We start from the raw sequence: 72089 nt of genomic DNA, 5'->3' as shown, positions 1-72089 counted from the left end.
CTCTAAAGGTCATGAACTCATGAAGGTAATTTTGGACTTTGGAAAATTACAAAAAAAAATAAGCCACGATCACATTTTTTTCTCTGACGAAAAAAAATCCTTGAAAAATACACATTTGTACACTGAAGGTCCTTTAGGGAAAATTATGAGAAAAAAAATCATGTTTTTTGTTATTTTAATATTCTCCGGACAAGAATTCATACAAATCCACGATTTTAGTCTTAAAAAATCTTTAAAAAAATTTCCAAAAAAATCGAACAATATTTTATACTTGAGGTCCTTTAGAAAAAAACTTATAAAAATCCCCAATTTGTAATCTGAAGGTCCTTTAGAGAAAAATATACCGAAAAATCTGTAAATTTTACTCTGAAGTTACTTTGGAATTAGTACCTCAAAAGCCCGCAATTTGCACTAACAAGGTGCTCAAAAAAATTCAAATCCACATTTTTTGCTCTGAATATCCTTTAAGAAAATTCTTAAAAAATCCAAAATTTCTACTCTGAAGGTCGTTCAGAAAAAATCCTCTATTTAGAAAAACACAAAGACTTTAGAAAAATCTTAATTTTAAATCTTGCCCTGAAGGCGCTTCAGAAGGTCCGTTAGAAAATTAAAATCCCCGGTTTTGCTCTGAACTTCCTTTGCGAAAAATCTTAACAAAAAGTTCACGATACCTGTATTTAAAGGCTCGGAGTCAGGGTTATTAACTCGGAGTAAAAATCCGTGACGGAAAGTCAAAAATCATTGATTGACGGTCGGAAAACTTTGAATCAGAGTCGATCTGCAATCATCGACTCAATCCAAATTATTTTGACTGGGGTCAGAAGTCATTGACTGGAGTCAACGGCCAATGACTCGGAGATAAAGATCTATGACTGGCTGCAGGAGTTAGAAATATTTTCACTATGAATTAGATATCATTTCATTGATCGCTAAGGTTCATTTACTACGATCATTGGCTCGGAGGCAAAGGTCATTGACTTGGAGTCAAACATCCTTGACTGAGACTCAAATATCTAATCATTGAATGGGAGTCCAAGATCATTTACTTCCAATCCAGATCATTGAGTCAAAGTTCAATGACTCGGAGTCAATGATCATTAGCTTGGAGTCAAAGGTCATTGACTTTAGAGTCAAATGGACTGCTCGTCCAAAATAATTGACTCGGAGTCCAAGATCATTGACTTGAAGTCAAAGATCATTATCTAAAGGTCAAAAATCATGAACGTCTTGTTCAAAATCATTAACTTCGAGTCCTGGATCATTGACTTTTTTATGGATCATTGAATCGTAGTCAACGATTATTGACTCCGAGTCGAAGATTATTGACTCGATCGTCCTTACATTTTGATTCCAAGTCAATGATTCGGACACGAAATCAAAGATTGTTGAATGGAATTTATGAATGTTGACTAGGCGTCAAAGGTCATTGACTTGGAGTCAAAGATCATTGATTGAAAGCCAAAAAATGATGAACTGTTGCTCCGAAATCATTGACTCGGAATCGATGATCATTGACTCGGAGTCAAAGATTAATGACTTGGAGTCAACGATCATTGACTCGGAGTCAAAAGTCATTGACTTGAAGTCAAAGGTCATTGACTTGAAGTCAAAGACCCTTAACGAAATGTCAAAAATTATTGACTGAAAATTAAAGATCATTGACTCTCAGTAAAATGTCATTGACACGTAGTTAGAGAACTTTGACTCCCAGTCAAAGATTATTGAATCTGGGTCTAGGAGTCATAGATCAATGACAAGGAGTCAAAGGCTTGACTTGGAGTCAAAGATCATGACAGGAAGCCAAAATCAGGGAATGCTTGTCCATAGTTATTCAGTCGGGGTCCAGGATCATTGACTTCCAGTTGGGCTCCAGGCTCATTGACTTCCAGTCATAGACTTATGACTAGGGGTCAAAGATATATGATTTGGAATCGAAGATTGAGAAGGAGTCCAAGATCATTGGGAATATGTTATAAATCTTGAAATCGAGCCAAGGTACCCTAATCGATAATTTCCCCCCTTATGCTCCACACCCCTGCCATATCTTGTCAAAGGTCATTGACTTGGAGTCAAAGATCATTGACTTGGAGTCAAAGATCATTGACTATCTGTTGAAGTCAATTGCAATATTTTATAAGACCTCACTTCGAGCCAAGGTACCCTAATCGATAATTTCCCCCCTTATGCTCCACACCCCTGCTAGTGCTAGTGTCATATCTTGTCCAACGACTTATTGGTACTTTATTGATTTATGACACTTGTGAAACAATTTCGAAAATCATAGATTAGCAGCTTAAGCATAATTTTCCATATGTGTGTGCGGCGGCGGACTACATGTAAACGGGGTGGTCTCACCCTCAGCCATGGCTGGCCGCATCATACCCATGAAGACAAAGTGCCTTGCATTGGAAAACGAAACCAAGTGCATTATAAATCTAATGCACTTTGAAGCTAGCCAGCCGGACCGAACACTCGACCATCTCAAGCTAAATTTCGTACAATAGAAAGTTATGACAGAAGGACGAGTGCCAGGCAGATGATATCATCGAGGAAGGGTGTGAAAGATTTATGGAGAAAATGTTTGGCAGGCAGACGGTTATGCTTGCAGTGAGGGGGTAGGGAGGGGTGTGCGTGTATTGTGGCCTATTTGTATGCAATTGATTGTGTTGCAATTTTTGAATTATGTTGCAAAATGTTCGAACTCTCTCACACACACACACACACAGACTGACACACTCACACATGGATGGCATCAATGAATGCTTGATTTGTTGTGAAAGCCTTTTAAAGGAGAGTCGGTTGTGTTGTGGCTGTTGCTTGGCAGCTCAAATGTTGCAAATATTGAAAGGGTTGCATTGCCTGGGCAGTTATGCTTCATTGCCTGGCCGACTGTTTAAGCGGACCGGGGCTGCATCACCCAAGTGATTTATGGCAACGTTTTGTGTTGCTGGCCTCGAGTGGCACGTCATGTGGCCAAAATCTGTTTAATCGGTATCGATAACAAATTGTTCGGCTCTAAATTGATTTGTTTATGATTTATGACACTTTCGAAATTTGGTTAGGGTTGCGGGCTAGAAATGTGAGGGAAGGGGGGGCTGCTGGTCACCATTGTGTGGCAGTGGGTTTAAAAGATTGTGGCACAAAAATTATTCACAAATTAAAGTGTTATAATTGCGGTATAACACTTTAATTTGTATAACACTTTATAATTGCAGTATAACACTTTAATTTGTGATTTCAGTAATTGTTTTGACGGTTACGCTTTAATGCCTCTTTCACAAACAACCCGTGGCATATTTCAAATTTAATTAAGCCATAACAATAATAATTGTTAACTATTTTAATTTCCTCTTCCAAATAATTCTATAAAATTCAATGGCAACTTTCACAAATCCAAACATTTGCAAAAATTCAGTTTCATTTGCATCGTTTCCAAGATAAGTCGAATTTTCTCAACAAAATGTTGAAATCTTGTTTGGTAATTTTATTGGCCATATTCTTCGTGGGCCTTGTGGTAAGATTTCAAAATAAAAAAATAATATTGAATAAAATATTGAATCTAAATATTTTTTAATCCCTTTGATAGTGTTCTACACCCTTGATGATTGACCGTGTGTTGGAGGCTGGTTTCCATGTTTTGGATACGGCTGCTCATCGTGGCCCCGGTGGTGGTTGTGGCCGTAATCGTACCACCACCGCTGCACCGGCCACTTCGGCGCCAAGTGTTTGAGTTTACGATACGGAAAAAATAATGGATGCATCAGCGGTAAAGATGAACGGCATAATTTTAATTTTTAAATAAATATTTTCGGAATTTCACTTTCAATACTTGCTTTTATTGGTGGGAAAATTCGAATTTGAAAGATGAGGGAAAAAGTAAGGGAATTCTGCTGCTCGTGGAATAAAAAAAAATAATTTTTATTCCCAATAGAGGATTGTACCACCTCTTTGGCAGATATAAAAAAATAATTTCGAATTCTCTCAAAAATTTTTAGGGTACATGTCTAGCTCTAGATTTTTTTAAGTGGATTCCCTGGTCTTTTTTTTATACCCTCCACCAGAGTATGGAGAGTATATTAAGTTTGTCATTCCGATCGTAACATCTCGAAATACACTCTTTAGATCCCACAAAGTATATATGTTCTTGATCAGCATAAAATTCTATGTTGACTTAGCGATGTCCGTCCGGCTGTCCGTCTATCCATCTGTCCTTCGGTGGAAATCACTCTAGCTTCCGAACGAATTGAAGTAGATGGATAAAATTTTACTCAAATGTGTATTATGTCTGCAGGACTTTTGGTATTGAAAATGGGCCATGTAGGTCCACGTCTTCGTATAGCCCCCATATAACGGTACCTCCCGATATGCGGTATTTTGATGATTTTAGCGACATTATTTACTGGAATTGTTTCAATTTTGGTACTTGAAGTTCGTAATGGATACTACAGCTTATGACGGAAAATTGCCTATGCAAGTCCACGTCTTCGTATAGCTCCTATATAGCGGTACCTCCCAATATTTGGTATTTTGATGATTTTAGAGACATTATTTACCGGAATTACTTCAAATTTGGTACTTGAAGTTCGTAATGAATACTATAGCCTATGACAGAAAATTGTCTGTGCGGGTCCACGTCTTCGTATAGCCCCCATATAACGGTACCACCCGATATCCGGTATTTTGATGATTTTAGCGACATTATTTACCGGAATTATTTCACATTTTGTATTTGAAGTTCGTAATGGATACTACAGCCTATGCCAGAAGATTGTCTGTGCGGGTCCATGTCTTCGTATAGCCCCCATATAACAGTACCCCCCGATATTCGGTATTTTGATGATTTTAGCGACATTATTTACCGGAATTGTTCAAATTACGTATTTAGAGTTCGTAATGGGAACTACAGTCTGTGACAGAAAATTGCCTGTGCAGGTCCAGGTCTTCATATAAGCCCCATATATTAGTACCTCCATATATTCGGTACCTCCTTATATTTGACGAGTTTAGGTACAATTCCCACCGAAATTGTTTGATATGTCGTATTTGAAGTTCGTAATGGATACTACAGCCTATGCCAGAAAATTGTCTATGCAGGGCCAGGTCTTCGTATAGCGCCCATATAACATTACCTCCCTATATTCGGTATTTTAATGATTTTAGCGTCATTATGCAACAGAATGGTTTCAAATTACGTATTTAGAGTTCGTAATGGGAACTACAGTCTGTGACAGAAAATTGCCTGTACAGGTCCAGGTCTTTGTATAGGCTCCATATATCAGTACCTCCTTATATTCGGTATTTTGACGATTTTAGGTACAATACCCATCGAAATTGTTTGAGATGTCGTATTTGAAGTTGGTAATGGATACAACAGCCTGCGACAAAAATTGTCTACGCTGGTCCAGGTCTTCGCACAGCTCTGATATAACGGTGCCACCCGATATACGATATTTTGATGATTTTAGCTACATTATTCACCGTTTATTTCAAGTTTCGAATTTGATTATGGCAAACAGTGCCTATGTAGGTCCACGTCGTATACACCCCATTATAACGGCTATATTCGGTATTTTTAAAATTTTAACAGAATTTTTTAAGTATGTTATTTTTTGAAAATTTCCGAATTCGTTCCAAATGGTGGAGGGTATTCAAATTTTGGCCTGACCGAACTTACTGCTTTTTAACTTGTTTAATTTAGAACCATATATTGAGGTTGCAATAAATTAGATTTTGTTTTTAATTCAATTAAGAACACTCCTCCCTGGCCCATCCAAGGGCACAACACATGTGTGTGTCACCTTCTTGGACATCATTACATTTTTGAAAGGTATAAATTCTCTGAATCTTGAAGGACGGGGGTACATGATAAATGTCCAAGTATGTAAAAGTACTTTTCATAAATAAGAATTTATCAAAAACCAAGGATCATCTTTCTTCTATGCACATGTGTGTAGGTGTGCGAGTGTGTGTGTGTGTGTGGGTAGGCCCAGCAACTAATACATTGACATCAGGCACACACCCTTGAAATACAAACAAATAATCCGCTTTGCAAGCGCGGGGGGAAAAACAGGTAATTTTTCACCAAATTCATGTTCATACATTTCCTCCAAGAACCTGGCTGGCCGGCTTCCGAACTGACAAACTGACCGACTGACTCTTAATAAATTTCCAAATGTGAAGTTAAATGAAGTCCATTTCACCGCTGATGATGGCTTAAAATTTAATTACCAGTGTCATAATATAATTGAGCCTTATGACACGCATCAAAGGCCGGAGGGTGGGGGTAGGCAATTTTCCACGAGAGCCGGCCACAAAATAGTGACAATGACTAAATATTGTACTCCCCTCCCCGCTCGGAGAGCGCGCGCTCTCACACACACACACATCAGCCCACAATTATCCAAGTGTTAGAGTTATGGCCTGTGGCACAAAATAATAGGCCCAGGCGGGCAAAGGATTTCTGTGTGTGTGGGTGTTTTTGGACTTCTGTGACATTTGTTGTCCAGCCAATCCAACTTCGTATGCGTATTAACTGTTATGTGTCAGAAATGCATATAAATACAAATTAGTTAAAAATTAATTATCATGGCTCACGCATTTGGCTGTCGCATCCTTGTGCTGTGAGTGGGGGGTGGGGTATTGGAGGGTTCTGAATGCGTTAAATACCCGCAACACAGCGTGCCAGCATTGACACACACTCATTCATAGTTAGCCACTCAGTTAGCCATTTAGCTCAGCAGGTCGGGGGTGGGAGGCCAAAGGATAGTCGAAATATCCTAATGCCTGGCCATGCAAGGACCTTTTAGTGTTCTCCTCGCTGGAGGTAAGTGGATGGGTAGGTAAATGAGCATTGTTTTTAATCGGATAAAATTCATAATTATCGTTATTACTGTCATTTGTTAGTTGTTGTAACCAAAAACAACAACAACAACAACTATTGTCATGCTTACTTGTGGAATGCCATCATGGATGAATGGCTTGTTAGCCATAACCCCTTTTTTTGTTTTTTGGTTTTTCTTTTGGCTTGTCAACATTTGATGGCCGCCTGGCCAACTCTGTCCTATTCCCGGCCCAGTCATCTTTATTTCCACCTTCATTATTGCGTGTTGATAACCATTATGATGAGCGGTTATCTCCAGGTTCCTTGTTAGCTTTACATAGTCACTTTTTCCAAAGCGCGTAATAAAAACTAGGATTTCTTCAATGCCTCCCCCTACCCTACCCTCCCCCCTAATTCTCGATGGATGGTTAAATTAAATAATTAAAATTCCACTCCTTAATTTGCATCATTAATAATGATGGTGTTGATAAGTGGCCAACATAAAAGACATCCCATATGGTGCGCTGCGCGGGAGCTGGGGGACCACTGAATAGCCTTTGAAAGGCTAGTTAGCCACCTAACCACCAGATAAATACATTACGATAATAATTTTATTATGACAATAATTTTTGAATTTTTTTCAAAAATTTTCATTAAGATTGGGCATAAAGATAACTAAGGGGATAAAATAGTTGCAGGAACCAAAATAACATGGTAATTTTAAAAGAGAGAGATAGAGAAAGAGCTATACAAAGTGAGCAAATAAAACTGATTTCATGGAGTTACATTTTATGATCAACTCCCACAGAGTTTATGGTGGCCCTGAAATCACCTTTAAGACATTAAAAAAAATATTTATTTGCTCTCGACTGCTTAATGGACATGTGCCATGGACATGAATTGAAAATTTTTAGGAAATCTCCAAAATGATAGCCTTCTAAAAAAATATATAATTTTCAAAACCTCACGACTTTATTGTGCATAAAAAATATTTTTTAAACATCCCCGAACAGAGGTAGACGAACAATTTATTTTTCAAAAAAAAAGTATCAAAATTTTCAAAGAAAATATTTTTTTCAGCACACAAAGTGAAAGGATAATCCGATTTTGCTTCAATTTTGCAAATCCTAATATGTGAAAATAGACAATATTGGTCCACTCTATCAAGTACCTCCCCCACATTGGGTCAAAATTTTGAATAATTATAATTCTTATAAAATTTGATGTAAGTGGCCGATGGTCTTCAAATTATAAACATCACAATATTTGTATTCACCCAAGGTCTGGTGTGAAGCGGGAATATATCGGTACCTCCCCCACAAAGGGTCAAAATATTGAATATTCATGAAGCTCATTAAACGCGAAATTAACATCCGATTCCATTCGGACTTGGCTTTCCATTAGCAGATGATCTTTTATAAATATAGTAGAGATCGGACCATCCCTGCTGGTACCTCCCCTACAAAGGGTCAACATTTTAAGTATCCATGAAGCTAATAAAGAGGAAATTAATATTCGATTCCATTCAGAGCTTGTACATCTCAATATTTCTATAAACACAAGATCTCTTATAAAGATGATAGAGATCGGACAATTCCTGCTGGTACCTTCCCTACAAAGGGTCATAGTTTTGAATAACAAAAAACAATCATAAAATTCGAAATAAGTTTCCGGTTCACTTCAACTTACACAAATCACAATATTTTTATTAACCTAAGGTCTAGTGTGTGATATATCGGGATATATCGGTCCACTTCTTCTGTTAACAGCCCCCCCCCCCCCACAAAGAGTCAAAATTTTAAGTATCCCTGAAGCTAATAAAAGGGAAATTAATATCCGATTCCATTCAGAGCTAGTACATCTCAATATTTCCATCAACACAAGATCTGTTATAAAGATGGTAGAGATCGGACTATTCCTTCTGGTACCTCTCCTACAAAGGGTCATAGTTTTGAATAACAAAAAACAATCATAAAATTCGAAATAAGCATCCGGTTCCTTGAAATTACACAAATCACAATATTTTTATTAACCTAAGGTCTAGTGTGTGATACATTGGTCCACTTCTTCTGGTACCTCCCCTACAAAGGGTCACAGTTTTAAGTATCCCTGAAGCTAATAAAAGGGAAATTAATATTCGATTCCCATTAGAACTGGTACATCTCAATATTTCCATCAACACAAGATCTCTTATAAAGATGGCAGAGATCGGACCATTCCCGCTGGTACCTCCCCCACATAGGGTTCAACATTTTGAAAAACAAAACGCTCAAAGAAAGCGAAATAAGTATCCAATTCTCTTCAAATTTCACACACCGAAATATTTTTGCTAACACAGGATCTAGTGTGAAAATGATATATATCTGCGAACCGCTTCAGGTACCTCATCCACAAATAGTCAAAATTTCCAATACTTTTATCTGTCATAACTTGCGAAACAATTCAGCGATTCTTTCTTTACTTGCTATAACTAAATATTTCTCTTAACAAGAAATCTGATATGAATATATAATTTATCGAAATGTATGATTTCGCATAAAATCGGCTATAAATGATCGATTTCCTTCAAATTTGGAACATACCAATATTCGGTCCCCTATACCTGTTACCTCATGTATTTTTCCACATTTTCCGAAAATTTGCACATATCTCATATAAAGTTTAGGAAGTAGTCGATATAGTTTAAATCTGCCACTTTGTGTTATTTATATATCTCTTAGGTCAGATACGATTAACCAACTGCTTCGGATCAACAGTTTGAATAATCATAACTCAAGGCTGAGGATATACATCTGTCGGCAGAACCGACTGATACTATTTAACTTGTAAAAAATCACTTGGGTAAAAAGAGTTTTTTTTTTTGGCATAGGAGTTATTTTAAAATAACTTCTGTGGAGAATATCCCTGGCAAAAAACAAGGGAACTGATGAGGATTGGTGGCTCTTTCCGAAACCTAGATATTCCCTGCCTTACCCCTGGTAAACATTACCATCGTTCTCCACTAATAAACAAATGTTGTTTTATAAAAACAACAATAATGGTATTGGGAACAACAAAGTAAAAATTTATTTATGTCCACGATTTACTATTGAATATGGTTGGCATGTATCATAGCATACTTTGAGGCGCCAATTGGTAAAATCTAGTTCTTGGTAGCAGAGATGTCGATCATGACAACTTTTTTTTTTAAACTGTAGGATAAGGGAATTAATTGTACTCAATTACTATTTTTATACCCTCCACCATACTCGAAATACTCATGTCAGACCCAACAAAGTGTATATATTCTTACTCAGCATAAAATTCTATGTCGATTTAGCAATGTCCGTCCGTCTGTCCGTCTGTGGAAATCACTCTAGCTTCCGAACGAATTGAAGTATCACATACATTTGCTCAAATGTATGTGATATCTACACGAATTTTGGTATTGAAAATGGGCCATGTAGGTCCACGTTTTGGTATAGCCCCCATATAACTGTACCTCCCGATATTCGGTATTTTGATGATTTTAGCGACATTTTTCACCGGAATAGTTTCAAATTTGGTATTTGAAATTCGTAATGGATGCTACAGCCTAAGACAAAAAAATTGTCTATGCAGGTCCAGGTCTTCGTATAGGCCCCAAATTTTTAAATATTGCCATTGTATCATTACAAGAAATTGTTCTGAATTTTACTTAGGTCTCAAATTTTTATCAATCTAATTCCAGTATTTTTGATACATTGTCCTCTTAATATTTTTGGAAATTATCTAAATATTCCTTTCCAAGAAAATGGAAAACCTGCACTTTTTTCCTCATTCATCTCTATTTTTTATTTAAGGATATCAAACTCACACTCTCAACACCTATCAAAGGTGGGAGTTTATAAATGACAATAAGTAAATCAAGCTCAGAGGCAGGTATATTATTACACACATACACATGTGCATACATATAACAGTTATGTATGGATGTATGTATGCACATTCGTGGTTTTCGTTGCATTCTTTCCTTTGGCGACGATGGCGACGAAGCTGAAGATGTCAGGCAAAAACCATGGCAAATCATAGCCAAGGGTTGGAAATGGATCTGATCTTAGTTGTGTTGCAGTTGATGGGTACTGCCGGAAAACTATTGCCTTAAAGTTAAGTCTGAACGATGGTTCACCTGTCAGTGATGCTGATAAATATTCGAGCATTTTTTTCAAGCGATGCAAGGCGAATATATGATGACTTGTGATTTTTTACAGTAGGATATTCAAAAAAGTATAACAATTTTTTTTATTAAGAAAAAAGGGGCTTGAACACTGAAATTCGTAAGAAAACACCTATATATCATTATTTCAAAAATATAAGAATCGAATTCAGATAAAACATTTCTACATTTGGGTCTTTTAATTTTTCTAAATAATTCTGTCGACTCATGGAAAAAATATTATTTAAAAAAATATTTTTTTTTTATTTTTTTAAGCGACACGGTCTTAAAAATAATATTTTCTAAAAAAATATGTTCTTAACTTGCCTTTCTCTTTCTCTCCCATCCTCTCTCTCTCTCTCTCTTAGGCTAATCAAAATATTATATTTTCCAAAAAAAATATCCTAAACTTCCCTCTCTATTTCTCTCGTTCTCCCCCCTCCCCCCCTCTCTCTCTCTGTCACAGGTAAAGGGTTTACAGTATTAATTTCACACCTTTAACCAGCAAGAGGTGTAAACCTATTTCCACCGTTACAAGGGGGCATGGAACGATGGATATTTTTTTTCGGTTCACATATTTCTATATAACCAGCTAATTAATTAATTCCATATTTATGCTTCTCTAAGTGAAACGCACACACACATGCATACCTAGAGAGGTATTTTTTTTGCATTCATAAATATCTACATATATGGGATGCATTGAAATGAATGGCCTCTTTTTCTCAAGTGTGTGTCGGTGTGTGTGTGAAGGCATCATATTAATGCATGAGAAATTATTTGAGAGCGCCACCTGCTAATGCTGAACACTACAATCCACGCTGAAGTAGGCTTATCAAACGTTGAATTTTTATGGAAAAAATTGGGGTAAGCGACCCGAAAGCGAGAGAGAGAGAGAACATCCTTCAAATGTGCCATTGCAATCATTCGGGGTATAAGATTTTAATTGGAGATGGAATGAAAAAATGTACAAAATTCGGAATTAGTTTTGAAAATCAAATCTGTAAAAATAGTTTTAAAAAAATATAATGCACAAAATTTTCAAAAAAAAAAAAAAATAGAAATTGCACGAACATGTAAATCTTTTGGCCTTCAAACGGCCAATGAAACGGTCTCACGCTGCCCAAATGTTGCTCTGCGACATTTTTTGACCATTCCCGGCGATGCGCTTGCTTGAGGTGTTCGACACTTTGGTATTTTTTAGTGCCAAACTTTCTGTCCAAAATACTCCAGACACAATAGTCCAACGGATTGGCATCCGGAGATTTTGATGGTCATTGTTCGCTGGAAATGAAGCGAGGAACATCATTCTGTAACCATTCTTAGGTGGCACGTGCTGAATTCGATGGTGCTGACTCCTGTTGAAATGTCCAAGGTCTGCGGCCAAATGTTTGCGTGCCCAAGGCTTTAATACACCCTCCAGAATATTTTCGCTATAATATTTGGAATTTATTCTGATGCCATGGTCGATTAATACGATCGGAGAGCGACCATCGCATGTTATGGTAGCCCACACCATCACCATGGCCAGCGCTTGAGTTGTGGTGGCTAACCGAAGGTGCACATTTTCAGCTGACCTTTTAGTAAAAACGATCATTTTGTTTGTTTGCAAACTGCCCTGCTGGACAACGAATGTTTTCTCATCGGAGAAACCAAATTTGGCAGTTCACCACCTTCGGCCAAGCGAAGCAACTCTTTAGCTCTTTTGAGTCTATTTACTTTCTGTTGCGGTGTAAGTTCTTGCACTTTTTGGAACTTCAATGGCTTTACCCCGAGCTCATTTTTCAATATTTGCCGAATGGAATATTGCCATATGTTCAGCTCACGAGCCATTTTTCGGCCACTGCGAGGCGGGTTTCGATCAAGTCGCTTCTTTAATTTTCGAACCATTTCTGCTGTTGCTTATCTCTTCTGTCCACTTCCTTGACGTTGGGCTACGCTACCAGTATCAAAGTAACGAGCGATGGTACGAGACACAAAAGATATTAGATTATGCAGGAGTGCTCTATCCTGCTCTATCTATCCACTTGTGGTTTTCCAGCCAAATATAAAGAAATCACACTATCACGAATGACTTTTTTCTGAAAAATTCTCACCGAAATTCTTTTGTACTCTTGTAAACAATATAATGAGCTGTCACTGGAATAATTTTAACTTTTGTCGAACGAGTGGCTTAGGAATGGCAACTGTCTGAATTTGGCTGCAGTTGTTTCATCTTACCCTGTATATCTACAAATATTGATCTGCAAGAGATGCTAAGTCAGTTTGGAAACATTCGTCCGTCTGTCAGTCAGTCCGCTCGTGAAAATCACTCTAGAATTTGTGGGGTCTAAAATCATATTATCGAGATGTCGAAATCGGAATGACAAACTTAATATACCCTCCATAGTATGGAGGAGGGTATACAAAAAAAAATATTTTTTTTCTCAATTTTTTTTTATTTCATGATTTTTATTTAATAAAAAAGTTATAAATCTACGGTCTGTCTATTATTTATTTTTTTATTTTATTTTTATTTTTTATTTTATTATTATTATTTTTTTGTATTTTAAACACTTCTGACCTTTCGAAAGAATTTTCCATTCTTTCCCAAATTACCCCAAACCATAATTATTGACCTTCATTCAAGCGGAAAGTAATTTTTACTAATCGACCATTTATTGATTCTTATCGTTTTGGTATAAAAGTCCAAAATGAAATTTTCCACAAAATTGTATTGAAAACAAGTTGGAACATTAAATAAGTCTGAGTGGATTTCTGTGCTAATATTCATACCACGTCATGTTGGTAAAGGTATTTTTATTTGTAGTTCTGGCTGTGATTTGTGCTAATTTTGTGGTAAGTTGGCCAACAAAACAAAATGGAAGGAAGTTTTATTTAGATTCCTTAGAAATATAAAAAAATTGTGATACAAATTTGAAATATTCCCAAGTGAAAAATTGAATCACTTTTTTTAAATATTAAAAAACCTTTTGAGTGTTTTCAAAATGATTCCAATAAAATATTATTTAAAATTTCATTACATGCTAGAATGTCATTTAACTCTCTTTCTCTTGGAAGAGAGGTTTTAAAACGGGGTCGTGCAGAGAGTCATTTATGTTTCCCCAATTTTGTTGCTCTCTGATTGCATTGGATATAAATAGGCCTAACTGCGAGTGTGGAGAAAATTACGCTCAGAGTAGGCTGTTTTGAAAACAGAACTGTTCAAGTACAAGAGCTATCTCACCACTCTAATTTCTATAAAGAAAACTAGAATTATAGTTTTTTCTTTAATGATCTCTTTTTTAGAAAGCGACACCGGTGGATGCTCGTATTTAATAAAATGTCCTCATGTTTATTCGAGACCATTTAAATTGGCTTTTTTCCTATAGAAGCCTATTTGACAGTGCAGTTTTATTTATTATTATTAGACACTCCACCATAGTATGGAGGGTATATTAAGTTTGTCATTCCATTTGTAACACCTCGAAATATACATTTTAGACCCCACAAAGTATATATATTCTTGATCAGCATAAAATTCAATGTCGATATAACAATGTCCGTCAGTCTATCCGTCTGTGGAAATCACTCTATTGTTTCACCGGAATTGTTTCAAAATTAATATTTAAAGTTCGTAATAGATGCTACGGCTGAAGACAGAAAATAGGCCATGTAGGCCCACATATTCGTATAGCACCCATATAATGGTACCTCCCGATATTCGGTATTTTAATGATTTTAACGACATTATTTACCGGAATTGTTTCAAATTTTGTACTTGAAGTTTGTAATGAATACTACAGCCTAAAACAGAAAATGAGCCATGTAGGTCCACATCTTCGTATAGCCCTCATATAACGGTACATCCCGATATTCGGTATTTTGATTTTAGCGACATTATTCAACGGAATTGTTTTAAACTTGGCACTTGAAGTTCGTAATGGATACTACAGCCTAAAAGAGAAAATGGGCCATGTAGGTCCATGTCTTCGTATAGCCCCTATATAACGGAACTCCCCGATATTCGGTTTTTTGATGATTTAAGCGACATTATTTACCGGAATTGTTTCAAATTTGGTAATTGAAGTTCGTAATGGATACTACATCCCAAGACCGAAAGTGAGCCATGTAGGTCCATGTCTTCGTATAGCCTCCATATAACGGTACCTCCCGATATGCGGTATTTTGATGATTTTAGCGACATTATATACCGGAATTGTTTCAAATTTCGCATTTGAAGTTCGTAATGGATACTACAGCCTATGACAGAAAATTGTCTATGCAGGTTCATGACAAAAGTTGTGTATGCAGGTCCACGTCGTCGTATAGATCCTAATATACGGCTACATTCGGAATTTTGAGAATTTAACGGAATTTTACCGGATTTTAATTTTTATTATTTTTTTTTTTTTTGTACCAAATGGTGGAGGATATTTAAAGTTCGGCCCGGCCGAACTTACCTTTTTATTATTTTATTTTTTTATTTTCAATAAATAAATATTTCTTTGAGCTTTATTTTGTATTTTATTTTTTATTTATTTATTTTTATTTTATTATTATTATTATTATTATTTTTTTTTTGAGTTATTGAGAATTATTTCATAGCATTTTCTTTATTCTTGGTATCAGGATTCCATGCCAACAAATTATTGGTCCGATGATGAAGAGAAGCAATTGGAACAATTGCAAAAATTCTTTGATGAATTCTCGCAAAAGATGAAGGATTATGAAGGTAAGTAATAACAACAAATACAATAAGGAAAGCCCTCGAAAGCTACGACGTAGTTGAAAATAGGCTCAAATTCCATTTGAGTGGGAGAATGGGGTCAAATTACACATCAGTTTGAGTTTTTTTTTTTTTTTTTTTTTTTTTGAAAAAAGGAAAAAAGTGGTTTGAGAATAAAATGGTTTTGAAAATAGCCTCCAAATATCATCCATTTGTGACATGTTTTCCTGTATAATAGAATTAATTTATACTAATTGCTTAATTTTATTTTCAGCTCTAGATGGTGATTATCCCGTGGATGAGGATATCAACTATGATTTTTAAGAAAATTTTATTTTCCGAAAAAAATTGCATCTATCTCAGTTTTCTATATATTTACTTGGATGTCAAGTTAAAAAAAAATTCTTTGAAAAAAAAAATAAAATATAATTAAAAAATAAACGTGATTCGTTCATTAAAAATTATCGTGTATTTACTGCTTGTGGGTGGGGTTGAGAGGGAAAGTAACCTAACTACGAATGGGATTTTAAAATGTAAAAAATCTATTTTTTTTTTTTTTTTGGTTTGGTTTTCTTCGATAAGAGAACATTCGTTGTCCTGCAGAGCAGTTTGTAAAAAAATAAAATGATCGTGTTTGCTTGCCAAAGAAGTCAGCTGAAAATGTGCACCTTCGGTTGGCCACCAGAATACAAGCGCCAGCCATGGTAATGGTGTGGGCCGCCATAACAGCCGATGGTAGCTCTCCGCTCGTATTAATCGACGTGGCATCAGAATAAATGTATGGAGCGTGCATAAAAGCCAATGAATGGAGCGTGTATTCCTATGCCTATGTCAAAACTAAAAGAGATATTTAATATAAAGATCAGACTCTAATAATTTGTCTATTTATAAAAAGCGGCCTCCGTAGATAGCAGATTTGCCTACAGGAGATTCAAAGAATGACTCTCAATTTTAATAGGTCCGTTTTAGTGATATTCGTTCTGTCACAAACTTTCTGAAGGGAATTCTCTCGCTTATTCATCGAAAACCTTTGGATTCATGGCTCTTTTTTTGCCTTAGAAGGCCACTTTAATTATCCTTTCTAATCCAAAGAAAACCCCCATATATAACGTTTTAGTGAATTATTGCACTTAGGCTACTTTCAAAAATAACCTAGAACCGTCTTTGGTTATAAAGCCACCATCAAACCCCACGACCAAGTTTAGTTTTCCTTCAAATTTCCAGTGAAAATGTTGGCAGCGCTTTCTCTGATTTCATGCCTCTGCCACCTCTATATGGCCTTGGCATCCCCTCAATACCTTTATAATTATGAAGAAAATTACCACCACTTCCTAGCATCTCCAAATGGCTTCAATGATGAAAGTCAGTACTATCTGAATGGCGATATTGAAAATGAAAATAGTGGATTTGCATCGGTATATCCTCCAGATGCCTATAACTCTTATATTGGTGAATACGAAGAGAAGGATGAGGATTATGTGTCCATAGCTGCTTCAGAGGTGGATGAATGGAATGATAGAATGTTTTTCACGGTGAGTGGGGGATATGGAATGGGGGGGGGGGGGGTAAATTAAAAAAAAAATAAAAAATAGCAATCTGCCAAGGGTCCCTTTCGAGTGGTGTTGAAAAGCTGTTCAAGCTTTAACAGCCTGTTCATGAATGTCAATGGAAAATTGATGCCAAAGATTTTTTCCGATTTTTTAAAGTTTACAAATTTATTTAAATAAAAAAAAAATCAGAAATTCGAAAACACATCGGTGTTTTCCTTTCGAATTATTATTATTATTTATTAATTTAATTTTTTGACATCCCGAAACCGGCCCTAAATCTCACAACTATTCGGAAATAAACCATTTCTGAATAATTTTTATTAATTAATTAATTTATTTTTTTTTTATTTTTATTTATTTTATTTTATTTCTTTCTATTTTTTATTTCTCAGACTATTAGCAATATTTATCCCACCAATGGCCCCTCTCCGGATATTCTAATACCGGACATAATGGAAGTCAGTTCCAGACGCAAACGGAGTGGCAAATATGGTTTGAACTATGAAATACCTTTGAGTGAGTTATGGAACTTTCAAAGATTTTTTTCTTTAAAAATGTAAAAATATTTTCTATTTTTCCACAGGTTGTAAGAGGGTCAAATCCGGCACGGAGAAGCGGGTGACAAAGGGTTAATGCAAAATATTTAATATTTGAGAGCAAAAATCACAAACAATTTAATAAAAATAGTAGTTTTTCCCTTCCATTTGCAAGTCAATAGTAACAGCCTCAAAGTATGCTTCAAAAAGTGAAACTTTTGTTTACAATGCCTTTCAAACTGTAAACAATTCAAGCTAGACTTAGTAAATTAATACAAATGTTATTTGTGTGTTTGGACAGCATTTCGGACAATTGATATGAGATGGGTAATTTGTACAAATTCATCAGAGACCCCCTCCCACCCCTTCTCCTCTAAAACCCTCCGTCGATTTAAAACGAATTTCTGACAAGACATTCTCTCACAAATTGTTGCCTAGCTATGACTGACTAAATCTTTGAATAAAAAAAATTGTTTTAATAAAATTAATAAAGTTAATTTGCGCTAGTAGACAGATTTGTTGCACACGCATCTCCCCCACTCCAGACCAATAACATGAAACGAAAAACATGCCCTCCAATGAACTACGCACACACGCGCTTCAATTGCCTTTATTATTTTTAGAAAAATGTTTTAGAGCAAAAAAAGTTTTCACAAAAAATGTTTTCTTTGGAAATATTTTTTTACTATTGCCAGAGGTTCCCTGATCCATAAAAAGTAGAAAAAATACGAAAAGATAACTACCCGTGGCCAATTTATCATTTATCCCATCACTTAGAGAGACAACTAATAGGTGACCGATTTGTTTCCACATCTTTTTCAAGTGTTCTGTGAAGAAAGCCTCACACATGTCTGGTGCAAAAAATATAATGTAACTAATTTACACCCTCCACAATGAATTACTGCGGAGGAGATCTTTTCTTGATTTGTTTATATTTGCTGTGAAGGTTCACTCTTTTCAGGAGAAAAAATTCTCCCAGGCACAACGACAGTGGGAAGAAGAGGAAAAATTGAGAAACTCTTCAGAAAAAAAGAAATTGTCAAAGAAGTCCATAAGAATAAAGTCCAGCAAATAAAAAATGAAGAACTGTCATCCCCAAAAATATGCTCATAGAGATAAAAATTCATTTCATTCATTTTTCTCAGGCTATATAATTTCCTTTATTCTGTCAGTTTAAAATTCCCACATTAATAGTTAGTTAGTGGGGGTTCTATAACTAAATCACAAAATCTTATCCAATTTCCAAATGAGAGACACAAACCAAGTGGTGCCAATAATTTTGATAATTTACTCTTTGCTTGAAGTTGAGGAGGCGAAAAATCAATGACTATACTTCATGTCGCTTCGGAGGAGATGTATTCTTGATTTGTTTATATATTTGCTGTGAAGGTTTAATTTTTTCATAGGAAGGTGAAAGGAGAAAAGTTTCTCCGAGGCGAAATGACTGTGGGAAGAAGAGTAAACATTGAGAAACTGTTCCAAAAAAAGTCCAGCAAATAAAAAATAAAGAACTGTCATCCCAAAAAAATAGCCTCATGAGTTAAAATTCATTCCATTCATTTTTTCAGGCTTTATAATTTCTTTTATTTAAAATTCCCACATTAATAGTTAGTTAGTGGGGGTCCTATAACTAAATCACAAAATCTTATCAAAATTCCAAATCAGAGACACAAACCTAGTGTTGCCAATAATATTGATAAAGCACCCCTTGCTTGAAGTTGAGGTGGTGAGAAAAACCTATGAAATATAGATGTCGCCCTGCAACTCTTTGAAATTTTTGAGAAATATTCCATCTATTGGGGAAACATTTTAGTAAACCAAACATCCAACCCGTCCTGTGATCCAAAGAGTCAAATTTAATACAAAATCCATATACAATTTACGGGTAATTTCATTCCTTAAATTTTCATAGAATTCTAGACTATACTTCCATGTGAAGTTCTGAATATTTATCCGGCATTTTTGCCAACGTCTGAAAAAAGCACTGAACGACTGAAAAATATGACCCTTTTTTCGAATTTTTTTTAATATTCTTTTAATATCTTTATCCAAAACCAATCTGGGCTTTGAGAAATTCCAAAGAAGATTTTATAGAAGTTGGCTTGTAGATCAAAATCTTGAAAAGAGTTTCGGGTCCTTAGGCCAAACTTTGTTAAGACCTTTATATAGCCTTTACAATATTTTAATTGTACCCCAATATTTTCTGATATATTTGGCAAAATTCTATATGGAGCTTTGAAAATTCCTAGAGAGCTGAGGATTTTTTCCAAGAATCATTGTTTGGAAAAATGGTTCATGTCGGTTCATTTTTTGGTATAGTCCCTATATAAAGGGTAAAGATCGATTTTAATATTTTTTACGTTTTAGCTATATTTTCCACGAATTTTCGCCAAATTTTGATATTTTATTTTGATATATGTTTTTTTTTTTATTTAGAAACACTACCTTAAAAATTACCAGTATAGGTACACGTTTTAGTCGTTTTTGGCTCTTATATATAGAGATAGCCCAAGATTTTATTTATTGCGAGGGTCTTGGCCAAATTTTTCAATCGTCTTGCCTGAAAATGGTATTTTGGATTATTCGGTGGCAAAAACTCTTTCAATATATTATAAGTATAATATAAAGAACAGGCTCTTATGGTCCTCTAACTATGAGTAACAATTTTGGCTACAGCAGGCCAGAGGGATAGCCCTTAAGATTCAAGTTTGATATAGATTCTTACAAAATTTACGGGTAATTTCATTCTAAAAATTTTCAGAGAGTTCTAGATTATACTTCCATGCGACATTCTGAATTTTTATCCGACATGTTTGCCAACGTCGCTGTCGCTGTCGATAAATTAAAAAAATCGTGGGAGTCATTATTTTAAATAATTCCCTCTATTTTTCATTCCACGTTAGTAGGTAGTTTGTGGGGGTTTTACAACAAAAATCACAAGACCGTATTCTATTTCTCAATAAGAGCGACACACACCTGGTGGTGTCAATAAAATTTATTCTTTGATTGAATTAGTAGAGGTGATTGAAATAAAGAAATATAGATGTCGCTTCATAAGAATTTTATAAACAGGCTAAAACTCCGTAAAGTTTTCTGAAAAATGATCCATATTTTGGGGAAGGGGTTCAATAAGCTGAGAATCCAAACGGTGTAGAAAGTAAATTAAAGCGTCCAGTTTGATCTGACTCGTTGAGAGATTTTGTTTTACACTTATAAATAATTTTATTTATTCTGCCATAAAATTAATTAAGCATTCTACGTGAGTAGGTAGTTTATGGGGGTTCTACTAAAAAAATCACAAAATGTCTATTAGAGCCATAAACCCAGTGGTGTCAAAAGTATTGATAATTTATCCGGAGAAGCGAGTTAAACGATGACATGTAGATGTCGCTTCACAAAAAATTGAAAAAGGAAAATATTTGGAAATTTTTTGATCTATCGGACAAAAGGTTAAGTAAGCCGAGCATCCATATGGTGTACAATAAATTTGTGAGCTCAAGAGAAAAGTTTGACTCAAAAACTGAACGAGTCTTAGACTATACATTCCTATGAAATTCGGCATTTTTATCCGAAGTTTCTTGCTAATGTCTCAAAGATATCTGTTGAGAAATCTGAAGTTGTTTAAGTATTAGTAATTAAGTAAAACCCAATTTGGAACACGTTATAGACTAGACTATACTGATTAGACCTTATTATAACCGATCATGACAATATTTCGAGTTCCGCTCGAGTTCAAACTATTCCGAATACATTGTGGGAGATCGCCTATTTTTTTTATTTATCAGATCATCGATTTAGACTCTACTTCAGCATTTGAAGAACTAGGCCAAATATTGTGAAAGTTTTCTCTTGAAAGTACTCAGACAAATTTGAATTCACTCTAAGGTAACTCTTTCGAAAAAAAATCTAGGGTTTCATTGGAATACTTGAATTGCTCGGCGCCACCTCCTAATGATTTGTTGTAATGACATCTCTTAATAGGTGAGGTGGGGATCTTAGGTAATATTTGTTGTGGAATATTCAAATGTAGATGGCGTCGTCGATTAGACAATTTTGAATATTTGAAAAAGGTTGGGAAGAAAAATAAGAAATTTTACCTAAATTTTGTTAGAAAAGAATGACCTCCAGTACTGTTTCATCCTTGAATTATTTATTTCTCTCTTTTCTTCCCCATCCTACCCCACTGTCCCCATGAATTTGTTCTAAATGAAAATCTCGCCTAAATACAATTAAACTTAAAGCCATTGTAAAGATTTCTCGCTAAATCTCCGCTCTCTCTCTGTGTCTCAATCGCACAGCAGGCGATCATCTCTATGAGGAAATTACTTTAGAAAGCAAAGTTCTACAGAAAAAATACTTGTAAGAATAAGCAAAGCTAATAAGAAGAAATGCAAATGCTTGCTCAAATTTAGTTTTAGACGGAAAACGAACGAATTGAGATCAAGTACGGTGAAGCGTAAAAATTCGAAAATACGCTTGAAAACTGAATAGAAAAAACAATTTTCAAAAAAATAAGTGCAAGTAAAGGAAACGGAAATAAGAAAAAATATGAAAACTGTGAGACATACTAGAAAAGGATAACGAAATACATTTTTTTGGGGTTTTCTCGAAAAACCTCATAAAAATAAATATTAAATATTTTTTGTGAAGTTATTTAAATATTTTTGTTATACAAAATGAATGTCGACGAGGTTCGCCAGAGTCTACAAAGCTTCGGCTGGGTAGATTATATGGTCTTTATTTTAATGTTGGCCAGCTGCGCCGCCATTGGTGTCTACTTTGCTTTGCAAATGCGTCGAAAATCTAAACTCAATCAGGATTTAACGAATAAGGATGCTGAGGATGATTATCTGGTGGGTGGTAGGAAAATGAAAATATTTCCCATTGCCATGTCGCTGATATCAAGGTGAGTAGAAGGATGAAAAAAAATTAAGTCCCTCACACAATGGGAGAAAAAAGGATGTCAGACATTCCCAAAACAAAATTCATTGAGGATAAATTTTTCTATAGAAAAATCTATTGAAGATACATTTTTCAAAAGAAAGATGAAGCGCAGATACATGTTTCCATAGAAAAATCTATTGAAGATACATTTTTCTAAAGAAAAATCGATTGAAGATTCATTTTTCTAAAGAAAAATCGAAATTTTCTATAGAAAAATCTGTTAAAGATGCATTTTTCTATAGGAAAATCTGTTGAAGATACATTTTTTAATAGCAATATCTATTAAAGATGCATTTTTGTATAGAAAAATCTATTGAAGATACATTTTTCTTAAGAAAAAACGATTGGAGATACATTTTTCTATAGAAAAATATATTGGAGATACATTTTTCTATAGAAAAATCTATTGAAGATACATTTTTCTATAGAAAAATCTATTGAAGATACATTTTTCTAGAGAAAAATCTATTGAAGATACATTTTTCTCAAGAAAAATCTATTGCAGATACATTTTTCTAATGAAAAATCTATTGAAGATACATTTTTCTATTAGAAAAATCAGATGAAGATACAGTTTTCTATAGAAAAATCTGTTGAAAATGCATTTTTCTATTGAAAAATCTTGTGAAGATACATTTTTCTATGGAAAAATATATTGGAGATACATTTTTCTATAGAAAAATATATTGAAGATACATTTTTCTATAGAAAAATCTATTAGAGATACATTTTTCTATAGAAAAATCTATTAAAGATACATTTTTCTGTAGAAAAATCTCTTGAAGATACATTTTTCTATAGAAAAATGTTGTGAAGATATATTTTTCTATAGAAAAATCTATTGAAGATATATTTTTCTATAGAAAAATTTATTGAATATACATTTTTCTATAGAAAAATCTATTGAAGATACATTTTTCTATAGAAAAATCTATTGAAGATACATTTTTCTATAGAAAAATCTATTGAAGATACATTTTTCTATAGAAAAATCTATTGAAGATAAATTTTTCTATAGAAAAACCAGGTGAAGATACATTTTTCTAGAGAAAAATCTATTGAAGATACATTTTTCTCAAGAAAAATCTATTGCAGATACATTTTTCTAATGAAAAATCTATTGAAGATACATTTTTCTATTAGAAAAATCAGATGAAGATACAGTTTTCTATAGAAAAATCTGTTGAAAATGCATTTTTCTATTGAAAAATCTTGTGAAGATACATTTTTCTATGGAAAAATATATTGGAGATACATTTTTCTATAGAAAAATATATTGAAGATACATTTTTCTATAGAAAAATCTATTAGAGATACATTTTTCTATAGAAAAATCTATTAAAGATACATTTTTCTGTAGAAAAATCTCTTGAAGATACATTTTTCTATAGAAAAATGTTGTGAAGATATATTTTTCTATAGAAAAATCTATTGAAGATATATTTTTCTATAGAAAAATTTATTGAATATACATTTTTCTATAGAAAAATCTATTGAAGATACATTTTTCTATAGAAAAATCTATTGAAGATACATTTTTCTATAGAAAAATCTATTGAAGATAAATTTTTCTATAGAAAAATCAGGTGAAGATACATTTTTCTATAGAAAAATATATTGAAGATACATTTTTCTATAGAAAAATCAGATGAAGATACATTTTTCTATAGAAAAATCTATTGAAGATACATTTTTCTTATCTTCAATATATTTTTCTATAGAAAAATGTATCTTCACAAGATTTTTCTATAGCAAAATGTATCTTCAATAGATTTTTCTATAGAAAAATGTATCTTCAATAGATTTTTCTGTAGAAAAATGTATCTTCACAAGATTTTTCTATAGAAAAATGTATCTTCAATAGATTTTTCTATAGAAAAATGTATCTTCGATAGATTTTTCTATAGAAAAATGTATCTTCAATAGATTTTTCTATAGAATAATATATCGAAGATACATTTGTCTATAGAAAAATATATTGAAGATACATTTCCTGTAGAATAATCTAATGAAGATACATTTTTTTTATAGAAAAATCAATTGAAGATACATTTTTCTATAGAAAAATCTTGTGAAGATACATTTTTCTAAAGAAAAATCTATTGAAGATACATTTTTCTATAGAAAAATCTTGTGAAGATACATTTTTCTATAGAAAAATATATTGAAGATACACTTTTCTATAGGAAAATCTATTGAAGATACATTTTCCTGTAGAAAAATATATTGAAGATACATTTTTCTATAGAAAAATCTATTGAAGATACACTTTGCTATAGACAAATATACTGAATATACATTTTCCTATAGAAAAATACATTGGAGATACATTTTTCTATAGAAAAATCTTTTGAAGATACACTTTGCTATGGAAAAATATCTTGAAGATACACTTTTCTATGGAAAAATATCTTGAAGATACATTTTTCTATAGAAAAGTCTTTTGAAGATACACTTTTCTATAGAAAATCATCTCATAGATACATTTTTCCTTCAAAAATTCTACCGTAGATACGTAGTTTCTAGGAAAAATAGTTTAGATACATTTCCCTATTGAAAAAACTTCAAAGATACATTTTCCAGGAGAAAATTTTATTGAAGATAAATTTTTCACAGAAAAATCTTATCAAAGACACATTTTCATCCAACCCCAAAACCTCGACCTTGAACAAGATGAATTTCATTCACATCTCACACATAAATATATCTATCTACTTATTGTCAAATCTAAAGGTCAATTAATGCTACCTTTTATTCTTTTGATTTGTGGAGCTTTCTTTTGTTGCAAGTGGACAAAGTAAGTGAACGTATGAGAGTGTGTGTGTGTGTGTTGCTCGTGTCACTTTATAATTCGCGTCCAGCCTACGACAACAACAATAAGAACAACAAAAGAGATAAATCTTAGTTTAAACTTTTGATTTCATTTCTTCCTACAACAAAAGCAAAAAATAATGAAAAATAAAATAAAACATAATCTGCAACGTTTCTTCCGAACAATTAGCTATGCCAGCCGAGAAGAAAGATACAACAATTAGCGGCGTTACTATTTTATGAGCTATTTGGTGGATGAATGGATAAGCTATTCAACACTTAATCTGTGGCACAAATTATGCGAATTGGGGTATAAAAAGTATTTGGGTCTAAAAAAGATATACAAGTTATTTGGGGTATTTTTTGGTATGCTTGCCAAATAGGGCCAATATTGATAGTTTAACTTAATTTTTGAGGGATGAGGTCAATGAAAAAAATATTCCTTACGAAATTTCACTATAGGTCACTGAAGAAACGAAGGCTCGGTCTGCAATAGAAATCTTAAAAAAATCAATTGAATTGTGGGCTTTAAAAAACACGAAATAATTGTATGATATTTTATTTTGGTCGATTTTTACATATGCAATTTTCTCCCATAAAACCTGGTTCTAGAAGAATGATGTCAATGAGAGAAATATTCTACATCGAATTTTACTGGGGGTCGCCAAAGAAAAGAAATCTCTAGATACAGTATATATCATGAAAGAGATCAGTACCAATAATGAGGTAATTACCAAAGATTCAAATATAGTAGATATAACATTTTGGTCATTTTCAATTTTTGCCATTTTCTCCAAGAAATCGTGGTTTTGGGAGACTTATACTAAAAGAAGATATTTTCTACATAAAATTTCGTAACGACTCCCCGACAACAAAATATCTCTAGGAGAAACATATGTAATGAAAATATCGATTCGAATATAGATATTTGTGCAAGAACTGCTTTATGAATAATAGGCACTTTTGGTTGTTTTAAATTTATGCAAATTTCTACGGAACTTTGGGTTTTAGAAGGTTGGTGTTAATGGAAGAAATATTCGGAATCAAATTTCACTATGGGCCACCAAATAATTGAAATCCATAAGTAAAAGATTTAGCTTGAAAATAGGGCTACCAATATTGACATAAAATATTCTATTAAAATATGTATATAATGTTTTGGTCGAATTTTAAATATGCAGTTTTCTCCCATAGAAACCGATTCTAGAGGGATGGCTTCAAAAGAAGAATTTTTCTACATCGAATTTCATGGGGGGTTGCCAAATAAAAGAAATCTCTGGATTTAGTATATATCGAAAAAAATCAGTACCATTAATGACATAATAACCAAAGATTTTCAAATAATAGACGTAATATTTTGGTCACTTTCAATTTTTGCCATTTTCTCCAAGAAATCGTTGTTTTGGGAGACTTATACTGTAGGAAGATATATTCTGCATAAAATTTCACAATTAGTCACCGACCACAAGAAATCTCTAGGAAAAATATATATAATGAAAATATCAATTCCAATATGGATATTTGAACTGGGACTGCTCTATGAATAATAGGCAATTTTGGTCGTTTTCAAACTATGTACATTTCTCCGGAACCTTGGGTTTTAGAAGATTGGTGTTAATGGAAGAAATATTCTACATCAAATTTCATTAATGGTTACCATATAATTAAAATCCATAAGTAGAAGATTTATCATGAAAATATGGCTACCAATATGCAGATATAAAATATTCCACTAAAATATATATTATATTTTCGCCGCTTTAAAGTTATGCAAATTTCTCCCTAAAAATATGCTTAAATGACTTTGGTGTCAATGGAAGAAATAATCTTCATCAAATTTCACTATAGGTCGCAGACCACAAGTACTCTCTAGGGTTACCATACATCAGTTAAAAATGGGCTATAAATTGGGTCTAAAAGATGTATATAATATTTTGGTCGCTTTCAAGTTATGCAAATTTCTTCCTAAAAATCTGCCTAAATGACTTTGGTGCCAATGGAAGAAAAATTCTCCATCAAATTTCATTATAGGTTCCAGACCACAAGTACTCTCTAGGGTTACCATATCTCAGTTAAAAATGGGCAATAATTTTGGTCAAAAATTATATATATAGTATTTTGGTCGCTTTCAAGTTATGTAAATTTCCCCCTAAAAATCTGCTTAAATGACTTTGGTGTCAATGGAAGAAAAAATCTTCATCGAATTTCAGTGTGGGTCGCAGACCACAAGTACTCTCTAGGGTTATCATATATCAGTTAAAAATGGATAATAATTTGGGTCTAAAAGAAAATTTATATTAGTAATTTCTTTACAATTAATTTGATACCTTTCTGCCTTTGGGCCAAAATTTCACATTCTCATTAATTTTAAGGGGATAGTTGTAAAGTAAAAAATATGCTCCACTCAATTTCACTATAGGTCTCCTAAAAAAGAAATTCTCTAGTTATTACACAAATCAAAAAATTTTGAATTCTAATATCGGAATATTCCATAAAAAATATTTTGTCATTTTTGATGTCTGTTTTTGGTCGATTTAATAATTTTGCAGTTTCATCCACAAATCCTGGTTTTTAAGGTGCAGCATCAAAGGAAGAAGTATTCAGCATCAAATTCCATTGTTAGTCTCCAAGCAAAAGAAATCTGTAAATATAATGCATATCCTAAAAATTTGAGCAAAAAAATTTAATGACAAATTTTTTTTATTATTATTATTATTTTTAATTTGGTACATTTTTGATTTTGTGCCAAAATTTCACATTCTCATTAATTTTAAGGGGATACATGTAAAGTAAAAAATATGCTCCACTCAATTTCACTATAGGTCTCCTAAAAAAGAAAACCTCTAAGTATTACATAAATCTAAAAATTTTGAATCCCAAAATCAACGTATAACATAAAATACATTTTGTCATTTTTGATGTCTGTTTTTAGTCGATTTAATAATTGCCCATTTTCATCCATAAATTCTGGTTTTTAAGGCCTAGTATCAAAGGGAGAAATATTCAGCATCAAATTCCATTGTTAGTCTCCAAGCAAAAGAAACCTGTAAATATAATGCATATCCTCAAAATTTGAGCAAAAAATTTATGACACATTTTTATTTATTTTTTTTTTTAATTTGGTATCTGTAAAAATACCAAAGTATCGATCACCTCCAGCAAGCGCTTCGCCGGGAATAGGCCAAAATACCGTAGAGCAACATTCGGGCAATGTGTGACGGTTTCATTGGCCGTTTGAAGACCATAATTCGAGCCAAAGGTGACCAATTCGAACAAATCTAAACTTATTCTAAAATCAGATGCTATTTCCGACATTTTTTTCTTTCATTCAAAAAAAAAAAAAAATAAATAAAAAAAAAAATAAAAATAAATTTTAAATTTAAAAATCAAAGATTATGGCGTTAGACTTTGTTGAAGTTTTTTTTACCTCACCCTGCATACCAACAAAACAAAAAAGTATTTTCAAATAAATAAATTCCAAAGAAAATCGAAGTTATTCGATTTTTCAAAACAGCTGTGAAATATTTACCGCTAATTATTAACTTGAAATGGAAAAAGTAGTTTTGTTTTTTTTTTTTTCTGTGCCAGCTGAGAATGTTAAATTTTAATTATAAGGCATCTCAGTGACCGCACTTGCGGAACATTAATGTCTGGTCACATCCCATCTGCTTATCACTAGATTTCATTCATTCATACTTTTATCTACATCTATTCCATTTTTCCGACACACATGATCTACTCATGTCTTAATAAATTGCCCAGTTTCCTTATTTACAGTATTTAGGCGGTCACAACTTACAATTCTATTATTTTAAATAAAATAAAAAAATATTAGAATTCCCACAAAGTAATTTGCTGCGACAGACCCCTCTGTTCTCATCGTGTGCAGCAAAACATTTTGTGTGACAAAATTAAAAAAATCAAAAAAAAAAAAAAAATACACCACACTAAATATATATAATTTGTAACTGTCATTATTTGGTAACTATATGATTTAATCCCAACAAAAAATAATAATTTATAATTACAACAATACATGTGGGATTTTTTTTTGAGAGAGAAAACCCAGGCAATATCACGTCGAGCGGTTACTAAGAAAATTGTAACACGTTTTTTTGCAGTCTAGCGTTTAAAATAAAAACAAACACAGTTTTGAAATAAAAAGTAATAAAAATATTTGTTGTAAATAATTTATTTTCCATTACATCTATGAAAATATTTTTGTAATAAAAATTTAAAATAAATAAATGAAAAAAAAATTAAGGTAACTATTAACTGAGAAAAATGAGGAAAAATATATTGGGTCTTTTCGAAAAACAACCAAAATCTTTACTAATTTTCGTTTTTGGATAAAAGTGTCAATGGAAGAATTATTCTACATAAAATTTCACCAAGAGTCTCCAAAGAAATGAAATTTGTAGACTTACTAATTATCAGTGAAATATGGTTACCAATTTAATTTTTTTGTAGCGTAATTTTGATTTTTTTTAAAAAAGACCCAAAACTTAACCAAGAATTTCAAGTTTTAATTTATTATTCAAGATTTTCATTTTTCAAAAAGAATATTTGGAAAATGTTTACGTTTTACACCAAAAAATTCTTCAAAATCTTCCATTTCGAAATCCACCAAGTCTGTTCCTTCGACGACTGATCCCAAGCTGAGAAATGGAAATTTCAAAACTATAGAAGAAACAAAGACATGAGTTCGGCGAAGCAGCTGGGTTCTGCAGTATTTTCCATAGAGTTCCTTATCAAAAGAAATGTCAATTGCCAAGAGAAGGGGGAAATGAATTTTCTTTTTTGATAAACCAAAAATATAATATAATGTTGTTAGGATTTTTTAAATAAATAAATTATGAATTTTTAAGGACATTTCGTAGATTTTTTAAAAAATATTTTAAGCTTCTACAGAGGCTTGTGGATTTTTTTTTAAATATTTTAAGCTTCTACAGAGGCTCGTGGATTTTTTAAAAAATATTTTAAGCTTCTACATACACTCGTGGATTTTTAAAAGAATATTTTAAGATTCTACATACACTCGTGGATTTTTTAAAAAATATTTTAAGCTTCTACAGAGGCTCGTGGATTTTTTAAAAAATATTTTAAGCTTCTACATACACTCGTGGATTTTTTAAAAAATATTTTAAGCTTCTACATACACTCGTGGATTTTTTAAAAAATATTTTAAGCTTCTACAGAGGCTCGTGGATTTTTTAAATAATATTTTAAGCTTCTACATACACTCGTGGATTTTTTAAAAAATATTTTAAGCTTCTACATACACTCGTAGATATTTTATAAAATATTTTAAGCTTCTACATACACTCGTGGATTTTTTATAAAATATTTTAAGCTTCTACACACACTCGTGGATTTTTTAAAAAATATTTTAAGCTTCTACAGAGGCTCGTGGATTTTTTAAAAAATATTTTAAGCTTCTACAGAGGCTCGTGGATTTTTTAAAAAATATTTTAAGCTTCTACAGAGGCTCGTGGATTTTTTAAAAAATATTTTAAGCTTCTACAGAGGCTCGTGGATTTTTTAAAAAATATTTTAAGCTTCTACAGAGGCTCGTGGATTTTTTAAAAAATATTTTAAGCTTCTACAGAGGCTCGTGGATTTTTTAAAAAATATTTTAAGCTTCTACAGAGGCTCGTGGATTTTTTAAAAAATATTTTAAGCTTCTACAGAGGCTCGTGGATTTTTTAAAAAATATTTTAAGCTTCTACAGAGGCTCGTGGATTTTTTAAAAAATATTTTAAGCTTCTACAGAGGCTCGTGGATTTTTTAAAAAATATTTTAAGCTTCTACAGAGGCTCGTGGATTTTTTAAAAAATATTTTAAGCTTCTACAGAGGCTCGTGGATTTTTTAAAAATATTTTAAGCTTCTACAGAGGCTCGTGGATTTTTTAAAAATATTTTAAGCTTCTACAGAGGCTCGTGGATTTTTTAAAAAATATTTTAAGCTTCTACAGAGGCTCGTGGATTTTTTAAAAATATTTTAAGCTTCTACAGAGGCTCGTGGATTTTTTAAAAATATTTTAAGCTTCTACAGAGGCTCGTGGATTTTTTAAAAAATATTTTAAGCTTCTACAGAGGCTCGTGGATTTTTTAAAAAATATTTTAAGCTTCTACATACACTCGTGGATTTTTTACCACCACCGGGGGTAGTGGATTTTTTAAAAAATATTTTAAGCTTCTACATACACTCGTGGATTTTTTACCACCACCGGGGGTAGTGGATTTTTTAAAAAATATTTTAAGCTTCTACAGAGGCACGTGGATTTTTTAAAAAATATTTTAAGCTTCTACAGAGGCTCGTGGATTTTTTAAAAAAAATATTTTGATTTCTTATTTATTTTTTTTTCAGTTTCATCTCGGGCATAACCTTGCTGGGCACTCCCACCGAAATCTATTTGTATGGCACCCAATATTTGTACATTATTGTGGCCATGATCTCCATGGGATTTCTGATGCATTACTTCTATCTGCCGGTGTATCATGAACTGAAACTTATCTCCACATATCAGGTAAGGAAATTATTGATCTGTTCCTGAACCTGGAAGAATATACTAGTTTTGCAATTTTTTCGATATCACAAAGGAAAAATCGATAATCGTAAGAAAATTTGGTAGATTCTTGCATTTCGGGAACAGGGAACATGTTTCAAAATTTCCAATTTTCAAAAAAAAAATCTAAATAACTCTTCTTTTTTGAAAAAAAAAAATGAATTCCGTTTAAATCTGGCAATTCCTTCTGTTTTCAGTATTTGGAATCCCGATTCGACAAGAAAGTTCGCCTTTTTGGTTCGGTGCTGTTTATATGTGGTACGGTAAGTATTGCCTAAGAAATGGGACAAGGATGGCTTTTCATTTAAATATTCCCCTCCACATTTTAGATGCTCTGGCTTCCGATTGTGATATATGTTCCGGCATTGGCCTTCAATCAGGCCACCGGGGCCAATATACATCTGGTGACACCCATGGTGTGTCTGGTGTGTATTTTCTATACCTGTGTGGTGAGTGGTACAAAGAAATTAAAATAAAAACAAATCTAAACCCTAATAAAACGCAAAATACAAAAATCAAAGCATACTTCAAGGCGCAATTAAATATTTCTGTTTGTTTTCATTGTAGGGTGGTTTAAAGGCCGTTGTATGGACGGATGTGGTGCAAACCCTGCTTATGTGCGGTGCCATGGTGTTGATAATGATCAAGGGCACCATGGATATTGGCGGACCGGCAGTGGTATTCCGCAAGGCCATGGATAGCGGGAGAATTGAGGCGCCCAAGTAGGGGATTTTTTTTCTATCCAAAATTAAATAAAAATATTTATTGGATTTTTTTGCTTCCAGCTTTACCTTTGACATCTTTGAACGTTATACAATATGGTCCCTGGTCATTGGTGGTGTCCCCCATTGGCTGAAATCGAATGCCATCAATCAGAATATGATCCAGCGTTATTTGTCCCTGCCCACTTTGGCAGCTGCCCGCAAGGCTATTTGGTATTTCATTGCGGGTGTGCTGATATTTTTGGTCATCTGTGGTTATAGTGGGCTGCTGATCTATGCCACCTACTCGGAATGTGATCCACTGGAGACGAAGGTGGGAAATTTAAAAAAAAAAATATTCTCAAGGAAAAATAAAAAAAATTCTACTTTTTCACATTCTCAGCTCGCCAAGCGCAAGGACCAACTTTTGTCTCTCTTGGTCATGGAGACCCTGAAAGATTTCCCTGGCTTGCCTGGTCTCTTTGTGGCCGGAGTTTTCAGTGCCGCTTTGTCTTCTCTGTCCACGGGTTTAAATTCCATGTCTGCTGTCATTTTGGAGGACTTCTTTAAAATGTTTGTCAAAAAGCCTCTGACAAAACGGCAGACGGCCTTTATTATGCGTTTTGTGGTGGTGCTGTTCGGGGCCCTCTGTGTGGGCCTGGTTTTTGTGGTGGAACAATTGGGCACTGTACTGCAGCTAAGTATTACCCTGTCATCGGTGGCCAATGGACCGCTACTGGGAATATTTACGGCGGGTCTAATGATACCCTGGGTTGGGGGAACGGTAGGTCTAATATAGTAGAATATAATATAAAATATATAAATTGTGAAAATCTTCTCCAGGGTGCCTTGGTGGGCGGCTTTGTCAGCCTGACCTTCATGATATGGATGTGTGTTTCGGCCCAACTGGATTTGGCCAGTGGTGCGGTGAAATATATACGAAAACCCTATACAACGATGGGATGTAATTACACCTTTGTGGATTTGATACCCATGAGCCAGGTATCGGAAAATATTACAGAGGTCCTGGAGGAAGTAAGGTGAGAACTAAACGTAAATTTTCAAAAAATCCCCAATTAATATTTCTCCTCTTATTTCATTTTCAGTCCCCCCTCCCTCAAGGTCTATCACATTTCCTATCTCTTCTACACGATGGTGGGGGCTGTCATCACCATAGCCATAGCCCTGGCCGTCACCTTTGCCTTGGGTACCCACAAAATCGACAGCGTGGACTCGACACTACTCTCACCCTTTGCCAGACGTTGGATAGAACGTCAACGCCAAAAGAAACCCACTGTGCCTTCGACGACTGATCCCAAGCTGAGAAATGGAAATTTTAAAACTATAGAAGAAACAAAGACATGAGTAGGGTGTGGCAGCTGGGTTCTGCAGTATTTTCCATAGAGTTCCTTATCAAGAGAAATGTCAATTGCCAGCAGAAGGTGGAAATTAATTTTCTTTTTTGATAAACCAAAAATATAGTTTAATGTTGTTAGGTTTTTTAATAAATAAATTATGAATTTTTAAGGAGATTTCGTAGTTCGTAAAATATTTTGAGGTACTAAAGAGGCTCGTTGATTTATTAAAAATTAATTTCAGGTACTATAGAGGCTCGTGGATTTTTTAAAAACTATTTTCAGGTAATACAAATGATCGTTGATTTTTTAAAAACTATTTTCAGGTACTACAAATGATCGTTGATTTTTTAAAAAAATATTTTAAGCTTCTACAGAGGCTCGTGGATCTTTTAAAAAATATTTTAAGACCTCTACAGAGGCTCGTGGATTTTTCAAAAAATATTTTAAGCTTCTACAGAGGCTCGTGGATTTTTTAAAAAATATTTTAAGCTTCTACAAAAGCTCGTGGATTTTTTAAATATTATTCTAATCTTCTACAGAGGCTCGTGGATTTTTAAAAAAACATTTTAAACTACTACAGAGGCTCGTGGATTTTTTAAAAAATATTTAAGCTTTTACAGAGGCTCGTGGATTTTTTAAAAAATATTTAAGCTTCTACAGAGGCTCGTGGATTTTTTAAAAAATATTTAAGCTTTTACAGAGGCTCGTGAATTTTTTAAAAAATATTTAAGCTTCTACAGAGGCTCGTGGATTTTTTAAAAAATATTTAAGCTTCTACAGAGGCTCGTGGATTTTTTAAAAAATATTTAAGCTTCTACAGAGGCTCGTGGATTTTTTAAAAAATATTTAAGCTTCTACAGAGGCTCGTGGATTTTTTAAAAAATATTTTAAGCTGCTACAGAGGCTCGTGGATTTTTTAAAAAATATTTTGAGCTACAAAAGAGGCTCGTAGATTTTTAAAAAATATTTTAAGCTGCTACAGAGGCTCGTGGATTTTTTAAAAAATATTTTGAGCTACAAAAGAGGCTCGTAGATTTTTAAAAAAATATTTTAAGCTTCTACAGAGGCTCATGGATTTTTTAAAAAATATGTTGAGCTTCTCCAGGGGCTCGTGGATTTTTTAAAAAATATTTTTAGCTTCTACAAAGAATCGTGGGTTTTTTAAAAAATATTTTGAGCTTCTACAGAGGCTCGTGGATTTTTTAAAAAATATTTTAAGTTTCTACAGAGTCTCGTGGATTTTTTTAAAAAATATTTTAAGCTTCTACAGAGACTCGTGGATTTTTTTAAAAAATATTTCAAGTTTCTACAGAGGCTCGTTTATTTCTTAAAAAATATTTCAAGTTTCTACAGAGGGTCATGGATTTCTTAAAAAATATTTTAAGCTTCAACAGAGGTTCGTGGATTTTTTAAAAAATATTATGGATTTTTTTAAATATTTTTGTGAGAATTACAGGCCACTTGATTTTTGCCCTGAGTTTCCCCATATCCAATTTGCGTAACTTGTTTAACAAGTGTTTGCAAAAACAACAACTCTAATAAAGTTCCAGGATTGTAAAACAAGACGAGAATTCACAAATAAAAAACGAACTCAAAAAAGTACTTGGAATGAGAATTTTTTTCTTTCGGGCGACCACCAAGATCCAATCCATCCTCCATTCCCTGAAAAAAGCTGGCCGGCTGATATGGATGGAAACATTTGGTGGCCAGTATTCGGCAATAAAGACGACGAATTGCTACTTGCGCTTATTTAACACTTCACGAAGAAGACGAAGAGAAAGAAAAAGACAACGGCAAAGTACTCTACGAAAAGATACCCTTAAGGAGGAGGGAGGACTAATGTAAGGTTGTCCTGGTTCAAAGAGGTAACCAAGAAAAAATCAACGATACTCTGTAAGTTATGCCATTTGGTTGGCCAGCAAAACCTCAACAATGTCTATTTTTGGTGTCCATCGTCTGAGGGGAACAGGGGGCTACTCGACCCAGCCTAGTTGACCTGCAGAGGGGTTGGATGTGGTTGCATAGCCCAGGGTGTTGCTGTCTTAAAAAAATGGCCAGCAAAAAAAACAGCAACAACATATTGTGGTCTACTTTCTTAGAGGGTGGGAAGGGGAAAGGGAGGAAGCTGGGAGACAAATGTCCAATGAAAGAGTTTGGTATTTTTTGTTGATTTTTTTTTTACTTTTTTTGGTTCTGTTAGGAAGTTGTTGTTGTGAAAAATTTTTACAACATTTCTTAAGCGAAAGAAGAAAAAAAGGCTGAGAAAAAAGATATTGTTTTAAAAGAAAAGTTTTTTATTTGCTTAGATCGAGGCCACCAAATACAAGGAAAAAAGTGTTCAAATGTATTTTTCCGAAACTTTTGCTGTTATTGTTGGTGTTGTAGTTTTGTACCGAAACTTGGAAGATGGAAAAGTTTCGGCTACTTCGAAATGCAATAAATGCTTAAAAGGATTTATCAACAGTCCTTCTGGGACATGGAGGAGGGGGGAGAACCATTTTTTACTTTGATGCAGTTGTGGAGGGTTTTGGATAGAAAATAAGAGAGAGAGAGAGAGGCAGAGGAATATTCGACAAGTCCCATCTCTATATGGGAAAGATGGCTGCTATCTGGCTGGCATATCAATGCCCAGAAAAAGCCTCTGAATCCAGATCCTTGAAACGCAAATTCAAGCTAAGAAGGTACCAAAAATCCCAAAGTTTGGGGATAGAAAGCAAGAGAGAGAGAAAGATAGGGAGAGAAAGGGAGAGAAATATTCGACAATTCCCATCTCCAAGTCTCAACGCCCAGATCGAGTCGTAGGATCCACATCCTTGAAATGCAAAATCCAGCTAAAAAGACAATAAAACAAGGGAGAGAGAGAGAGAGAGAGAGAGAGAGAGAGAGAGAGAGAGGGAGAGAAAGAGGGAGGGAGAGTAACATTCGACAAGTCCTACCTCCATATGAGTGGTTTTCTGCTATCTGGTTGACATATCAACGCCCAGATCAAGCCGCTTAATCCAGATCCTTGAAATGCGAATTCGAGCTAAAATGTACCAAAGGTGTCAAAATATGTGGGAGGAAAACCAGAGAGAGAGAGAGAGAGGAAGAAGGAGAGAAATATTCAATACGTCCCACTTTTATACTTTTTTTCTCAGACTGACAAATTACCGCCAATATCCAGCCATTGAATCCAGATCCTTGAAACACAAGTTCAAGCTAAAGAGGTACCAAAAGGGTAAGGAATATTGAACCAATGCTAGAAGTCTCAAATATTGCACGAGAATCGAAAATGTACCTTCTAGAGCTTCTTACAAAATTTCTTCCCCTAACCCTTTTCTCTTTCACAGCCCCCTTCCCAAAAATTCCAGCTGTTGCTCACTTCTGCAAATGGCTCTTAGAAAACTACTTAACCCTTTTTGTTAAGCCCACAATAATTTTTATTTGCAAAGGTATTGGACAAGTTTGCTCTCCTTTTTTTTTGTGGGACCACTTTTGTTGTTATTTATTATTGCCAGGGTCCTTAAAAATAGTTGATAGTCGAAGACGTAGAAGGAGAGTTCTTATTGTGTAGAAGAAGTTTTTCTTACTACGGTAGCAGCACAAACTTTCAGGTGTCTTCCATTCTTTTTTGGTGAAAGGGTGCCGTTCTAATTACTCAAAACAACAACAGCAACAACAACTGGACAACAACTTCTAAATTCCACTCATCTTTTGTTAGAAGATTTTCCAAAAACTAACCATCACCTCTATCCAACATCCATCTGCTGGCCAGCTAGCTAGCTACGGCATCTTGTTAGATGTGACATCGTTGGAACTTTGACGGCATTCTTGAGGGAAATGTTAATGTTGTGCTTCTTGGCAAAGGAATTTTCTAAAGTATACTTTAAGGCTGAGGTTTATTTTGCTGCTTGCAAATAGTTGTTGGGTGATTAAAATGCTATTTCGTTGCAGGACACATAAAAAAGGGTATATTCAGGTTGACATATCGTTTGGAACCTTGGAGGAATAGGTCCAAAAACTGGTTTTACATTCCAAAAAATATTTTTGTAAGTTCTCATGGATTTTTGAAAAAATATTTTGAGGTCCTTCAAAGGCTAATGGATTTTTTGAAAAAATATTTTGAGGCCCCTCAAAGACTCATGGATTTTTTAAAAAATATTTTGAAGTCATTGAAAGGCTCATGAATTTTTAAAAAATATTTTGAGGTTCTTCAAAGGCTCGTGGAATTTCTAAAAAATATTTTGAGGTCCTTCAAAGGCTCCTGGATTTTTTAAAAAATATCTTGAGGTCCTTTTAGGGCTCGTGGACTTTTTAAAAAGTACCTACCAGGCTCGCGGATATATTTAAAAATATTTTGAGGAATTTACCAGGCTCGTGGATTTTTTTAAAAAAATATGTTGAGGTCTTTCAGAGGCTCGTGGATTTTTTAAAAAAAATATTGTGAGGTCTTTCAAAAGCCCGTGGATTTTACAAAAAATATTTTTGAGGTCCTTCAAAGGCTCGTGAATTTTTTAAAAAATATTTTAAGGTCCTTCAAAGGCTCGTGGAATTCTTAAAAAATATTTTGAGGTCCTTCAAAGGCTCGTGGATGTTTTAAAAAATATATCGAGTTTCTTTAAAGCCTCATGGATTTTATAAAAAAAATTGTGAGGTTCTTCAAAGGCTCGTGGATGTTTTTAAAAAATATTTTGAGGTCTTTCAAAGGCTCGTGGATGTTTTTAAAAAATATTTTGATGTCCTTCAAAGGCTCGTGGATTTTTTAAAAAATTAATCGAGTTTCTTTAAAGCCTCATGGATTTTATAAAAAAAATTGTGAGGTTCTTCAAAGGCTCGTGGATGTTTTTAAAAAATATTTTCAGGTCTTTCAAAGGCTCGTGGATGTTTTTAAAAAATATTTTGAGGTCTTTCAAAGGCTCGTGGATGTTTTTAAAAAATATTTTGAGGTCCTTCAAAGGCTCGTGGATGTTTTAAAAAATATATCGAGTTTCTTTAAAGCCTCATGGATTTTATAAAAAAAAATTGTGAGGTTCTTCAAAGGCTCGTGGATGTTTTAAAAAATATTTTGAAGTCACTCATCGAGCTCGTCGATTTTTTAAAAAAAATATTTTTAGGTCCTTTAAAAGGTCGTGGATTTTTTAAAAAAAATATTTTTGAGGTCGTTCAAAGGCTCGTGGATTTTATAAAAAATATTTTTAGGTTCTTCAAAGGCTCGTGGATTAATAAAATTATTTTTTGAAGCTCTTCATAGGCTAGGTATTGGCATAGGTATTAAAAAATATATTTTGACTTCCTTCAAAGACTCGTGGATTTATGAAAAAAATGGAGGCACTACAAAGGCTTGTCGATTTTTTAAAAATACTTTTGAAGTCCTTCAAAGGCTCGTCGATTTTTTAAAAATATGTTGAGACACTAAAGAGGCTCGTGGATTTTTTAAAAATATTTTGGAGGTACAACAGAAGCTCGTGGACTTTTTAAAAATATTTTGGAAGTACAACAGAGTCTTGTGAATTTTTTCGGAGGCACAACAAAGGCTCGTGGATTTTTCAAAGGCTCGTGGATTTTTTAAAAAATATTTTGAGGATTTTCAATGGCTCGTGGGGTTTTTAAAAAATATTTTGAGGTTCTTCAATGGCTCGTGGGTTTTTTTTTAAAAATATTTTGAGGTTCTTCAATGGCTCGTGGATTTTTTAAAAAATATTTTGAGGTTCTTCAATGGCTCGTGGGTTTTTTAAAAAATATTTTGAAGTCCTTCAAAGGCTCGTGGATTTTCTAAAAATATTTTTGAGGCACTACAGAGGCTCGAGGATTTTTTAAAACATATTTCGGAGATACTATTGAGCCTCGTAAACTTTTTAAAAAATTTTAGAAGTACAACTGAGGCTCGTGGATCTTTTAAAAAATATTTTGAAAGTACAACTGAGGCTCGTGGATTTTTTTCGAGGTACAACAGGCTCGTTCATTTTTTTGGAGGTACAACAGAGGCTCGTGGATTTTTTAAAAAATATTTTGGAGGATCTACAGATGTTCTTTGATTTTTTTAAAAAATATTTTGAGGTCTCGTGGATTATTTTAAAAAATATTTTGGAGGTACAACTGAGGCTCGTGGATTTTCTTCGAGGTACAACAGAGGCCCGTTCATTTTTTTTTTTGGAGGTACAGAGGCTCATGGATTTTTAAAAAAATATTTTGACGGTACAACAGCGGCTCGTGGATTTTTTAAAAAATATTTTAGAGGATCTGCAGATGTTCTTTGATTTTTTAAAAATATTTTGAGGTCTTGGGATTTTTTTTAAAAATATTTTTGTGAAATTTACCAGCCCCGTGGATTTTTTAAAAATATTTCATTGAGACTTCTAGGGCTCGTGGATTTTTTTAATATTTTTCAGCTACTTACCAGTCCTGTGGACTTTTTTTAAATATTTTTCAGCTACTTACCAGGCTCGTGGATTTTTTTAAATATTTTTCAGCTACTTACCAGGCCTGTGGATTTTTTAAAAAATATTTTTGGCTACTTACCAGGCTCGTGGATTTTTTAAAAAATACTTTTTGGCTACTTACCAGGTTCGTGGATTTTTTAAAAAATATTTTTTGGCTACTTATTGGGCTCGTGGACTTTTTAAAAAATATTGTTGGCTACTTACCAGGTTCGTGGATTTTTAAAAAAATATTTTTGGCTACTTACCAGGCTCGTGGAATTTTTTAAAAAATATTCTTGGCAACTAACCAGGCTCGTGGATTTTTTTTTTAAATATTTTTCAGCTACTTACTAGGCTCGTGGATTTTTTTTAAATATTTTTCAGCTAAATATTTTTAAGTACTTACTAGGCTCATAGATTAAAAAAATATAAGACCATGATTAGGGCATCCAAATTGCTCCTTTACCTTTAAAAATCGTTTCCTCTGTGCCGCCATTGCCCTGTCAACTGACCACCACACTTTGTGCAGCAATTCAAATTATTATCTGGTCAAAGAAATGTTGTAAAGAGAGAGCTTCCAAACAATGACCACATGTGGAATATAAATTTCTTTGGCTTCCAAGATGGAAGGTGCCTCCTTGTTTCTTCTTCTTTGTCGTGTTCCACAGAAAAAAAAATCTTTTGTTTGCCTTCCACATTATTTTAGATTTTCCCAGCCATCCAGTGATGAAGAAGACAAAGTTGAGGTTTATTTTAAAAGAAATTTATAACTCCTTAAAGTATGCAATGCAAAACCTCTAAACTAACCATCTATAAATATTCCTTAATTTTAGTTGCAACTTCTTTGAAGTGAGCATCTCGGCTCTTGGATTGCTGCGGCATAGGTTAAAAGTCAAAGTTCTTAGAGTGGCTTTTGTTAACATGTTTCGGTTTTATTGGCCAACAGCCATTAGAGCAGTGCTCCAGCATTTTGACCATTTTGTTTGTTCCCGAGTTCATTGAGGAGAGGTACATAAGTAGTAGTTGCTGATGTTTACGATATTTTTATTAGTCTGCGTAGGTAATTGTAGTAAATTTCCACTTTCCTCCACTTGGTCATGGTTCGGAGGGGGGTGCGGTAGGTGCAACTTCTACCACCTTCCATCAACATCCATCAACAGTTTGGCTAAGTAAAAGTTGAAATTTAGTTTTACTGCAATACTTTGCTGGACATAAAATCATCTAATCCTCTCCCCTCTCCCCTATTACCAATTGCATCACTCCCCCCCCCCCCCCCCCTTTCCCATCATTCTTTACCAGGATAGAAGGCATTGAGCCTCTGGTGTTTTACGACTTTTAAATGGTCCAGCCCTGGAACGTGTGGATGACCCAGCGTCATTTTCTACCAAAGAAGGGTCCATAATTTCCTTTTTTTAATGCTAATGCATTGCTAATATTTGCCGCATCATTTCCATGGAAGAAAACCTTTTACTACCCAACTAATGTCAAATTAACATTAGTTTTGTTAATAATTAACTCTGTAATTTCCCATACCCTTAGAAGACAATTAATTTAATTTCCTTTTACCCATCCCAACCAGTTTTTTTAGATTTTAGTTCAAAATTGCCTCCAGCGTAGAACGTGACAATGACAATTGTGGAAATTTTTCCCCCATTTTTTATTGTTCCATTTTTCCTTGGATTTTTTTTCTTCTTCAGAGCCACAAACAAAACTAGACCCTTATCTCAGGTCCACATTTCTTCCAGTTGCAGCAGAAGCTCCATATAAAATGTCATGACTTTTGCCTCATGGCTTTGTCATATTCCGGTGAAATTTAAGCCGTTTTTTTGTGAATTCTTGCTGGGGGAGTTGTCCTCCTCTCCAATCTGATTGTTGTCGCAAATGTTGTTAGATGTTTTCTGGAACTTATATTTTATTTAAAAATAAAATTCTAATTAATATTTATGCACACAATAGCCACAGAACTATTTGTAATTCAAAAAAAAAAGGATACCAAAAAGAGGAAAGATGGAAGTTTTGAGAGGCAAAAATACACGAGGCTGGTAAGTCTCAAAAAAAAATATTTTTTAAAAAATCCACGAGCCTGGTAAATCTCAAAAAAAAATTTAAAAAAATTCACGAGCCTGGTAAATCTCAAAATTTTTTTTTTAAATCCACGAGCCTGGTAAGTCTTAGAAAAATATTTTTAAAAAATCCGCGAGCCTGGTAAATCTCAAAAAAATATTTGTTTAAAAAATCCACGAGCCTGGTAAATCACAAAAAAATATTTGTTTAAAAAATGTACAAGCCTGGTAAGTCTTAAAAAAATATTTTTAAAAAATCCACGAGCCTGGTAAATCTCAAAAAAATATTTTTTAAAAATCCACGAGCCTGGTAAGTCTCAAAAAAAATAATTTTTAAAATATCCACGAACCTGGTAAGTCTCAAAAAAATATTTTTTAAAAAAACCACGAGCCTGGTAAGTCTCAAAAAATATATTTTTTAAAAAATCCACGAGCCTGGTAAGTCTCAAAAAAAAATAATTTTTAAAAAATCCACGAGCCTGGTAAGTCTCAAAAAATATTTTTAAAAAATCCACGAGCCTGGTAAGTCTCAAAAAAATATTTTTAAAAAATCCACGAGCCTGGTAAGTCTCAAAAAAATATTTTTAAAAAATCCACGAGCCTGGTAAGTCTCAAAAAAATAATTTTTAAAAAATCCACGAACCTGGTAAGTCTCAAAAAAATATTTTTAAAAAATCCACGAACCTGGTAAGTACCTCCAAAATATTTTTACGAAATCCGCGAGCTTGTTAAGTCTCAAAAAAATATTTTTAAGAAATCCGCGAGCTTGTTAAGTCTCAAAAAAAATATTTTTAAGAAATCCGCGAGCTTGTTAAGTCTCAAAAAAAATATTTTTAAAAAATCCACGAGCCTGGAAAGTCCCAAAAAAATATTTTTAAAAAATTCACGAGCCTGGTAAGTCCCAACAAATATTTTTAAAAAATCCACGAGCCTGGTAAGTCTCAAAAAATATCTTTAAAAAATCCACGAGCCTGGTAAGTCTCAGAAAAAAATTTTTTAAAAAATCCACGAGCCTGGTAAGTCTCAAAAAAAAATATTTTTTAAAAAATCCACGAGACTGGTAAGTCTCACAAAAATATTTTTAAAAAATCCAGAAGTCTGGCAAGTCTCACTAAAATATTTTTAAAAATCCAGGAGCCTTTTAAGCACTTTGAAAATACTTTTAAAATATCCACAAGCCCGGTAAGCATATCCAAACTATTTTCTAAAAATTCACGAGCCTGGTAAGTATTTTTAAAATATTTAAAAAAAATCCACGGGCCAGATAAGTATCTCCAAAATATTTTTAAAGCATCCTGGAAGCTGGTAAGTAGCTGAAAATTATTTTTATAAAATCCACGAGGCTTGTGAGTAGCTAAAAATATTTTTATAAAATCCGCGAGGCTTGTGAGTAGCTGAAAATTGTCTTTAAAAACTCCACGAGCCTGGAAAGTCTCACAAAAATATAAAAAACCACTAGCCTTGTAATAATCTAAAAATAATTTTAAAAATGTCATAAGCCTTCAAAGGACCTTAAGTTAGTTTTTAAAAAATCCAACAACCTCTGAAGTACCTCAAAATATTTTTTTAAAAAATCCACAAGCGTCTGTAGTAGCTCAAAATATTTTATTAAAACATCTACAAGCCCCTGTAGTATACTAAAATATTTTTTTACAAATCCACAAGCCTCTGAAGTAGCTCAAAATATTTTTTTTAAAATATCCATAAATATATTTTTGAAATAATATACAAGCCTCTGTAGTAGCTCAAAATATTTTTTAAAAATCCAAAAGCCTCTGTAGTATGTACAAAACATATTTTTTAAAAACTCACAAGCCTTTGTAGTAGCTCAAAATATTTTTTAAAGAATCCACAAGCCTCTGTAGTAGCTCAAAATATTTTTTAAAAAATGCACAAGCTTCTGTAGTGACTCGAAATATTTTTTAAAAAATCCATAAGCCTCGGCAGTAGTTCAAAATATTTCTTAAAAAATCCACAAGCCTCTGTAGTAGCTTAAAATATTTTTTAAAAAACTCACAAGCCTCTGTAGTAGCTCAAAATATTTTTTAAAAAATTCACAAGCTTCTGTAGTAGCTCAAAATATTTTTTAAAGAATCCACAAGCCTCTGTAGTAGCAAAAAAAAAATTAAAACATATACAAGCCCCTGTAGTATATTAAAATATTTTTTTAGAAATATTCAAGCCTCTGTAGTAGCTCAACATATTTTTTAAAAATTCCACAAGCCTTTGAAGTAGCTCAAAATATTTTTTAAAAAATCCATAAGCCTTTGTAGTATCGCAAAATATTTTTTTAAAAAATCAACGAGCAGTCGTAGAACCTCAAAATTTTTAAAAAAATCCACAAGTCTCTGTAGTAGCTCAAAATATTTTTTAAAAAATCTAAAAGCCTCTGTAGTAGCTCAAAATATTTTTTTAAAATGCCACAAGCCTATGTAGTAGCTCAAAATATTTTTTAAAAAAATCTACGAGCCTCTGTAGTAGCTCAAAATATTTTTTAAAAAATCCACAAGCCTTTGTCGTAGCACAAAATATTTTTTAACAAATCCACAAACTTCTGTAGTGTCTCAAAATATTTTTAAAAAATCCACAAAATATTAAAAAAAAAACCACAAGTCTCTGTAGTAGCTCAAAATATTTTTTTTTAAAAAAATCCACGAGCCTGTTAAGTATCTTAAAATTACTTTTTAAAAAATCCACGAGCAGTCGTAGAACCTCAAAATATGTTTTTAAAAAAACCACAAGCCTCTGAAGTAGCTCAAAATATTTTTAAAAAAATCCACAAGCACAAGTTCCATCTACTGTAGAGTAGATGTTCTCAGGATCCATCTACTGCAGAGTAGATGGTCTCAGGATCCATCTACTGTAGAGTAGATGCTCTCAGGAACCATCTACTGTAGAGTAGATGGTCTCAGGTCTCTCTTAAACATTTATTTGTCCTCAATCACTCTCTCAATGGCCTTTATAGGATATCGCCTTAAAGTATGCTATAGTTTCCTTTATAATTTCAATCACTCCAATCCTCTTACCCACCTGCTACCTGTTCCTCATTATGATAATTTCACATATTCCAACATAAATATGAATTTCTGTTTAACTAGCCTGGATAACTGTCAAAAACTGCATGTCCATGTGACGCTCGCAAAGAAAAACAACCCATACATGTACCCATGGATGTGGGTAGAAAAAATACCTGACAACTTACGGGCAGTATTATATATCCTTTCTCTCTCTCTCTCTCTCTCTCTTTCCCCCTGTGTGTGTGGGGGGAGGAACGTTTGACTGTTTTTTAACAAAACAATTTTTTTTGAATCTTTCGATGTCATTGTTTTGGATAATTTACATGGTCCACCCCCGCTTCACCCCTTCTCTTCCAGCGACCACCTCAAGAGATAATCCCCGTCATTGTGCCAAGCAAAGTGAAGGCTAGTGAATGTGTCATGTGGCATCTAAAATGTTAATGTGATGAAAGCACAGGAAAACCGCCCGGAGGGCCCAGTTTTGTTTGCCATTCAAATGTTTGGAAAGCGTGATAAGGGAGGGGTGGAGCGCAAAGGGGTTGTGTAAAAACAGGTGAAGGCTGGCCACACACACACCACCAATGCCGTTGAACATTTCTAAATTACATTTGCCTTTAATGAGATTTTAAAATAATAATAATAATTAGAATGGCAAATGTAAACGGAAACAAGTTTTCGGGGGTGGGGATGGAACGTTAGACAATAGGTTTTAGTTGGAGATTTTTTGGTGCTTAATGTTAGGTATGAAGATGTGGCTTTTTCGAACCTAGAAAAATTTTAATAAATTTTAAGGTTTTAACATTTAACTAGGAGGACTCTTAGAGGTATTCCGTGGATCCTAAGGGCCTATAGAGGCCTTACATAAAATATAAGACCCTCTAAAGGCCTTACATAAAATATAAGACCCTCTAGAGGCCAGAAGACCATTTATTCGCGTGAAACACTTTTTTTAGCCTTTAAATCAATTCCAAGCAAAAAGGCATTATTTTTAATTAAATAAAATATATTTAATTAATAATATATTTTTTTAAATTAATAATATTCCACTAAAAATTGATTAATCACGTTTTTGTTAAATAAAAAATATTTTTTTTTCCTAAAATTATTACTATTTTTTTTTTAATATCAACACTTAAACATAATGAGAATTATTTTCACTTGCTTCACATCACTTGATATCGGTCAACTCATAATCCGGCAACTTTTCCCACATTTCCTTGAGGTCATTGTCGCCAATGGTGGGATTTCGGTGCATCAACATGTCATGGGTTATTTGGGGTATACTTATAATCTCCTCGGCATCCTCGGCCGAATCGGCAGACATATCTGCAACTTCTGCCGAAAATTCTTCCATTTTCTGGAAAAAAACACACCACAATGTTATTCACATTTTCAAATTTCAATATTTTTTTCACATTTTCAAACTCACAATTCGCTGCACCAAAATCAAAAGTAACACCAAAAAGTTAATAATTTTCAAATAACACAACATATTTTCGTATCGGCTTCCTTGCCTTCCGTTTCGTATTGCAAAAACAAATGAACGATAAGTTTTAAGACCGCCTCAAATTTGCCTTCCCAGTTCAAGTTACATGACTGAGGATGAGCAGCCAGCTGCGAGAGCGACACACGGCACGTCCAAATGCCAAATGAATGAAAAGCATTTCAATTGATTTACCTGAAAAGGTAATGTGTCGGAATTAATGACGCACGCGATGGCTGGGCCTCATCAGCCAGCAGCATAACAAAACAATTCCAAGCGTCAAGCAAAAAAATTAAAACAAAAACAACAACAACGATAAAAATTTCAATATCCAAACGAAAAGCAAATATTAGTCATAATAATAAATTGTTTTTCATTTTCAATTTATTTAAGTAATGTTGTTGTTGTTGGGGTTTTTAATTCAATGCAAAAAGACAACAGGTGAACTTAGGGCCAATTTAACGAATATAAGTTAAAGTAAAAAATATACAAAATTAAAAAAGGGTAGTGGATTTTTTTTAAAAATATGTTGGCGACACTTAACAGTCTCGTGGATTTTTTTTGGATTTTTTTAAAATTGGATTTTTTTAAAATGTATTTGAGGTTATAACAAGGCTCTTGGATTTTTTAAAAATATTTTTTCAGCTACTTAACCGGCTCCTAAATTTTTTAAAAATAGTTTGGAGAAACCTATCAGGCTTGTGGATTTTTTAAAAATGTTTTGGAGATACGTAAAATTTAAAAAAAAATATATTGAGCTCCTACAGAGGCTCTTGGATTTTTATAAAAATAGTTTGAGCTCCTACAGAGGCTCGTGGATTTTTTAAAAAATATTTTGAGCTCCTCCAGAGGCTCGTGGATTTTTTTAAAAATATTTTGGATATACCTATCAGTCTCGTGGATTTTTTAAAAAAATATTTTGAGCTCCTCCAGAGGCTCGTGGATTTTTTTAAAAATATTTTGGATATACCTATCAGTCTCGTGGATTTTTTAAAAAAATATTTTGAGCTCCTGCAGAGGCTCGTGGATTTAAAAAAAAAATTTAACTCCTCCAGAGGCTCGTGGATTTTTTAAAAAATATTTTGAGCTCCTACAGAGCCTTGTGGATTAAAAAAATATTTTGAGCTCCTACAGAGCCTTGTGGATTAAAAAAATATTTTGAGCTCCTACAGATAGTCGTGGACTTAAAAAAAACTTGAGCTCCTACAGAGGCTCGTGGATTTAGAAAAAAAATATTTTGAGCTCCTACAGAGCCTTGTGGATTAAAAAAATATTTTGAGCTCCTACAGAGCCTTGTGGATTAAAAAAATATTTTGAGCTCCTACAGATAGTCGTGGACTTAAAAAAAAACTTGAGCTCCTACAGAGGCTCGTGGATTTAGAAAAAAAATATTTTGAGCTCCAGAACAGGCTTGTGAAATTTTTAAAAAAATATTTTGAGTTCTAAATGAGGCTTGTGGATCTTTTAAAAAAAGTATTTTGAGCTCCAGAAGAGGCTCGTGAAATTTTTAAAAAAATATTTTGAGTTCTAAAAGAGGCTCGTTATATTTTTGAGGTTACAACAATGCTCATGGATTTTTTAAAAATTTATTTCAGGTTATAACACTGCTCATGGATTTTTTAAAAATTTATTTCAGGTTATAACACTGCTCATGGATTTTTTAAAAATATTTTGAGGTTATAAGGCTCGTGGTTTTATTTAAAAAATAATAAGGGATTTTTTAAAAATATTTTGAGGTTATAATAAGGGATTTTTTAAAAATACTTTGAGGTTATAATAAGGGATTTTTTAAAAATAATTTTCTGATACTTAACAGGCTCATGGATTTTTTAAAAATATTTTTCAGATACTTAACAGGCTCGAGGATTTTTTAAATATAATTTTCAAATACTTTACAGGCTCGAGGATTTAAAAAAAATATTTTGAGCTCCTACAGAGATCCGTGGATTTAAAAAAAAAATATTTTAAGAGGCTCGCGGATTTTTTTAAAAAAATATTTTGAGACTCGTGGATTTTAAAAAAAATATTTTGAGAGGCTCGTGAATTTAAAAAAAATATTTTTGGACATTTGTAGATTTTTAAAAAAAAATATTTTGAGCTCCTACAGAAATGATTTCCAGATACTTAACAGGCTTATGGATTTTTTAAAAATAATTTTCAGATACTTAACAGCTCGAGGATTTTTTAAAAATAATTTTCAAATACTTTACAGGCTCGAGGATTTAAAAAAATATTTTGAGCTCCTACAGAGATCCGTGGATTTAAAAAAAAATATTTTTTTAAAAAAATATTTTGAGACTCGTGGATTTTAAAAAAAATATTTTGAGAAGCTCGTGAATTTAAAAAAAATATTTTTGGAGATTTGTGGATTTTTTAAAAAAATATTTTGAGAGATTTGTGGATTTAAATAAAAACATTTTGAGCTCCTACAGAGACTAGTGGATTTTTTAAAAAAATATTTTGAGCTACAGATTTTTTTTAAAAAATCCACGAATCTCTCAAAATATTTTTTTTTTTAAATCCAAGGGTCTCGGATTTTTTTAAAAAAAATATTTTGAGAGATTCGTGGATTTTTTAAATTTTTTTTAAAGATTTTTGATATTTTGAGAGATTATTTTATAAAAATGTATTGCGAGACTCGTGGATCTTTTAAAAAAAAAAATTTAAAGATTTTTGATATTTTGAGAGACTATTTTATAAAAATATTTTGCGAGACTCGTGAATTTTTGATATTTTAAAAGATTTTAAAAAACAAATATTTTGAGAGATTCGTGGATTTAATAAGAAACAGATTGTGGGTATACTTACCGCGATTGAGGTTTTTTTTTTAAATATTTTTGGTACTCCTGTCCAAGCTTTTGGTTTTTTTTTTAATATTTTGCAGATAATTTCCAAGCTTGTAAATTTTTAAAAATATCTTGCAAATACTTCTATGCTTTTAATTTTTTAAAACCATTTTGGAGATGCTCCTGTCCTAGCTTGTGGATTTTTTTTTTAAATATTTTGGAGATACTTTCCAGGCTTTCGAATTTTTTAAAAATATGTTTTAGCTACTGCTATGGCAAGTGGAATTTTTAAAAATATTTTCCCAGCTACTGTAAAAATATTTTTCATTTCGTACATTTTTAAAAAATATTTTTTCAGCTACAGTTATGGCTCGGGGATTTCTTAAAAATATTTTTCATTTTGTAAATTTTTTAAAAATATTTTTTTCAGCTACAGTTATGGCTCGTGGATTTCTTAAAAAATATCTCGGAAGTACCTACAAAGTTTGTTGATTTTATTTTAAATATTTTTTAAATAATGTTGTGCCCCGTGGATTTAAAAAAAAATATTTCGGAAGTACCTACAAGGTTTGTAGATTAAAAAAAAATATTTTCAGCTACTGTTATGACTGGTGGTTTTTTTAATAATATTTTTTCAGCTACTAAATTACATTCCTAAAGTTTACAACCATTTGCAAAATTGCCCCTTCCCTAATGAACTACCCCACCTAACTAGTGGGTGCACGTCTATGTCGGCAGACCAACGATGTTTGCCAAAACGTGAACACCTTTTTTGTAGTTACTTGGTGGCTATTAATGATGGTTCGGTAGTCATAATAAAAAAATTACTCAAAATTTAATAAATTTGCTTCTAGAGGTTATCCCGCTCTCTCTCTCTCTTATTCGCTATTCCTCTCCCATTCTCCGAAATAAACAATGCCATTAAATTATGGAAATAATTAATAGTTTTCAATCCATATTTCGAATTTTAGTGGCCCGTATCGCTTGGCTGTTTACATGCGGAATTTCATTGTAGTTCGTGGCCGGGCCATAAAATGATTTGCAATTTCAGTTCGATACGAAGTAAAAAATTGTTGTATTTTGAAAATTATTTTCAGTTGTATTTCATTACCTTCAAATCGTGAATTTGCAATTCAAGCACGTTTTAATTTTATTGAATGTCTGACTTTGTTTAAGATTTGTGTTTTTGTTTTTTTTTTATAATTGCGATTTTTTTTTTGTTTTCAAACAGAAAATGTAGTTGGACTTCATGGATGGTGGATACTTTGATTTTGAATTATGAGGGAGGGTGAGGGGTATGGTTCCGAAAAAGATTTAACAAAATATAATTGGATTAAGTTTTTAGTCCGGAAACATGATCCCTTGTTCCAATTATTCATATTCTTCCCTCTACTCCCCTTCTCCCCTTTACCCACTTTCCTACAGAATTTTTTAAGGAATTTTCATAATTTTGGAATTTCCCATAGGCTCTAAAATAGGGGACCTGCTAATACAAACCCAGCCTTTATTCAAATCTAAATTTCTCCCAAAATAGGCCTTTCAATACCAAATACCTCCAAATCAATCACGACCCCTCTCCGACCTACCTCGACTCCAACATTCTTGGAAAATTCCAAAAGAATTATGATAAGCCCATCCAAGCGCTTCCCCGAAACATGGAACCCCACATTTGAGAGATTCATGAATGTAATTCCGGTATCCGTTTCTATTTTGGTAATGTCGGTTGTGACACCACAAAAATATGCGGCAGCAATGTTTGTTTGGCTGGGCAAACGGACCTGGGGTTGCTGTTGTTCCTGCTGCTTCGATGTTGTCCACCAGGTGTCAAATACCACAGGATAACATGGACATGGACAAATATGGTAGCAAAACGGACAACAATTTATAAAATGGACAAAATAATAACAAAATACAAAACAGAACAACAACATCAACACCAATACAACAACAACAAACACATAGGTATGAAAAATATGAACGACAACAACAAAAACGTGGAAATATTTGCATACCGACATGAGGCATTGGCATTTGACTTGTGTGTCGGCCAATATGTTGAGGGAAACCAAAATACATGGCACAGTGGGACAAAACTGATTTTTTTTTCTTAAAAAAATATAGAATTTTTTTCTTCCTGGAGTCCTGTGATTTTTTTCTATAGAAAATCGAACCTATAGAAAAAAATCGAACCTGGGTTCCGGCGAATTTTTTTCTATAGAAAAAAATCGAACCTGGGTTCCGGCGAATTTTTTTCTATAGAAAAAAATCGAACCTGGGTTTCGGCGAATTTTTTTCTATAGAAAAAAATGGGACCTGGGGTCCGGCGAATTTTTTTCTATAGAAAAAAATGGGACCTGGGGTCCGGCGAATTTTTTTCTATAGAAAAAAATGGGACATGGTGTCCGGCGAATTTTTTTCTATAGAAAAAAATGGGACCTGGGGTCCGGCGAATTTTTTTCTATAGAAAAAAATGGGACCTGGGGTCCGGCGAATTTTTTTCTATAGAAAAAAATCGAACCTGGGGTCCGGCGAATTCTTTTCTATAGAAAAAAATGGGACCTGGGGTCCGGCGAATTTTTTTCTATAGAAAAAAATCGAACCTGGGGTCCGGCGAATTCTTTTCTATAGAAAAAAATCGAACCTGGGGTCCGGCGAATTTTTTTCTATAGAAAAAAATCGAACCTGGGGTCCGGCGAATTTTTTTCTATAGAAAAAAATCGAACCTGGGGTCCGGCGAATTTTTTTCTATAGAAAAAAATCGAACCTGGGGTCCGGCGAATTTTTTTCTATAGAAAAAAATCGAACCTGGGGTCCGGCGAATTTTTTTCTATAGAAAAAAATCGAACCTGGGGTCCGGCGAATTTTTTTCTATAGAGAAAAATGGGACCTAGGGTCCTGTGAATTTTTTTCTATAGAAAAAAAATCGAACCTGTTTTGCAATGAATTTTCCTTTTTCCCCTCCACTGTATCTCCCATTTCTCGTGGGAATGCATATTTTACCATAACAACTTTTTTGTTTCACCTTTTGACCATCTAAACGTGTGAACAGCGAGCGTACTTTGTTGATTTGTATTGGAAAATAAAACCTGCTGACACTCGCTCCAGAACACACACACATACCCTCCGCAGCAACATCATGTCCCAAAATAACGACAGTAACGGAAATAGCCGCCAAACGGATGCCAACAAACGAAGCAAATGATTCATTTCCGATGATGAGTCTGCGGATGCCAGTAAAACAAACGGTGACGTTGACACCGTCGCATTGGTGGCACCGTCAAGAGTGGCAAAACGGTGGACAATGGCAGCAAACGGAACCACAAGTCACAGGAATAGAAAGCTGGGTGAGTGAGTGTCGCTATGTGTGTGTGTGTGAAGGATTCAACAGAATCAGGACATACCCAGCCTGCTTAGCAGGTATGGGCAATAAGTTAAGCACACACACACATCGGCATGCCTTCTATGGCAAATGTCAGTTGGGACGCCAGGAGTTACTGGCTTTTGGTGGATTTTTAAAAATGCTTTGCATGTTATTGATGTTGTCGCCATGTCTTGTTGTTGTTGTTGCTGTTTCTACTGCTCCTGGTGGTGATATGTAAAATCAAACATCAGCGAATTTCCAACATTAACAGCATGGTCATCAAATACCAATGACACCAGGAGGGATATTCCTGCCGTCCTTCACAAACACTCATTGCTTTGCTACCTTGCTGGGCTAACAGGTCGTAAATTTCCCGACACCAGGTTTAGTGGACGCTGTGCCTGCCTCCGTCATTTGGGCATAACATTGTTTCATTGCCACGTTTCAAATTTAGCATATCGATGGATAGATCGGCAGGAGCGAATGACAAAACCATGGGAAAAGGTGTTTTGGGAAATAGTCCTTATTTTTGAGGGGGAGGGGGAAGGGTAGAGTAATTTACACTGTTGTCGTTTTCGATGTTTGTCAAATACACAGGCCCACACGGATGGATATGTGTTTGTAAACATTGTTAACATGTTGTGAGAACTGTGTGGGTGTGTGTGTTTTATGAGCCTGCTAATAGATGTGGGTACAAGAGATTTTTTTAGAGGTGCAAGGATATGAATATGATGGCCATAATTTTGAGGAATGTCAATATGAATATTTTTTTCTTTTGGTTGAAAAATATTTCAAATATTGCGGAATGGGGGAAATTTTGTTTAGAATATCAAATAAATCTTAAATTCAAATTTGAAAATAAATGAAAATTGTGAACACAAGTTTTCAATGACGATGCAAATTTGGGGATAATTTTTCATGGGTAAATATCATAGGTGGAGATATCATTTGTTCCGAGACTCATAATGAAATTGGATGCAGAATATTTGTTTCTCGAACATCCTTCTCCTATAACCACGTCTAGGGGGCACAATCAAGCATTTATTCGAGAAAACTAAAAATAAATGAAAATATTTGACCTGAACATTCCATAAAGATGCAAATGTGGGTGGTCACATTTCATGGGTAAATATCATATGTGGAGATATAATTTGGTCTGGTACTCATAGTGAAATCAGGTGTAGAATATTTATTCCTCGAACCTCCTTCTCCTACAACCACGTCTTGGGGCCACAATCAAGCATTTATTCGAGAAAACTAAAAATAAATGAAAAATGTTGACCTAAACATTCATATGTGGAGATATCTTTTGTTCTGGAACTCATAGTGAAATTAGGTGTAGACTATTTGTTCCTCGAACGTCTTCCTCCTAAAACCCCGCCTTGGGGGCACAATCAAGTATTTATTCGAGAAAACTAAAAATAAAGTAAAAATGTTGACCTTAACATTCCATAAAGAGGCAAATGTGGGGGGTCATATTTCATGGCTAAATATCATGTGTGGAGATATCATTTGTTCTGGAACCCATAATGGAATTGGGTGCAGAATATTTGTTCCTCGAACATTCTCCTCCTAAAACCACGTTTTGGGGCCACAATCAAGCATTTGTTCAAGAAAACTAAAAATAAATGAAAATAGTTGACCTGAACATTCCATAAAGACGCAAATTTGGGGGGTCGTATTTCATGAATAAATATCATATGTGGAGACATAATTTGTTCTGGAACTCATCATGAAATTGGGTATGGAATATTTGTTACTCGAACATCCTTCTCTTAAAACCAATATTTAAGGGCATAATCAAGCATTTATTCCAAAAAAACTAAAAATAAATGAAAATAGTTGACCTGAACATTCCATAAAGATGCAAATTTGGGGGATCATATTTTATCGGTAAATATTATGTATAGAGGTATCATTTGTTCCGAGACTCATAATGAAATTGGGTGTAGAGTATTTGTTTCTCGAACATCTTCCTCATATAACCATGATTTGGCGCCATAATCAAGCAATTATTGGAGGAATTCAAAAATTAAACTAAAAAATTTGTTTTTTTAATTGCCTAAATTTTGGGGGGGTGATATTTTATTGGTAAATATCATGTGTGGAGATATCATTTGTTCTGGAACTCATCATGAAATTGGGTGCAGAATATTTGTTCCTCGAACATCCTCCTCCTAAAACCACGTCTTGAGTCACAATCACGCATTTATTCGAGAAAATTAAAAATAAATGAAAATAGTTGACCTGAATATTCTATAAAGATGCAAATTTGGGGGGTCATATTTCATGGCTAACTATCAGGTGTGGAGACATTATTTGTTCCGGAACTCATAATGGAATTGGGTGCAGAATATTTGTTCCTCGAACATCCTTCTCCTAAAACCACGTCTTGAGTCACAATCACGCATTTATTCGAGAAAATTAAAAATAAATGAAAATAGTTGACCTGAAAATTCCATACAGAAGCAAATTTTGGGGGTCATATTTCATGGCTAAATATTATGTGTGGAGATATAATTTGTTCTGAGACTCGTAATGGAATTGAGTCCAGAATATTTGTTCCTCAAACATCTTCCCTCTGTAATCATGATTTGGGGGCATAATGAAACATTTATTCGAGAAAACTAAAAATAAATGAAAATAGTTGACCTGAACATTCCATAAAGATGCAAATTTGGGGGGTCATATTTCAAGGCTAAATATCAGGTGTGGAGACATTATTTGTTCCGGAACTCATAATGGAATTGGGTGCAGAATATTTGTTCCTCGAACATCCTTCTCTTAAAACCAATATTTAAGGGCATAATCAAGCATTTATTCCAAAACAACTAAAAATAAATGAAAATAGTTGACCTGAACATTCCATAAAGATGCAAATTTGGGGGATCATATTTTATCGGTAAATATTATGTATAGAGGTATCATTTGTTCCGAGACTCATAATGAAATTGGATGCAGAATATTTGTTTCTCGAACATCCTTCTCCTAAAACCACGTCTTGGGGGCACAATCAAGCATTTATTCGAGAAAACTTAAAATAAATGAAAATAGTTGACCTGAATAATCCATAAAGAGGCTAATTTGGGGGGTCATATTTCATAGCTAAATATCATATGTGGAGATATAATTTGTTCTGGAACTCATAGTGAAATCGGGTGTAGAATATTTGTTCCTCGAACATCTTCCCTCTGTAATCATGATTTGGGGGCATAATGAAACATTTTTTGGAGAAATCCAAAAATTAACCTCAAAAATTTGCTTTTTTAATTACTCAAGGCATTAATGAGTTTTCTCTCCCAAATATCGTTTTTTTTAGACTTATATTCTTTGGGGACCCCTATTTAAATTTTCTGGGGAGTATTTTTTTCTTAAACATTATTTTGCTAAAATAAAAATTTTCTGGAGAGATTATCTCATTTATAAAACGACTAAGAAGTGAATTTCGATAGAATAAATATTGATTTTCATATCAAAATCCATAGCTACATTTTTATGGTAATTATTATATATACAGATTTGGTTATTTTGGTGACCCATAATACAATTTTCCGGAGAATATTTTTCTCTTTAAGAGTATATGCCGTAAATGAAGCTTTGAGTGAGAATTTGGCACTCTTTTACAAAGAGCTCGAAATTGATTAGCTCCAAAACATGATGTTTTTTTCTAATTTTATACCTAAATTTATAACGATTTTGTAAGATATTGACTGCATATACCGACTTCATGTCTTCGGTGACCCCTAATGAAATTCCCTGCGTAATATTTTTCTCTTTGGCAGGTTTGCGCCAAAATAATTTTTTTGGGAGATTTTGGCTCTTTTTTAAAAACTATTAGATTAAATCAGCTTTCGAATATTTCCATGGTATTCCCGAGTTGTTAGATATTTTGCTTCTACATATATCGTTTTTATAGACCTACTTTCCCTAGGAACCTGTAGTGAAATTTTGCGGAGAGTATTTTTCTCTTTTACATCAAGTTTCTAAAATGAAGATTTAAGGTTGAGATTTACACTTTCTGAAAACAACTGAGAAATTAATTCCGAGAAATTATATTCAATATTAATTTACATATTAACGTCCATGGCTATATTTTTATGGTACTTATTATATATACAGATTTGACTCCTTTAGTGACCTATAATAAAATTTACCGGAGAATATTTTTCTCTTTGAGAGTACTAGCCGGAAATAAAGTTCTTGGAGAGAATTCGGCATTCTTTTCAAAAGACTACATAATTAGCTCCAAAAAATATCTGTTTTATAATGTTATACCCAATTGTATACTGATTTTTAAAAATATCAGCTATATATACCGTCTTCATGTCTTCGGCGACCCATAATGAAATTTTGTGAATAATATTTCTCTCTTTGGCAGTTTTGTCCTCCAATAAGTATTAACGGGAGATTTTGGTTCTTTTTAAGAACTACAAAATTTTCGCAGTTTTAAACAATTTCCATGTTAATCCGAAGTTGTTAGATAGCTTGTGTCTCCAAATATCGTTTTTGTAGACCTACTCTCTTTAGGGACCCATAGTGAAATTTTCCGGAGAGTATTTTTCTCTTTCACATCAATTTTCTAAAATGAAGATTTTCAGGAGAGATTATCTCCTTTTTAAAACGACTAAGAAATGGATTCTGAAAATACGGTTGAGATAAAAAAAAACTGCAACAAAGTCGAACGCCATAATTTGTAGATTTTTTTAATTTTATTGAATGAAAACAAAAATATCGGAAATAGCATCAAATTTTCGAATAAGTTAAGATTTGTTCGAATCGGTCACCTTTGGCATGAATTATGGCCTATAAGAAATTTCGGCATCCATTTAAAAACAAAAAAAAAAAATTACCTTAAAAACTACACTGCCCCTTTATATCCTCCTGTTTCCCTACCTCCTTCGGTTTGGGTTTTTATTCTCCCACTTAGTCCATATTCCCTTCAAGCTTCACTGATTTGCAGTTTTTTTTTTTTTTCAATTTTTTAGGCTCTAATTAGCCAATTACTGCCATGGCCATCTCCCCTGCAAAGGGAGTAACGGAGAATAGAGATAATTTAGACTAAATATAATTTCAATTTTTATTAAAAATTCATAAAGTTCTGGCTTTTTCCAGTAAATTATAAAATCATTATTATTTCTCTTTTTTTTTGGAAAACAATTATTAATAAATTATTTTTATGGCCGCCAATTAAATTTTCATGCAACAATAATCCAAATGATGGCCCACATTTTCCAACACTTTCACTGCAAATTCCGTTATTATCCACGAATCAAATTAAAAATATTTTAATGCAGTTCCGTTCCACACACTTCATAAAATGTTCAATTGTCCATGCGATGTTGCTGATGATCATCGTTGGTGCATTACAAAAAAAAAAAAAAAAACAATAACAAATTTGTAATTCAAATGGCAATCCATGGTCCTGGTTCTGGCCCATGATTCGGAACATGGAGACAAATTGCAATTATTGCACTTCAATAAATTTATTTTTATGGCAAATGACAAACCCTGCTTTTTTTGCAGCGTTACAAAATATAAAGGCTTAGCTGGGAACAAAGCCAGTCCAACCAACCATCATCTGACCAACATTCAATACTCTAATGAAATGGCATTAAAATGTACATATGCTCTGCCCCACCTCCCCTCCCTCCCTTTCATTTGTATATAGAATTTGTCTATCCTTTTCATCTCTATGACAAATTTGGTGCTAAAGGATATTCAATGTTGGCTGCTGAATAAATGGATGAATGAATGACTGGATGGTTTGATGGATGGATGCATGGCTTATTGAATGACTAGCCAGCCGACCATCCAACCAACCGGGAATATCAGTTACCATTGAATTTGGTTTGTATTCTATGCCTTATCTTCTTTTAGATGACATGGCTGGGTCGGCATGGCATTCGTTTTTTTGATGGTTACATTAAATGTTCTTTTTAAAATACTCATATGTCCGGTATTATTGTCCTGAGGGTAGACAAAGTTTGTTAAACCATTTGAATATATCTATTTTTTCAATAATTCCATTGCATTTTCTAACAAAAAATAAATTTCGATAACAATTATTTCAACAGAAAGTGTTATCGATAGCAACTTTTTCTTTAGTAAAGGTAATCGATGGGCTCATTTTCCATATATTTCTAAATCGATAACATAATTTTTTATAAAATATATTATCGATGACATAGGAAAAAAATTTCGATAACAACATTTTCTATGGCAAAAATATTCGATAACAGCTTTTACTACAGCAAAATTAAAGTGTTATCGATAGCAACCTTATCTATCTATAGTAAAGGTAATCGATGAACTCATTTTCCATCTAATATTAAACCGATAACATTATTTTTCATAAAATATATTATCGATGACATGGGAAAAAACTTTCGATAACAACATTTTCTATGGCAAAAATATTCGATAATATCTTTTTCTAAATTCACATTGTCCGAAAACAACATTTTGCATAGAAAAAAGTGGTTCGATAACTATTTGTGCCATGAAAAACATTTTCGATAACAATATTTGCCACAGAAAAGTTGGTCGATTAGAAACATTTTCTATGGGAAAATGGTTCGATAACAATATTTTCCATGGAAATTATATAGGTATCGTTTTGGATAACAAGGAAGTCTATATATACTGTTCGATAACCAGATTTTCTATAGAAAAAATTTTGATATCCATATCTAAAAAACATTTAAAACTTGTTCAATAATGGGTTTTTTTTAGGAGATATTGCCGATAACAACATTTCAACTCAAAAATGATAGATAATACCTTTTTTGTAACAAACATTTACGATAACTTCATTTCCTTCATTTCCGACATTCTCTAGAGAAAAAGTGTTCGATAACGACATTCTCAAGAGAAAAAAGTGTTCGATAACAATATTCTCTAGAGGAAAAGTGTTCGATAACAATATTTTGTAAAGAAAAATTTTTCGATAACCAAATATTCTAGAGAACACTTGGTCGATAACAAAATTTTCAATGGAACAGTTGGCCGATAACAACATTTTCTATAAAAAATTTAACCGATAACAAAATTTTCTATAGAAAAATTAACCGATAACAACATTTTCTATAGAAAATTTAACCGATAACAACATTTTTTATAAAAAAGTTAGCAAATAACAACATTTTCTATAGAAAATTTAACCGAAAACAACATTTTCTATAGAAAAGTTGATCGATAACAAAATTTTCCATTGAAATGTTGGCCGTTTACAACATTTTCTATAGAAAAGTTGGACGATAACAACATTTTTAATAGAAAAGTTAATCGATAACAATATTTTCTATAGAAAAATTAACCGATAACAACATTTTCTATAGAAAAGTTGGTCGATAACAAAATTTTCTTTTAAAATGTTGGCCGATAACAACATTTTCTATAGAAAAGTTGGACGATAACAACATTTTTAATAGAAAAGTTTTTCGATAACAATATTTTCTATAGAAAAGTTAACCGATAACAACATTTTCTATAGAAAAGCTGATCGATAACAAAACTTTCATGTAAATGTTGGCCAATAACAACATTTTTAATAGAAAAGTTAACCGATAACAACATTTTCTATAGAAAAGTTGGTCGATAACAACATTTTCTATAGAGAAGCTGGACGATAACAACATTTTCCATAGAAAATTTGAACGATAAAAACATTTTTAATAGAAAAGTTGATCGATAACAATATTTTTTATAAAAAAGTTAGTCAATAACAACATTTTCTATAGAAAAGTTGGCCAATAACTAAATGTTCTATAGAAAAGTTAACTGATAACATCATTTTCTACAGAAACTTGGCCGATAATAGAATTTTCTGTACAAAAGTTGGCCGATAACAATATTTTTTATAGAAAACTTGGACGATAACAACATTTTTAAAAGGGAAGTTAATCGGTAACAATATTTTCTATAAAAAAGTTAACCGATAATAGCATTTTCTATAGAAAAGTTGGTCGATAACAAAATTTCTATTGAAATGTTTGCCGATAACAACATTTTCTATAAAAAAAAATTAACCGATAACAACATTTTTTATAAAAAAGTTAATCGATAACAATATTTTCTATAGAAAAGTTAACCGATAACAACATTTTCTATAGACGAGTTTTTCGATAACAAAATTTTCTATAGATAATTTAACCGATAACAAAAATTTCCATAGAAAATTTGGCCGATAATAGCATTTTCTATAGAAAAGTTGGTCGATAATAACATTTTTGATAGAAAAGCTAACCGATAACAATATTTTCTATAGAAAATTTCGCCGATAACAACATTTTCTATAGAAAAGTTGACCGATAACAACATTTTCTTTAGAAAAATTGGCAGGTAATAACCTTTTTCTATAGAAAAGTTGGCCGATAACAAAATTTTAAATAGAAAAGTTGGCCGATAGCAGAATTATCTACAGGAAAATTAGCCGATAACAACATTTTTTATAAAAAAAAAGATAACAACATTTTTTATAAAAAAAAAGTTGGTCGGTTACAAAATTTTCTATAGAAAATTTAAGAAAAATAGGGTACATCAGATTCTCCTCGGCCGCACATAACCTCTTTTTGATTTTGCCTTCCGTCTTTGTGGCGAGACATACCACGAATGTTCGTGTGTGTGTGTGTTACCATTGCCAAACACATTTCGGCCATCAGTCGCACTCATTTGCGTCCCGCATAAATCAATTGCACTTGTCATCAACTCAATTAATTTTTGGCAAACAAAGTGCAGTAAATCAATTGCTTTGGCACTTGAATGTGTGGCTCTTAAAAAAGCGAAGAGGAAAAGCAACAAAAACAACGACAACAAAACAAACATGTCACCCAAGCATATTGGTTCTGGCCACAGGACACAAGAAAGGACAATGCGAACTGATACTGTAACCAATTTTCTTTTTTTTCGCATTTTTGTTTGATTTTATTCGGTTTTCTCTTTGCCGTTTGGCCGCTCCTTTTTTCTTTCGCCAACATGGAAAACATGGTTTATCTGCACCATGCATGCAAGTGGCATGCCAGAACCATGGATGCCAGGCAGGCAGCAGACAACATTGGCATATCACATCATTTCAAATGGAGTGCCACGGATGAGAGTGTATCAAATTGGGGTTAAAATGTGATTAAATTGGTTTTTTGTGTCACTTTTTGTTGTCGGTTGTGTCAACAACACCAACAGCAGCATCAGCATCGGTACATTTTTTTTTGGTTTCCTCCTGCCATGAAGGGGTACGAATACCAATGGGGTCAAACATGCATGGCGACCTGTGTCAAAGGCTTATAATTTTTTGAGGGGTTCCGGGTGCACCCTGGAAGTGATTTTCTGTTGACAAAAGTTAATGAGTAAATTGAATTTAATTGATGAAATTGAAAATAAATTAAAATGTTTATCGAACGGCTGGTGAAAGTCGCATGCAGGTTGGAAGCACACAAAAATGAAAAGGGTCATGTTAAAAATTAAAATAAAATAAAAAAAAAATAATAGAAAATGAGAATTTATGCATTAAGACTTGAAAAAATATTTTCAAAAAATCTACGATTGTTTGAATGCTTGAAGCAATATTTTTAAAAAAATCCACGTTTGTTTTAAAGCTTGTAAAAATATTTTTAAAAAATACTATTTTCTTTTAAAGCTTGAAAAAATATTTTTTTAAAAAATCCACGTTCGATTAAATATTTAAAAAAAGTATTTTTTAAAAAATCCACGTTTTTTTAAATATTTCAAAAAAAATTAAAAAATTCACGTTTGTTTAAATATTTAAAAAAAATATATTTTTTAAAATCTACGTTTGTTTAAATATTTAAAAAAATATATTTTTTAAAATCTACGTTTTTTTTAAATATTTAAAAAAATATATTTATTAAAATCCACGTTTGTTTAAATATTTAAAAAATATATTTTTTAAAATTCACGTTTGTTTAAATATTTAAAAAAATATAATTTTTAAAATCCAAGTTTGTTTAAATATTTAAAAAAATATATTTTTTAAAATCAACGTTTGTTTTAATATTAAAAAAAATATATTTTTTAAAATTCACGTTTGTTTAAATATTTAAAAAAATATTTTTTTAAAATCCACGTTTGTTTAAATATTTTAAAAAATATTTAAAAAAAAATACGTTTGTTGAAACATTTAAAAAAAAATTTAAAAAAATTACGTTTGTTTAAATATTTTTAAAAAAATATTTTTAAAAAATCCACGTTTATTTAAATATTTTTAAAAAATGCACGTTTATTTAAATATTTTAAAAAATATTTTTAAAAAATACGCGTTTATTTAATTATTTGAAAAAAAAAATATTTAAAAAAATCCACGTGTGTTTAAATACTTAAAAAAATATTTTTAAAAAATCCAATTTTTTTAATTACGTTTGTTTAAATATTTCAAAAAAAATATTTTAAAAAAAATCCACGTTTGTATTGATCCTTGAAAAAAATATTTTTAAAAAATCCACGTTTGTATTGATCCTTGAAAAAAATATTTTTAAAAAATCCACGTTTGTATTGATCCTTGAAAAAAATATTTTTAAAAAATCCACGTTTGTATTGATCCTTGAAAAAATATTTTTAAAAAATCCACGTCTGTATTGATCCTTGAAAAAAATATTTTTAAAAAATCCACGTTTGCATTGATCCTTGAAAAAAATATTTTTAAAAAATCCACGTTTGTATTGATCATTGAAAAAAATAGTTTTAAAAAATCCACGTTTGTATTGATCCTTGAAAAAATAGTTTTAAAAAATCCACGTTTGTATTGAGTCTTGAAAAATATTTTAAAAAAACCCACGTTTGTATTGATCCGTAAAAATATTTTTAAAAAATCCACGTTTGTATTGATCCTTGAAAAAAAATATTTTTAAAAAATCCACGTTTGTATTGATCCTTGAAAAAAATATTTTTAAAAAATCCACGTTTGTATTGTTTCCTGAAAAAATATTTTTAAAAAATCCACGTTTGTATTGATCCTTGAAAAAATATTTTTAAAAAATCCACGATTGTATTGAGCCATGAAAAAATATTTTCAAAAAATCCACGATTTCATTGAGCCTTTAAAAAATATTTAAAAAATCCTCGTTTGTATTGAGCCTTTGAAAAAAATATTTTTAAAAATTCCACATTTGTATTAAGACTTTGAAAAAAATATTGTTTAAAAAATCCACGTTTGTATTGAGCCCCGAAAAAATATTTTTTTAAAATCCACGTTTGTATTGATCCGTGAAAAAAATATTTTTAAAAAGTTCGCACTCGTTTTAATGTTTATTTTTTTTTAATTATTTTTTTTAAATACATTTAAGACGAATTGTTTAGGGTACCTCTATGCGTATACATTTTGTCCAAATTCATACGCCCTTAGTTTTTTTTTTTTCTTTTATATTTTAATTTCGTTTTAGTTCTTTTCAATTTATTTTCAATTATTTGTGCTCTTGCATATTTTCCCAAAATCTGTTTATTTAAATTTTTGGAAAATCTCTGTATATCTCGTTTGGAAAATTGTTATTTATTCTTTGCACTCAGCTGCGGAGATGCAGTTTAATTTTTACCAATATTTCTTGTGTGATTTATAGGTTTCAGGATTTGGCCAGCCATCATTTAACAAATGGCAGACACAGACGTCCCCGACGAGAACGAGAACGACGAAGGAGAAGCAGTAGATGAAAGATGGAACAAACAACAAATGACTGGCTCTCAGCACTAAGATCAAACTAATCTTTCGTAACCTCCACCAGGCAGCCGCTCCGCAACAAAAAGAATATTCAAACAGCAAAGACAGAGGCCTAGAGTGCAACATGACCATCCAATTTCTTGACCAATTTTCTATGATGTTTGTGGTTCTAGGGGTGTTTGAGGTTTTGAATTATGGCAGGGATTGCATTGCTTTGTTTTGTTTTGTTTCATTTCATTCAAAACGATTTGGCACAAGGATTTGTTCCTTTGGCCAACCAAAGCCAAAGGAACAAAAAAATGCGATAAGTGGAAGATGCCTTTTCCCAGGCAGGCCAACAAATGTGAGCCTATTTTATAAATGCACTAACCATTGCACTTTTCGGCATCTACGAGAGGCATGTCCTGTTTCATCAACGGCAAGGACCCCCCAAAAAACAAAAAAAGGCCAACAAGGAGTTAACTGGCTTTGGCTAAAATAACTGGTCGCTCCTTTCATGGCGCTCCTCAAAGTGTGTCGTAGCCTTCACATTTGCCACACTAACTGAAGCCGAACCAAATCCTTGCATCTTGGTATGGTACATTGTGTGATTTCATCTGCAATTCATGAAACAATTTCTGCTGAACTTCTCTGGAAAAACAAAGCGGACAAAACGGATTCGCATCTACGGAAAAGAAAATGTTATGTGACATCAGTGAGCTCCTCTTCTGTTTTACGATGTTGCAAAAGTTCTGGTTTTTTGGGGAGAATATTTTGAGGGGTTATGGTGAAGTGGTGTTAAAATGTCTAGGCTCTGTGAAGGCTTTTTTTTGGAGAGGGGTTGAGACAAATGGAAAGAACCTGCAGACAAATGTAGAGGCTTGAAAACAAAGTCCTGGCAAACAGGGAGCCGTTGGTCTTAACAAATGTTATTTTTAGGGAATGCAATGCATTTTGGGGCATCGCAGAGGAACAGTGGGACCATGAGGACATTTTAAGGATCATTATGAATTTGGTTTTTGTATAATATTTTCTCAAGGTTTGTTTAAAAAGTGGTATTTATTCAAAAATACTTTTTCAGGAGGAACAGTGGGACCTTTTCTGTTAAGGACATTTTAGAGATCATCCAAAAAAGTGAATTTATTTCAAATATTTTCTCAACGTTTAATGCAAACAAGGATTTTTTAAATTCCTTTTTTTGCAGGAGGCACAGTGACCATAATTCTTTAAGCATATTTTATGGATCATCCATAAAAGTGAATTTTTTAATAATATTTTTTCATGATTTGATAAATACGTGGATTTTTTTATACCTTTTTCAGGGGGAAGAGTGAGCCCATATTTATTTTATTTTATTTATAATTATAATTTTTTTTTTTTTTTTTGATAAGGATATTTTAAGGATCCTCAATAAAAGTTAATTTTTTTAAAATATTTTCTCAAGGTTTGTTACAAAAGTGGATTTTTTTTTTGAAAATAATTTTTTTACATGAGTAACAGTGGGACCCTAAGTTTTCTATTTTTTAAGGATATTTCAAGGATCAGCCATAAAAGTGAATTTTGTCTTAAATATTTTTAAATATTTTTCTCAAGGTTTGATGTAATCGTCTATTTTTTAAAAAAAAAATATTTTTTTGCTGGAGGAAGAGTGGAACCATGTATTTGTTTTTCTTTTTTTGTTAAGGATATTTTAAGGATCATCCATAAAGGTGAATTTTTTTAATATTTTCTCTAAAGTTTGATAAAAACGTGGATTCTTTTCAAAAATAATTTTTTACTGGAGGAACAGTGGGACCATATTTTTTTTATTTTATTTCTTTATTTATTTGTTTTTTTTTTTTTGTTAAGGATATTTTAAGGATCATCAATAAAAGGTAATTTTTTGAAATTATTTTCTCAAGGTTTGTTGCAAAAGTGGATTTTTTCGAAAAGACTTTTTTTACGGGAAGAACAGTGGGACCATATTTGTTCTATTTTATTTTATTTATTTATTTATTTTTTTGTTAAAAATATTTTAAGGATCCTTAATAAAAGTTAATTTTTTAAAATATGGGGACCATAATTTTTCTATTTTTTTAAGGATATTTTAAGGATTAGGCATAAAAGTGAATATTTTAATAATATTTTCTCAAGGTTTGATACAAAGGTGGATTTTTTAAAAATATTTTTTTACAGGAGGAACCGTGGGACATTTTTTTTATTTTTTTGTTAAAGATATTTTAAGTATCATCGATAAAAGTAAATTTTTAAATAATATGTTCTCAAGGTCTGTTACAAATTTTTTTTTTTGAAAATAGTTTGTTACAGGAGTAACAGTGGGACCATACTTTTTCTATTTGATAAGGATATTTCAAGGATCAGCCATAAAAGTGAATTTTGTTTTAAATATTTTCTCACGGTTTAATGCAAAGGTCGATTTTTTAAAAAATACTTTTTTGCTCCATGAAGTTGAATTTTCTCATAGTTTGATAAAAACGTGGATTTTTTCAAAAATAATTTTTTACTGGAGGAACAGTGGGACAATTTGTTTCTTTTTGTTAAGGATGGTTTAAGGATCATCCATAAATTTGATTTTTTGAAAATATCTTCCCAAGTTTTGATGCAAACTTGCTGTTTTATTTTTTTTTTTCAGGAGGCACAGTGGGACCATAATTTTTTAAGGATATTTTAAGGATCCAACATAAAAGTGATTTTTTTGAAAATATTTTCTTTAAATTTGATACAAAGGTGGATATTTTTGCAAAAAAAAACTTTTTAGAGGAGGAACAGTGGGACCATTTTTATTTATTTTTTGCTTTTTTATTTTTTTTCAGGAGGCACAGTGGGACCATAATTTTTTAAGGATCCAACATAAAAGTGATTTTTTTGAAAATATTTTCTAAAAGTTTGATGCAAAGGTGGATATTTTTGCAAAAAAATACTTTTTAGAGGAGGGACAGTGGGACCATTTTTATTTATTTTTTGTTAAGGATGTTTTATGGATCAGCCACAAAAGTGAATATTTTTATATTATTTTCTCAAGTTTTGGATTTGATTTTTTTTGGATGTGGATTTTTTTAAAAATACTTTTTTACGGGAGGAACAGTGGGACATTTTTTTGATAAGTTTTTTTATGGATTATTATAAGTGAATTTTTAAAAAATATTTATTCTAGGATTGATAAAAACGTGGATTTATTTAAACAACCTTTTTATAGGAGGCACAGTGGGACCATCATTTTTTTAAGGACATTTTAAGGATCTTACATAAAATTTATTTTTCTTGAAAATATTTTCTAAAAGATTGATGCAGACTTGGATTTTTTTAAAAAAATACTTTTTTAAAACAGGAACAGTGGGACCAATTATTATTATTATTATTATTATTATTATTATTATTATTATTATTATTATTATTATTATTATTATTATTATTATTATTATTATTATTATTATTATTATTATTATTATTATTATTATTATTATTATTATTATTATTATTATTATTATTATTATTATTATTATTATTATTATTATTATTATTATTATTATTATTATTATATTATTATTATTATTATTATTATTATTATTATTATTATTATTATTATTATTATTATTATTATTATTATTATTATTATTATTATTATTATTATTATTATTATTATTATTATTATTATTATTATTATTATTATTATTATTATTATTATTATTATTATTATTATTATTATTATTATTATTATTATTATTATTATTATATTATTATTATTATTATTATTATTATTATTATTATTATTATTATTATTATTATTATTATTATTATTATTATTATTATTTTTTTTTTTTATTTATTTATTTATTTAATTTTTTTTTTTTTTTTTTTTTTTTGACATTTAAAGGATCAGCCAGTGAAGTGAAGTTTTTAAAAATATTTTCTCATGGTGCGAAACAAACGTGGTTTTTTTCAAAAAATAATTTTTACCGGACGAACAGTGGGACCATATTTTTTTATTTATTTTTTTTTTTTTTTATTTATTTAACATTTTTTTTTTTTTTTGATATTTTATATAACATCCTACAAAAAATGTTTTTTTAATTTTCTCAAGGTTTGATGCAGACTTAGATTTTTTTAAAAAATACTTTTTTGCAAGAGGAGCGGTGGGACCATAATTTGTTTAAGGATATTGCAAAGATCATTCAAAAAATTTTAAAAATATTTTCTAATTTTTTGGAATTTTTTAAAAATGATTTATTTGACATTTTCTATTTTTTCCAAGGACCATATGATATCCTCGCTTTGTGTCCCACTGTTTCGATTGCATCCTTCTCTGTTGCAGCAGGCAGTACCACTTCCATCGCCCAGAAATTGGCTGTTTGCTAAATTACCATGCATTTGACTTTGAACCATTCGAAGAATGGCAAACACTAAGACCCCATGTCCTGTCATGTCAAACGACCATTCGCCTGAGATCTTAACCCAAAACTCAAAGGAAAAGCAGCCGAGCAACAAGACCCTGCGCCACCCCACAAAGAAAAACATGGCCCGAGGATAATAGTGATGATGACATGTGTCATTACTTACAGTTCACAATCAATAGATTTGAAATATTGCCAAGGCAAAAACACTTGACACCAGATGAGGTGGCTGATCCTTTGCCATCTCACATTGGGTGTCCTTTTTGCCTTGTAATGATATTTTACATTGGAATTGTATTTATCTATTTTAAGTTGTAAGCTAAACTGAATATAAACAAATCAAAATGTTTTGTTAGGCCAGCAAAAAAGGATAACCCCAAAACTTGAAGGACAATACGACATTGAGTTAATATTCAAACAAAAAGTCCCTTTTTGGGTGATGCCAAGATTGATTTACGTTTAAATAGATTTCTTGACCAAAAACACACTCACGCACACCAAGGATGTAACAACACCCTGAGGTCCTTTTTTCTAGGAGTCTTTTTTTGTTCATCTCTCTCTCTCTCTCTCTCTCTCTCCCGGAGTTAAATTAAAGTGGCAACAACAATTGTAATTACAACTGGTTACACCACACTTCAGCTCACATTGGCTTTACCAATTGCCTGGCTGTCTGTCCAGCGGTCTGTCTGTCTGCCTCTCGGTTTTGTTTGTCATTGTCTTGTTTAGTTTGCAATCCCTGAAAAATAACCCCCGAAATGAATGACTGAGATTTATCAAAAGGTAATTTATATATTTATGCTAGTTTTGGTTTTTTTGGCAGCAAGAGGGGATCAGGGAGAGAGGGGGAAGAGGAAAAGCGACACTACCAAATTCCATGCCTAGTCCTAAGATAGTTTGGAATACATATTTGCATTTTCATGTTGTTAGCATTTGCCTCCAGTATTAGTTAGTAGATCTATGGTAATGTGACTTTTGTTTTTAGTTTTCCTACCAGCTACTCCTGCTACTTCACCCTAGGCCTCAGTTCGAAAGACCATAGTTAAGCAGTTCTGCAACAACAAATGGCAAAATTTAAAGGCATTCCAAAAGTAATAAATCGCCGCTTTAACATTTGCACAAACTTTACGAGTTACGAATGCAGGAACAGATGTCAGGACAGAGGCAGAGAGAGAGAGAGAGAAAAAGAGAAAATAGGCAGGGGAGAGCAACCAGCTAGAGTTTTTAAAAAGGAAAAAAAATAAAAAGAATTTAAAAAAATAATTTGAAAATATTTTTAAAAAATCCACGTACATAGGGGAGCCTTGGAAAAAATATTTTTTAAAAGATCTACGTTCATAGGAAGACTTGGGAAAAAATAAAAAAATATTTAAAAAAAACCCACGTTTATATGTAGACTTTGGGAAAAAAGAAAAAAAAATTGAATTTTTTTTTAAATCCACGTTTGTAGGTAGATTTGGAAAAAAAAAATAGAAAAATATTTTTTTAAAAAACCTACACTTATAGAAGACCCTGGAAATATTAAAAAAATCCACGTTTATAGGAGGGCAATAAAAAATATTAAAATTAAAAAAATCCACATTTATAAAAGTACCTTGAAAATATTTATTAAAATATCCACTTTGAAAGGAAAAAAATAATATTTTATTAAAAGATAATTTTAAAAACACAACGTTCATCGGAGGACATTGAAAATATACGCTCATAAGAGGACCTCGAAAAAAATATTTTCAAAAAATCCACTTTTATACAAGGACTTGGAAAAATATTTTTAAAAAAATGCTTTTTCATAGGAGGACTTTGAAAAACATTTTTAAAAAATCCACGTTCATGGGATGACTTCGAAAAATATTTTTAAAAAATCCACGTTTATGGGAGGACTTTGAAAAATATTTTTAAAAAATCCACGTTTATAAAAGGACCCTGAAAATATTTATTAAAATATCCACGGACAATGAAAAATATTCTTTTTAAAATTCATGCTCATAAGAGGACCTCGAAAGAAATATTTTCAAAAAATCCACTTTTATAGAAGGACTTTGAAAAATATTTTTAAAAAATCCACGTTTATAAAAGGACCCTGAAAATATTTATTAAAATATCCACGGACAATGAAAAATATTTTTTTTAAAATTCATGCTCATAAGAGGACCTCGAAAGAAATATTTTCAAAAAATCCACTTTTATAGAAGGACTTGGAAAAATATTAAAAATAAAATGCTTTTTTATCGGAGGACATTGAATTTTTTTTTTCAAAAACCCACGTTCATCGGAGGACATTGAAAAATATTTTTTTTAAAAAACCCACGTTCCTAAGAGAACCTCGAAAAAAATATTTTCAAAAAATCCACTTTTATAGAAGGACTTGGAATAATATATTTAAAAAAATCCCCGTTCATGGGAGGACTTTGAAATTTTTTTTTAAAAAAATCCACGTTCATGGGATGACTTTGAAAAATATTTTTAAAAAAATGTTTTTTTAAAGGAGGACTTGGAAAAATATTTTTAAAAAAATGTCTTTCATAGGAGGACTTTGAAAAATATTTTTAAAAAATCCACGTTCATGGGATGACTTTGAAAAATATTTTTAAAAAAATGTTTTTTTATAGGAGGACTTTGAAAAATATTTTTAAAAAATCCACGTTCATGAGATGACCTTGAAAAATTCATTTTTATAAAAGTCCACGTTTACAGGAAGACGTTGCGAAATATTTAAAAAAAATCCACGAGTATAGGACAACATTGAAAAAATATTTTTTAAAATAAATCCTAGATCATAGA

General features: G+C 32.3%; 2 protein-coding genes and 1 long non-coding RNA gene across 3 annotated transcripts; all 3 read left to right on the top strand.

Moving 5' to 3' along the window:
• The first annotated feature begins 3404 nt into the window (after window positions 1–3404).
• On the top strand, window positions 3405–3826 carry LOC131802085 (uncharacterized). Its single transcript, XR_009342031.1, has 2 exons — window positions 3405–3514; window positions 3587–3826. It is a non-coding gene; the product is annotated as an uncharacterized LOC131802085 (long non-coding RNA).
• A 13106-nt stretch (window positions 3827–16932) lies between these two features.
• LOC105262027 (uncharacterized) lies at window positions 16933–17968 on the top strand. The gene is made up of 3 exons (XM_011295535.3): window positions 16933–17234; window positions 17645–17768; window positions 17836–17968. Exons 1-3 carry the CDS (start codon window positions 16977–16979, stop codon window positions 17883–17885), a joined length of 432 nt encoding a protein of 143 aa, XP_011293837.2. The 5' UTR covers window positions 16933–16976; the 3' UTR covers window positions 17886–17968.
• A 4233-nt stretch (window positions 17969–22201) lies between these two features.
• Window positions 22202–34345, top strand: LOC101895849 (sodium-coupled monocarboxylate transporter 1). The gene is made up of 9 exons (XM_005186668.4): window positions 22202–22694; window positions 31914–32073; window positions 32310–32375; window positions 32442–32561; window positions 32680–32834; window positions 32898–33147; window positions 33217–33597; window positions 33657–33853; window positions 33920–34345. The coding sequence occupies exons 1-9, from the start codon at window positions 22465–22467 to the stop codon at window positions 34176–34178; spliced, it is 1818 nt and encodes a 605-aa protein (XP_005186725.1). The 5' UTR covers window positions 22202–22464; the 3' UTR covers window positions 34179–34345.
• Window positions 34346–72089: the final 37744 nt, after the last annotated feature.

This window comes from Musca domestica, unplaced genomic scaffold, assembly GCF_030504385.1.
Source record: "Musca domestica strain aabys unplaced genomic scaffold, Musca_domestica.polishedcontigs.V.1.1 196, whole genome shotgun sequence".
In the NCBI taxonomy this organism is placed as follows: Eukaryota; Metazoa; Arthropoda; class Insecta; order Diptera; family Muscidae; genus Musca; species Musca domestica.
The sequence above is the reverse complement of the archived record's forward strand: the minus strand, read 5'-3'. Positions and strand labels throughout refer to the sequence as shown.

What these genes read in the sequence shown, in the direction of transcription:
- LOC105262027 (XM_011295535.3), top strand. Translation starts at nt 16,977, where the DNA reads ATGGCCTTGGCATCCCCTCAATACCTTTATAATTATGAAGAAAATTAC. An exon ending in ATGATAGAATGTTTTTCACG is followed by an intron (nt 17,235 to 17,644) that starts GTGAGTGGGGGA and finishes TTTATTTCTCAG; the next exon opens with ACTATTAGCAATATTTATCC. An exon ending in GAACTATGAAATACCTTTGA is followed by an intron (nt 17,769 to 17,835) that starts GTGAGTTATGGA and finishes ATTTTTCCACAG; the next exon opens with GTTGTAAGAGGGTCAAATCC.
- LOC101895849 (XM_005186668.4), top strand. Translation starts at nt 22,465, where the DNA reads ATGAATGTCGACGAGGTTCGCCAGAGTCTACAAAGCTTCGGCTGGGTA. An exon ending in TGCTGTTTATATGTGGTACG is followed by an intron (nt 32,376 to 32,441) that starts GTAAGTATTGCC and finishes TCCACATTTTAG; the next exon opens with ATGCTCTGGCTTCCGATTGT. An exon ending in GGGAGAATTGAGGCGCCCAA is followed by an intron (nt 32,835 to 32,897) that starts GTAGGGGATTTT and finishes TTTTGCTTCCAG; the next exon opens with CTTTACCTTTGACATCTTTG.